The 72,089-nt window shown below is 37.7% G+C and overlaps 1 protein-coding gene across 3 annotated transcripts; it reads right to left on the bottom strand.

Moving 5' to 3' along the window:
- Positions 1-16,972: 16,972 nt before the first annotated feature.
- Positions 16,973-65,090, bottom strand: LOC131153580 (uncharacterized). 3 transcript variants are annotated; one of them, XM_058105988.1, is made up of 7 exons: positions 64,841-65,090; positions 64,662-64,740; positions 64,512-64,564; positions 64,230-64,369; positions 40,250-40,460; positions 18,901-19,073; positions 16,973-17,322 (listed from the first exon to the last, which is right to left on the bottom strand). In XM_058105988.1, exons 1-6 carry the CDS (start codon positions 64,841-64,843, stop codon positions 18,906-18,908), a joined length of 654 nt encoding a protein of 217 aa, XP_057961971.1. In that variant the 5' UTR covers positions 64,844-65,090; the 3' UTR covers positions 16,973-17,322; positions 18,901-18,905. The 3 variants fall into 3 exon arrangements, with proteins under 3 accessions (XP_057961971.1, XP_057961973.1, XP_057961972.1); XM_058105990.1 differs by having other exon boundaries at positions 16,973-17,488; positions 64,841-65,029; XM_058105989.1 differs by having other exon boundaries at positions 16,973-17,310; positions 64,841-65,029.
- Positions 65,091-72,089: the final 6,999 nt, after the last annotated feature.

Here is a 72,089-nt window from a genome sequence, read left to right as displayed (position 1 = left end):
GTCCAAGTCAGATATACAAGGTTCAAACCGAGTGTGGTTAGTTTCAAAATGTCCGTGACATTGAGCTCTACGTGCCGGAATTGACGATGTCCAAAAATTTCATGTCAATTGAAAATTATGTACTTAGAGATGAACTTAGTACACTTAATTGAATTTAACCACCCAAGTGTCCAATTTGGGCATACGAGGTCCAAACTAAGTTCGGTCACTCCCGAAACGTACGCCACATCAACTAACAAATGAATAAACTAATTTTGAGACAACCCGAGAGGACACGACTGACTAGTGATGACCTAGTCAACTAACTCCTTGTTGAGTTTGAAATTTTCAGTGTTTTAATGAATCCAGGCGACTAACTTTTTATTCCCAGTCGACTAACTTTTCGAGATTTCAAATTTTAAATATAACGGGAAGTTTCCAAATTTGATTTTTTGAATTCTAAATGTTATGAAAACTTGTGAAACACTCTAAGTCACTTAGGGAACACGAAATACTCTTGTTTAAACATCTATAAAAACCCCTCAAGGCTAAGGATTCAATACACCAAGAAAATACACAACATTCAAAGCTCTCTTACTCTCAATACTCTCAAAGCTCTCTTGCTCTCAAACTCTCTGAAGTTCCTTATTGTGTTTTGCTATGAATCTTTTACAAAATTTCTGAGCCTACTCTTAATTCCTTTAATCTAGAAAGAAAGGTCACGGTGATATACTTTTATGACTTCAAATTCTTTCAATTGTTATTTTGAAATGAAGTATATTGTAGTGCTTAATTGTTGTACTAATCAGCTCTTACTGAGAATGTCTTTGTACACCAAATTTGTTTCTTGTTTTTCTTGACGGTTCAAGATTGTTGAATCATTGTACCGAACGTGGGGTATCGCTTGGAGAGGGACTCCACCCTACTTGAATGAGGGATTGTAAAAGGCTACTCCTACCTACAAAGGAGTGTGTAAGGTTGCTCCTACCTGTAAAGGAGTGTTAGAGTGGAATCCTTAGGTGGTGTACCTAAAGCGAGGACGTAGGCGGGTATAGTCGAACCTCGTAAAAACTCAGTCTCACTTTCTTCCTTACTTTCATTTAATTTTCTGTTCATATACACTGCGTGGTTGGATTTTAAGCTTCTACTCATATAAACTACATGGATCAAGTTTTAAATAAACTAAAAATTATTTTGACTTTTAGATTGCAGAAACCGAAAGGGAGTACATTGGTTGATCAATACTTATTGTGGAAACCATAAGAGAGTACGTTGATTGGTTAACACCCAAGACTCATTAATTGAAAGTTTATTTAAATTCTGAGTTTTTGGAAGAATGTTAGAAATTTACATTGTGCTTAATATTGAGAAATCAAGTTCACTAATACAGGGCTTTTATCAGCTACATTTTGAGTTACTCAATTGCTAAATCTTGGAAGCATAGCTAAATTCATTCTACATTGTGAATCTTGTTTAGGGAATCTTGGTTGGTTGAACTAAATTGTTGAAAGAAGTATTCAAGTTAGAACTCTCATTCATAAAGGTTTATAACTAAATTAATTTTTCGCTGAACTTGTGATTGTAAACCAACTTTGTATGTGTGTTTGCTGAAACCAAAAAGAGTTAATAAATAATTAATTAAAGAGGGTATGAAGAAATTTCGAATTCCCAATTCACCCCCCCCCGGCTCTTGGGAATACACCTTCCTTTTAAGAGACACTTTGTGACACTCTCGACATGGCAAGGACACATAAGGACTGCTAACATTGGAATTGACCATTCTGTGCATGTTGACTTCATCAATAATGACGAAACTGATGGGAAAGATGAAACTATGGTGGAGTACTGTACTGAGGAGAAAGACATACTAGAAAGTGATGATGATACCAATATTTAGGATTTATAAGGGTAACCATGTTATGTTGTCACCATGTATCTGATATATATAAATAACTGAAAAAAATATTTACTATGCATCCATTTAATATACAGTTATCTTATTCAATGTTGTGTATAATATTACAGATATGGCACTAGAAGGTCTCCAATCCCAGAGGTGTAGGTTGGCCAGTACGGCCACCTAAGAGCATGTAGAAGACGCAATACAGTTCAAGCACGTCAGTGCTGATGTGGCACCGGGTGAGCCATCAGAAACCCATCCTGATCAGCAACCATCAGTTAGGGAGACCTAGGGTGAGTTGCCCACCCATATGAGCAGCACCGGTAAGATTATGATTCTTTAATTTTTTTAAAATAAATTTATAGTCTTACATACATGTGTATATACATATCTATAATGATTCATTAACTATTTTTTCAGCATCGACCTCATCATCATAGACGAGGTCAAGGCGTGGTCCAGCCAAGAACACCATGCTCTGCAAGCACCTCCAAACAACGAAGCAGCATATCAGGATCGAGATTCCTCCAAGATTGAGAGGCCACTTTGCTGTGGATGCCTGCAGACGTTCTTGTAGAGGATGTTATTTTTTTGACTTTGTTTGGGCTGATCACCTAGGCTTAGTCCAGCCTTCGGGCCGCACAACCCGTGCCATGAGGGAAGTAAATGGCATGTTTGTCACAAGGATTGTCTTATATGCATATTTGTTAATTTATGTGAATACAGATAATTTATAAGATAACTTCAAGGGCTTACTGAGAAAGGTGAGTGTCCTAATAGCAGTAATGGTATTAGAGAAGAGGGAAGCTACTTGTATGGGCAGGTAATTTTCCCTATCCTCAGCTAATTGTGTGCATGAGTGTAAAATAAGAATGATTTCATAAATGTGTTTATCTACTTAGTGAACTGGTTATTTTCTATACACTAAATGCATGTTGGCCTCTCACTGACCTTAACTTAGTCTTACCCTAACTGTGTTGTGCCTCACCCTAACTTTACAAACTATCTTTTCAAGAAATTCTGGGAAACGTTCTTAGTAAGCTAGAGGGGCAGAGACGGTAGTATAGTTTTTTTTGTATATAGTGAGTGTAGTTTGAATTGGTTTTTGTTTAAGTATAGTACAGTAGTTTGTAATAAGGATTTTGGAACCTTTTTGTATATAAAGGTAGTATAGAACTCTGGTAATGGATTTTTGGAGATTGTAACTTTTATTTTCGCTGCATTTTATATGATAAGTTGGTATCAAGTACACAGACGTCACTAAAATAGCACCTCGGGCCCCACATGGCAGGTCGGGGCATTACAATAACTCTAATACCACCTTGTGACACCTCGAACCCACTAAGTGGGGCCCGGGTGCCACGTGTTCCATTACCTGTACTTGACTCTATATCAGTTACGCAGCAAAAATAATAACAAATCCTTAATAATATACCAAAGTTTCTATATCAATACAACCTCAAAAGTATAAACCAACATCCAATATTCACAAATATTCACAACTTTGAAAACATAAATATATTACAACCCCAAAAATTATAACCAAAGTTTACACCCTTTCTCTCTATCAAAAATGTTATACCAGCCTCAAGCTCACTAAGTTCGATCACGCGAAGGTCTTGAAAAGATAAAATTTATATCGGGTGAGACACTTCTCGGTAAGGATGGAATAGATTAAATCAGTGTGTGACTATCATCAGGTTTGTGTACAACATATGTATTTATCCTTTTCGAATAAGATCACAATTATGAAATCATTTTCTATTCCTACTCAAGAACACGCAAGGTATTTTACCAATGAGAGTTCCCAAGGATTGAGATGATTACCCGCCCATACAAGTAGTACTCCCCTGCGCTGATACCTTAAGCAACCTACGGTCACAACTGAAACATATCAGGACACTTACCTTACTCAGTAAGCCCTCAGGTGGTTAGTGTATCTCGCACTCATGCATTCATATAAAGGTTTACTGACAAAAGTTCCCGAGAATAAGGAAGATTACCCGCCCATATAAGTAACTTCCCTCTGCCCTAATACATTATGCAATCTAATATAACTATATCTAATACCTATCAGGGCACTTGCCTTTCTCAGCACGCCCTCGAGCAAAGAGCATACCTTGCTCCAAACACATATAATACTACTATATTTAATACTAATAATACTTTACTAAATTACTCTTTATACTGTTATCTCTATGTTATTCATTACATTCACATTCATATTCTACATTTCTCATTTCTATATTCAGGTCTGCTTTCACATATTCTATTTTCATATCATTCCCGTCTGTTGTTCTTATATCTGTTATTCCCACATCTGTTATTTCCATATTTATTGTTCTCATATTATCAATGGTTAAATAACAATTATGCGTTTAGAACTCTCTATATCAGTGAAGAAATCACGGTCATGCTTCCGCCCCATGACGGGTTGTGCGGCCCATAGGTTGGACTTAACCCTGGTTGGCCCTCTAGATTTAAATAAATCGCATTCTATAGTTTGTAGGTCCGATTGGCTATTCTCATACTGGTCTAGACTCCAAGGGGACCCCACCTTTCCCAGCACAATCGATCATCCTGTCTCCACACTCTCTCTAAGACATGTGGGTGCACTAGCACTTCCATAAATACCCGTAACAGTACTGTGCCTATTCTGGTCCACCAGAGTTCTCAAACCATACATTTTAATCTAACATTATCAAACACATGCAAAATAAACCACATCACATTTTAATTCTCAATACATTTCCAATACTTCTTGCATTTCATACATTTCATACATATATCATAGTTCAACACAGAAACTTCATTTTACTAATGCCACACTATTTAACAACATATTTCATACGTTTACTATAAAACAAGCGAACCCACATTCATCATTAATATATTAAAAATATACATTTAATATCTTACGCAATTAACCAGAAAATCTATCATTTTAACTTTTCATTTTCACAAATAATATCTAGTAAGACAATCCTAGGTTCAGAAATTTATAATTCAAACGGTCGGCTTTTCAAAACTTACGTGAAAATCATATACATATATACATAAAATTTCCATTTTTCACCAATTATTTCCTAAGAAATCCCGATTTAATAGATTCCCCTTACTTGGTTCCTGAACTTTGCCAGTAGGGACTCCAAAATGATGCCTGTGGCGCTCACCTAAACCTTAATTCAAAAACCCTACTTTAATCAAATAAACTCCAAATAACCTACTATTTCAACATTTTCTCAACCTAAAAACTTCAAATAACCGTTTTAAACCCCCAAACTAAGAATCCTAACCCTTACCTCAACTTTGGAATGATGCCTGGAAATCCTAGTTTAGAAATCTACTCCACTAGATGTGTAGAGAATCTCCCCTAGAACATCATAGCGATTCCCATTTGTTGATTCGGGCTAAATATAAGCCAAAATCTTAGAGAGAAGGTAGAGAAAAACATTTTAGAGAGAGAAAAACGAAGAATAAAAATTTTCTTTGCAAGGAAACAACCTCAAATCAATTTATACACAATGTTGCCATGTGGTTTCGTCGACAAGAAGACAGGGTTCGTCAACGAACCACATAAGAGAATTCATCGACGAGAGGATGCATTCGTCGAAAAAACCTAAGATCTGAAATTCACTCTCTCAGGATATCTTCGTCGACAAGGGATTGAACTTCATTGATGATCCCTAGAAGAACACTCGTCGACAAACACAGGAGATTTGTCGATGAGGTCTACTGTCTTTTCCTTTAAAATTTTCCCTTTTCCCCTTATTATTTATTTATCTATTCTATTTATTATATTTCCTAATTATTTTAATAGTTATAATTTTCCAAGTCTTTACATTCTCCCCTCCTTCAGAAAATTTCGTCCTTGAAATTTTGCCAATCATTCATCCTTTTACATTTCTACAATTTACTAACTCACTATATCTCATACAGTTCAGTATATATCACCAAATAAACTTTTGCATCATCTATAATTAAATAAAGCCTTCATTATCTTAAACATAAACTCATACCTACCCTTTTGGCAATATCTGCCTCGTCGAGGGTCATCGTATACACACGTGTTGGACCACCTCCACCTCGGGGTACTTGCTGATTTTCCCTGATCTGGTTTGGTGCAAGTGCAATAGGCAGCAACTCATGACAATTCCTCCTAATGTGCCCTGGTTTACTGCACCTATAGCAATTAGGAGTCCCAATCCAACATTCACCCCTATGTCTCTTATTACATTTCCGACATAAAGAGTAAGACAGATTATCCTGATAACCAGAATAACTTTGATCTTTCGTCTCCTGCCTTGGGCCCACGGTATCCTTCTCTTTCTTCCATGATCCCTAACTACCCTCAGCTTGAAAACTGGAAGGTGTAGGCCTCTTCCTTTATTACGTCGGCTCTGTACCGCCCTGAATGCTTTTCTCCAGCACCGAAGCCTTGTCCCCCAAGTCCAAAAATTTTGGACCTGAACCCTACTACAAGCTCATATACCCTTCGTCTCAACCCTTTTTCAAACTTTCTGGCCTTTCTCCCCTCGTCCGAGATCAGGAACGAAGCAAAACACAACAGTTCAACGAACTTAGCCACATATTCCTCCATAGTCATATTCCCTTATTTCAGATTAGTAAATTCTTCAATCTTTTCCTCTCTGATAGATAAGGGGAAATACCTATCGAAGAATAGCTCCTTGAATCGATCCCACGTCAGAGCTATCTTTACTAACCTCTATTCCTCTAGCAGCTTCATAGAAAGCCACCAGCGTTTTGCATCCCCTGCCATCTTAAATGTGGCATAGCGGACCTTCTGCTCGTCCATGCAGCCAAGTACTTTCAGTATCTCCTCTATTTGCTGAACCTAGTTTTCTGCAATCACTGGATCATGTCCTGCTTCAAAAGTAGGAGGGTTCAACCTCATAAGCTTCTTGATGCTACAGCCCTGATCTACCACTGAACAGTTCTGCTCTCTAGGATCTTTTCTTATTTCTGCCTTAACCTCTCGGGCTATACCCTGCAACATTGTGGGGGTATCAATATCCTCTTCAGTGGAAGTCTCTGAATCACCTCTTCCTTGAACCTCTACGTCCTCATCCCTAGGATCCATCCTGCAAATAGGACAGAAAGGAGTTAAGAATTCCATTATCATAACCCTATCACACAATCATTAATCTAAATCCCAATATACACCCAACTTTTCAATTCAGGACCAGTCTCACAGCTTATAAACGAAATCATCTAAGGTTTACCGTGGCTTTTCTGAGGTTGTCAACTGCTTCAAAAAAATCACAGGAAATCGTCGACGTATTTTCGCCTCTAGGCTACAAGACAAAATCCTATACTTCTCAACACCTTACCTACCCACTTCCTATCCTCATTATCACCTATTCCTATACTTTGGTATTAATCATTCTTGAGCCTGCAAAATCCCAAAACCTAATGCTCTAATACCAAAATGTAACACCCCAAACCCAAAACTAGGGCTCGAAGTGTTATTTGAAATATAACTTTGATACCACCTTGTGACGCCCCAAACCCGCCAAGTGGGGCCCGAGTGCCACGTGTTCTATTACCTATACCTGGCTTTGTATCAGTTATGCAGCGAAAATAATAACAACTCCTCAATAATGTAGCAAAGTTTCTACATTTATACAACCTCAAAAGTATAAACCAACATCCAGTATTCACAAATATTCACAATTCTGAAAACATAAGTATATTACAACTCCAAAAATTATAACCAAAGTTTATACCCTCTCTCTCTATTGAAAATGCTATACCAACCTCCAGCTCACTAAGCTCGATCACGCGAAGGTCCTGAAAAGATAGAATTTATATCGGGTGAGACACATCTCAGTAAAGATGTAATACACTAAATCAGTGGGTGACTATCATGAGGTTTGTGTACAACATATGTATTTATCCTTTTCAAATAAGATCACAATTATGAAATCATTTTCTATTCCTACTCAAGCATATGTAAGGTATTTTATCGACGAGGGTTCCCAAGGATTAGGATGATTACCCGCCCATACAAGTAGCACCCCTCTGCTCTGATACCTTAAACAACCTACGGTCACAACTAAAACATATCATGACACTTACCTTATTTAGTAAGCCCTTAGGTGGTTAGTGTGTCTCATACACACACATTCACACAAAGGTTTACTGGTAGAAGTTCCCGAGAATAAGGAAGATTAGTAAGCCCTCAGGTGGTTAGTGTGTCTCATACACACACATTCACACAAAGGTTTACTGGTAGAAGTTCCCGAGAATAAGGAAAATTACCCGCCCATACAAGTAGCTTCCCTCTGCCTTAATACATTATGCAGCCTAATGTGGCTATATCTTATACCTATTAGGGCACTCGCCTTTCTCAGTAAGCCCTCGGGTGAAGAGTATACCTCGCCCCAAATACATATAACATTACTATATTTAATACTGATAATACTTTACTACATTACTCTTATACTTTATCTCTATGTTATTCATTACATTCACATTCTACATTTCTCATTTTTGTATTCAGGTATGCTTTCACATATTCTATTTTCATATCATTCCCGTCTACTATGCTTATATATGTTATTCCCATATCTGTTATTTCCATGTTTGCTGTTCTCATATTATCAATGGTTAAATAACAATTATGCGTTTAGAACTCTCTATACCAGTGAAGAAATCACGGTTATGCTTTTGCCCCATGACGGGTTGTGCGGCCCATAGGCTGGACTTAACCTTGGCTGGCTCTCCAGATTTAAATCAATCACATTTTACAGTCTGTAGGTTTGATTGGTTGTTCCCATACTAGTCTAGACTCCAAGGGGACCCCACCCTTCCCAACACAATCGATCATCCTGTCTCCATACTCTCTCTGAGATGTGTGGGTGCACTAGCGCTTCCATAAATACCCGTAAGAGTACTGTGCCTATTCTGGTCCACCAGAGTTCTCAAACCATACATTGTAATCTAACATTATCAAACACATGCAAAATAAACCACATCACATTTTAATTCTCAATACATTTCCAGTACTTCCTACATCTCATACATATATCATAGTTCAACACAGAAACTTCATTTTACTCATGCCACACTATTTAACAACATATTTCATACGTTTACTATAAAATAAGTCAACCCACATTCATCATTAATATATTAAAAATATAAATTTAATATATTACACAATTAACTAGAAAATCTGTCATTTTAACTTTCCATTTTCACAAATAATATCTAGTAGCACAATCCTAGGTTCAGAAATTTATAATTCATACGGTCGGCTTTTCAAAACTCACGTGAAAATCATATACATAGATACATAAAATTTCCATTGTTCACTGTTTATTTCCTCAAAAATCCTGATTTAATATATTCCCCTTACTTGATTTCCTGAATTACACCAGTAGGGACTCCAAAATGATGTCTGCGACGCTCACTCGAACCCTGATTCAAAAACCCTAGCTTAATCAAATAAACCCCAAATAACCTACTATTTCAACATTTTCTCAACCTAAAAACTTCAAATAACCATTTTAAACTCCCAAACTAAGAATCCTAACCCTTACCTCATTTTTGGAGCGATGCTTAGAAAGCCTAGTTTAGAAATTTGTTTCGCTAGATGTGTAGAGAATCTCCCCTAGAACACCATAGCGATTCCTGTTTGTTTATTTGGGTTGAATCCAAGCTGGAATCTTAGAGAGCAGGCAAAGAGAAACTTTTTAGAGATAGAAAAATGAAGAAGAAAAAGTTTCTTCGTGGAGAAGCAACTTCAAATCAATTTATACACGATGTTGCCCATCGACGAGAAGATAGGGTTTGTCAATGAACCACAGAAGGGAATTCGTCGACAAGAGGATGCATTCGTCAATGAAACCTAAAATCTAAAATTCACTCTCTCGAGATATTTTTGTCGATGAGGGATTGAACTTTGTCGATGATCCCTAGAAGGACACTCATCGACAAAGATAAGATATTTGTTGGCGAGATCTACTATCTTTTCCTTTAAAATTTTTCATTTTCCCCTTATTATTTATTTATCTATTCTATTTATTATCTTTCCTAATTATTTTAATAGTTATAATTTTCTGAGTCTCTATAATGAGAATAACGAGTAGACTATTTTATGATGATAAACTCCGCGTTAAATTGTGAAATGTGATTTAATACCAAATTATGGAAATGACAGAGTTATACTGCTTTACTTATGTGATGTTTTGGTATGATTGCTTGAATAATTGGAAATTATGAAAAATACTAGTATTGTTAAAGTAATAGTACAGAAAGATTCTGGGGGACGGCGAGACATAACGCCCTAATGATAATAATTACAGAAAGATCCCAGGGACGGCAAGACATAGCGCCCCGATGATAATAATTACATAGAGATCCCGGGGGATAGCGAGACGTAACGCCCCGATGACGATTATTGAGAATGGAAAAGGGGGACGGTGAGACGTAACGCCTCTCAGCGAGTGCCTAATGTGTATGGCTAGATTGGGGGACGGCGAGACGTACCGCCTCAATCCCAGCAAATGTGAACTGTGAATGGAACGTGTGAACTGTGGAATTATTAAACTACATTATACTATCTATAATATGTTGTTATAAGTATATATATATATATATACATGTTTGTGAGTTTATTATAAACTGTAATGATATATGTGCTTTGAATTTTATAGTTCAATTTAATTATATGGAAGTCTTATTTATTTAAAGATAGCATAAGAAAAGTGTATAGATAGTTATTGCAATAAAACTCATTTGCCACACACTGACAATAATTTATTCTATCCTTACTGAGAGGTGTCCCACCCCTATAGAACTTAAATATTTCAGGAAATTCGAGACGTCAGACGGAGCGAGCTCTAAGACAGAGGATATGTTGCCCTATAGTGCAAGGTATGTGGGTTTATTTTGGAAAATAAGATTATGGGTGTATAAACCTTGAAATAGTAGTTGATTTATTTTGGGGGGTTATGTGTATATTTTGGAGACATGTAGTACTCTGGTGTTGTAAATAAAGTTTAAATGAGTTTGTTTTCCGCTGCATAGATAAAATATGTGTATGGACAGATGTATCCCCATTACCCCACTTTGTGTCTGGGTTGACTTGATTGTCTTTATTGTTATTATTATTATTATTATGGTATCAGAGGTAATTGGTTGTAAAAAAAAAAAAATACTAGGGCGTCACATATTGCTAGTGCAAGTTTTCGTGAATACTTTCTTGAATTTATGGCATGTTAGGCATGAATCACTTTGGAACTCCTTTGACTTTGTGCCAAGGTTGAAACTTTTTTTTTCCCATATATGCATCAAAATTTCAATTTTCATTGAATGCTTGTGCTAAAATCCTTACTTTATTCTTTGTTGCCTAAAAAGCATGACCTTCATGTCATATTTGTATTAAAGATACAATTATGTTTGCATGAGCATGAAAGGTGTGTTTGAAGTCTTACGTAACTATTCTCATTCAAAACATATAATTCTTTCATCTTCAAAATAAGGTTGAGTATGCTTTTGTTGAATCAATACCTTGATGTTATTATTTTGCCGCAACAAGGAGAGAAGATCGAAGCACTTTGTGGGTGAGAATGATAAGAATGCTCTTTGAGTGATAATCAATAAGATAAAAACGCAAATACAAAAATCAAAGAGAGGAAGGAAGAAAATACTAAGATAATATATATATATATATATATATATATATATAAAATGCTAGTTCTTGGGCTTGCTAGTAAATGAAAATAGTGGATCTGCCTAAGGGCAGTGATGACAACAAGTGGGGAGGCTTGATGGTCTGGTCATTGGTAAGGAGCAATTAAGCTCACCCAAGTCATATTGCATTGCAACTACCCGAAAGGAATGAAAAAGAAGGAAGTTTGTGCTCGTAGAAAGTTCTTCTCCAGTGATGGCGTTGGTCATCAGCGATTGTCATGAATAATGGATTGCATGTGCATTGCACGTGGGGTTAAAATAAAATGTATCAGTCAGCCAGTCGACTGAAACCAGTCAATATATTTTTCCCATTTTTATTTTATTTCTTCAATCGGTTTAAAAAGTGTTCTTTTCCAATAAATCCTTAAAAAAAATATAGGAAATCATTAAACAGAAATTATTTTTTATTTTACGATAATTTCCATAGGTTTTTTTTCTTTAATTTCCATTTTTTATTTTTCTATTTATTTGGTTTTGTTTATTAAATACACATTCTTCTTAATTTAAAATTGTTTTCTTTTAAATAAAAATGGTTTTGTGTTTCTTCCTTAGAATTTTGATTTTGAGTATTACTTTCAATTTTTTTATTATATTATTTGATATATTTATTTGATTTTATATTTTTTATTTGTTATTAATTAATGAAAATCCAAAGAACATTTTTCCCAGTCTTTAGTTTGAGATTACAAGTGTTTTAGTATATATTTGATTTTCTAGAATGATCAAAAAGTAAGAAAAACAGAAAAAAAGAGGTTCACAATCAAAGATAGCCTTTTCGTTGCATATATAAAATGTTATTTTGTTTCATTTTGTAGTGTGGTCCCTCATTAGCTTAATTTAGTTCACATGGAAAGTACTTGAATGCATGATTTGGTTCACTTTGATTTGCTAGCATGTATGAGTTTTCAATTTAGCATTGTTTTCTTCAATTTGATATATTATTTCATATGCAATTTCGATGTATGGCGTGCTTGGATTTTGAGACATATAAATGAGTGGTACTTGAAGAACCCTAATATAAGTTGTTGCATGATGTACATTGAAACTCAATGTGGAGAATTATGAGTGAATTGACTTGAATAAAATACAAGAACATCCTAAATAATTAATTTGTCAACGAACCTCAAGTTGGTGTCTTGTGCGCACCTTTAAGGACCTCAAGGTAAGTGTAAATATCATCTTATGTGAGAAGGTAATAAGAAAAATCACTGTAATGATCTTGGTGGTAGGAGTATTGCGTTTATATAATATTCTGTGTAATATGACAGTAAGATGATTTACAACAGAGTCAAACTATTCATCTATGATGTTGTCTATAATTAAGGGATTGCCTAAAATCATGTGATATGATAAGACTGGCTGAATTATTGGAAAGATGATTTTTGGATCCTTCCATAACTGTAATACGGGCAAGCCTAGCGACTGAGAATCTTGAACGTGTAGCTTGGATCACAAAAAAATGAAGGTAGGTTTGTCGAGGCGCTTTGTGAACACGTTTGCAACTTGGAGATTAATAGGGACATAACAAATTTTTAGGTCATCAAAAGCCACCAATTCTCTCACAAAATGATAATCCGAATCAATGTGCTTAGAACGTTAGTGAGAAATTGGATTAACAACAAGAAAAATGGAGCTTTGATTATCACAAAGCATTACTGGAGAGGAGACCAAAGGCACATGAAGATCACGAAGGAGATGAAAGAGCCATTTAACTTCAGTGGCAGTGAGAGCCAATGCCCGATATTCAGATTTACATCTTGAGCGAGATATCGTTGGTTGCTTTTTAAAGCCCCAGGACACAAGATTATCACCAAAGTAAATTGCATAGTTAGAGATTGATCGACATGTGTCGGACACCTAGCCCAATCGGCGTCGAAATAAGCAAAGATATCCCAAGAAGAAGATGGAGTAAAAATTAGTACAAACCGAAGAGTTCCTTTAACATAGCGAATAATTCGCTTAATTGATTGAAAATGAGAGACAGATGGCTTATGCATGTACTAACTGACAGCAGTGACGGCATGAATGATGTCCAAACGAGTGATAGTGAGATATTGAAGAGCACCAACAAGTGATCGGTAAAGAGAAGGATCATCAAAATCAGGACCAACAGTCGATAGATGATGAGTGACCACCATTGGAGTGCCAACTGGTTTGGAATTGAGGAGCTGGGCACGCTAGAGTATTTCATGGGCGTACTTGTCTTGACTTAGAAATAGACCAGCAAAGGTCCGATGGGCTTCCAAATGGGAAGAGGGCGATAGACTGCAAATGGGTATATAGGAAAAAGAAAACAATTTCAAAAGAAAGGAATGAGAGAAATTTGAGGCATGGTTAGTGGCAAAGGGGTACTCATATAAAAAGGGAGTAGATTATGATGAGATCTTCTCATCTGTGGTTCGACACACTTCCATCAAGATGGTGTTGGGATTAGTAGCTCATTTTGATCTATATTTGGAACAAATGGATATGAAGACAACATTTATCCATAGTGACTTGGATGAGCAGATCTATGTGGTATAGTTAGAGGGATTCAGTCAACCTGGACAAGAGTACTTAGTTTGCAAGCTAAAGAAGTCTCTTTACAGGTTGAAACAGTCTCCAAGGCAATGATACACAAGATTTGATTCATATATGATCCGAATAGACTATAGGAGGTGTGAGTATGACTGTTGCGTGTATGTGAAGGACCTTGATGACGGTTCTCTTATTTTCTTATTGTTGTATGTCGATGACATGTTAATAGTTGCGAAGGGTTTAATTGAGGAATCGATTAAGGATCTGTTACATAAAGAGTTTGACATGAGGGATCTTGGTCCAGCCAAGAAGATACTTGGGATGGAGATTCGCCGGAACAGAACTGCAGGAAGGTTGTGGTTATCTCAAGGCTAGGGAGAAGGTGTTGAAAAGGTTGGTTTAGCATAACTGATGTTAAACCGGTATGTACACCTTTAGCGAATCACTTTAAATTGTCTACCGCTGAATGCCCAATGATAGATGATGGATCTAATACATGTCAAAGGTCCCCTATGCTAGTGTCGTGAAGAGTTTAACGTATGTCATGGTGTGTAAAGACCATACTTGGCACATATAGTAAGTGTAGTGAGTAAGTTTCTCTCTAATCTAGGTAGACAGTAGTGGGAAGTCATCAAATAGATTTTCAGATACTTATGGGGCACTTCTAACTATGGCATCATGTTCGACAAGCAATAGAGTAGTCCTTCAATTGTGAGGTTTGTTGATGCTGATTATGCAAGGGATATGGATGAAAGAATGTCTACAACGAGTTATGTATTCACCCTCGTAGGAGGACCCATCTATTAAAGGTCTATGGTACGATCCCTGGTGGCATTGTCTACAACTGAGTTTGAATATATGGCAGTTGCCGAATCTGCAAAGGAAACTTTATGGCTTACCGGTTTAGTCAAGGAGCTAGGGATACAGCAAGGTGGAGTTGTGCTGCGTTGTGATAGTCAAAGTGTCATCTGCTTGGCGAAGAATCAAGTGTACCATGTTAGAACCAAGCACATTAATTTAAGGTTTCGCAGGGTCCGAAAATTGATCTCTTCAAGGGAACTTGTACTTGAGAAAGTTCGCACATCTGAGAACGCAGCAGATATCTTAACAAAACCGGTTACCACTGAAAAGTTCAAGCATTGCTTGGACTTACTTCATGTCTGCAAGTGTTAGAAGGGAGATGGACACAACCTAGCATTCCAAGGTCAAGGTGGAGCATCAGACTATGTTTTTTCAATTTCTCCCAAGGGGCAAATATTCATCAAGGTGGAGATTGTTGTGTTTTGTGGCTTATATCTTTGAGTGGATGACAACACAAAGGAGAAAAACATAGTAAAATCAGTATGCTATGGGAAAGCGTCGACGATTTGGCTAATTTTTTCATAATGTTGCTCTTGGGTTTAATCCGTCGAAGGAACCGTGGATGGTTTCGTTCTAGGCAACGACACTAATTTGAAATTTTGAATTTTGAATGTGAACATTAAGTTGGTTGGATATTTAGAAGGAAAGCCTTCGTAGTGTTTATATATACATCATTCTGAGTGTATTCTCATTGCAAGAAGAATATTGGAAGTGTCTTTGACACTAGATAGTAATATTTCTTTATCGATTGCTCCCGTGGATGTAGGCATTACCAAACTCCGTAATTCCTTGTGTTGTTCTTACTATCATTTGTTTGCTTTGATTGTGTTCTGTATTTGCTATTTCATTGATTGTTGTGTTTGACCTCGCTGTGCAAATTCGAGTTTATACAACAAGATTAATATTTAATCACCATTATGTAACCCTAGTTTGATAAGCTTGATATAAGCTTCATTGTGATAGTAATCGTTGTTCCCATAGACGTAAGCAAATTGTCGAAACACGTAATTCTCATTGTTGAATGATAGCATGTTTAGTATATTTCATCATCGAGTACTAGCTTTGCTTGTTCCATTGATTGTTTAGTGAGACTGTGTGAGATCTCCCACTACGCACACTTGGCCTCAGCAATTGGTATCAAAGCACTGATTGTTTGCACAACAAAACAAATATGCATATCTGACATTAAAATATTAACTTTTTCTACATAATTGAGTACTTACATTCATAAATATTGTATATTTGATTTCATCCACAAAAGTTCCTAATTAAGACAACAATACTTTCCAAAGAATGTTAAAAATATTTAAATTCCATCTTGTCACAACTGCCTTCCTTGAGTTTTAGCCCTTTTGGTTGGATGTTGATATGCACATTAGTGAACCCCTAATTTTAGATCTTTTTTAAATTAATTCAATTGTGAATATATACATACAAATATAATATGCATAACCAAAAAATAGTTCATTTGAAGTCGGAATATTCTCTCAATGTGTGTCGGTATACACACAGACGTAACACTCACATAATTCATCATCATTTGGACCTCACAAGTTCTTCAAAAAGAAAGGCATCCTCGGCCAAAGACTCCGAGAAGTGCATTTAACAAAACTTCATTTCAAATATAAGACCCAAACAATGAAAGAGTTAAAGACCAGCTTCGGAAAACCAAGATGGCCAGGGTCTACAGTCAATTGGCACAAAAACTTCTTATGTCGGGGCATATCAACACCACTGAAATACATTTCACACCAAATGAATGATAGTGGGATTTTGCATTTGCAAAAGCACGCGGTGCACAATAACAATATGGGATAGCAGCACATCACAACATGAAATACACATTCATCCAGGGCAGCTGACTGGTGACAATATTTACATTCAAACTATTCCCATTCCGATTCCCATTCCAAGACATCATAAAAATAACCCACAAATGCTGTTAAAATTGAACTGTGATCAAATGCAACTGCCATTCGTAATATCCCTTCTCCATGCCAAGGTAAAATTAGGCTTCTTACTTGCACAAAAATATTACAGCCACTAGTAAGTCCGTATCCACCAACCAAAATTTAAAGACAATCCTTTAAAACAATTAAGTGAAAGAGATGTTTTACAAACAGCTATGCTTATGAAGCTGCATGCTTCTTAAAGCAAAGGAATTGTTACAAACATGCTCAGAAATTGGACAAAAAAAAAAAAAACACTGTACAACAAAGGGAAAAATGACACACTTGCCAACGAGTAACAATTTTTGGGAAGGCCTAATAGGAATTCAACTTAAGCAAGATTAACTCCCACAAAAGCAACAGAACGCTGGTTGAATGCCACAGCTGAAGCAGAATCTAGGTCAAAGCAGAAGCAAATGTGAAGTCATACAAACACAGCAATCGAAGCGCATGCGACTGTTATAGAGCAACCTATTAGTTGTTTTAATCATAGTGAGTGCAAACGCATCATGGTATCATTTCTGTTCTCTCTTTTTTGTTTTTGTAGCAACATAGTAAACACCTGGTGCAAACATGTTAAATTGCATTACTATTTTCGCTTTTTGTTTTCATTTATAGTGGTATCATGTTGCTTTAATATTCAAAATTCATTGTTCCATATTAAATCATTGTGTTTGCAATTTTTTTAATGAATAAAAATTAAAGGCTGCCATGCAATAGAATTGATCTTGGAGTTCTACAGGGTGAATTTAAAAATATAATCATTTACTAAACTAATAAATACGCAATTTATTTTTATTATATTAGATTGCAGTGTATTACCCTTGCATTTTCATCATTCTGGTCGTACTTTAGTTAATCAGGCTCTAAATTTATTTCTAATATTTCACACTTAAATTACAGCTTGCGGGAGTTAAAGCTTGGTTGTGTTGTCATAATAAATCTAAATTAAAATTAAAATACTCCTAGATGTTTTTTTTTTTAAGTTAAAGAATAAGGAAAAAAAAACATTCGAAGAATATTTTAACCATTGTTTGGCTGTCATGCAATAGAATTGATCTTGGAGTTCTACAGGGTAAATTTAAAAATATAATTATTTACTAAACTAATAAATACGTAATTCATTTTTATTATATTAGATTGCAGTGTATTACCCTGCATTTTCATCATTCTAGACGTACTTTGGTTAATCAGGCTCTAAATTTATTTATAATATTTCATACACTAAGGTTTAATGGTGGTACTGTTTGTTAGAAGTTGATAAAAAATTTTATGGTAATTGATGTATGGTACGATAGTGAATTACTATTTAATGAATCTAAGGACAAAAATGAACATGCATACAAGTTTTGGGAATATAACCAAACTAATTTCTACTTTTTTGTTTCATTTCTAATTTTGGTTTATAATATTTTTACCAATTCTAAACAGCCCCTAAGAGAACATGACAAAAGTTTGAGCAGAAGCATAGCTGCACAGGCATTATAATTTTCCTTCTTTTTCTCCTCAAATGAACATGTACTCTCGGTTCCCATAGACATACATACATACAGTATGCACACATTATTTAATATCAAAATTTTAGAACTACTTAAAATTTTCAAAAATTATTAGTTTTAAGAAATTACGTACCTAATGGATGGTCTTACGCAGTTAGATTTTTACTTTTCTAAACATTTATTTTTTAAATTACTCATGTACTGTTCTTCTGAATATTTAAATTGAAAAGTTAATGTGTGAAGTATGGAGGCTGCTTTTTTGAGAATACAGTGACTCTAGGAAATGCAGATTAGAGAGCCTAGAGTTCTCTTAATTAATAGTGTATGCATCTACTTCTGTGTAGAGAGAGAAGGGAGGCATCTAGTCCCACCTCAATCAACCTATCAATACCAAGACAAATCAGGATAGAACAATAATAACTCAAAAAAAGAAACCAGATGAAGGGTGGTTGCAAAAATTGCAGTAATCTTTTACCTTGATTAGCTTGACTTAGTATGCACCTCAATAATGTCATCATCCTCCATTCCAAGTCCAATAGGGGTTGCTGTTGGACTAATTTTATCCCCATCAAAACAAAAAACTAGGTACTGTATGTCAGACTTAACTTTGTCTGCATACATTTTGAAAAGCCGTTCAAACGTGTCATCCTATAAAATAGAAAAATAATCGATTACATATAGTTATAATTTTTTTTAATCAGATACAATCTGTAGCAAAGGACATCATAGAAGATGCAAGAAACAGAATGACGCCTAATACATCAGGTGAAAGACTTGAAGTATTTGAATAGCAGAAGGAAATCAGGCATATCTAGCATCCAAGGCACATGCATCTACTGATAATATTTTATGGGAAGACGTAATTTCTAATGAGTGAAACCATCTTATGATCAAATATAAAATAAACTTTTCAAGAAACAATATCATCATCAAATCCATTTCTATTCTTTTTGGTCAAAGACAGCATCGCAAGCACAGTTCAGACCAGTAAAATTCAAATTGACTAAATTGATTTTTTTTATTTTTTCTTACAAGTGTTAAATATTATAACTGATGGCATCAATGACTGTCAGCACCCAGCTACCAAAATTCATTCACAAGGCAAAAGATCAGCAGAATCAAGTACATCCTGCACATAAAAAGAGCTCTGCCCACTAAGCCATGAACTTTACTTTCTAAGCCACCTATTCTCAAGACACAAAAGATGGAGCTCCTCTCCCTAAAAAACTCCCCCATTTCTCACTTGAAAGAACTCAGAAGAGGTGAGAGGGATCATAGCAATTACTTTCTTTTCTGCACAAGACTACATCACAATATCCCTCAAAACCCACAATTTGCCTTCTGTCAAATCTGCACAGCCAGCGGATTCCAACCAACAGGAAAGCTAACTACAAAAGCTACCCCCCAGACCACAATGTAATTAAACATGCCTCACTGATTCAGCTGCTTCCTTTCAAAGTTACCTCTTAAACATTGATCATATAATATTTCCCCTTCTGCATAAATTACTGATAACCAAAAGCAACTTCCACTCAGCTTGTCAGGCAAAGAAAGCCACTTTAGTAGGAATACTAATCTTCCAGGTACGTCTTAAGCATTGATCATATAATATTTCCCCTTCTGCATAAATTACTGATAGCCAAAAGCCACTTCCACCCAGCTTCTCAGGCAAAGAAAGCCACTTTAGTAGGAATACTAATCTTCCAGGTTGCCAGTCAGCATACATTGTTCTGCCTAAAATTCACAGTAGTTGCAATAATAGCCCAGCAAAAAGATCTAATTGAAAACACGTCTCCTCATTAGCTCCCACCTAGCACTGTTTTGTCTATGCCAACCCACAACCGCCTTATATAATACACAAAAGAAATTTGCAAACAATTCCAAATCCCAGTCTTAAGATTAACAAAATAAAAGTCATAACCCATGTCAGATTGTGATGGGGAACATCACATCAAGTATGTGCAAGATTAAGGCATTTGGAGATGTTTGTTCTTACCAGATGTGTAGGCATAATTTAGAATATTTGGATGCAGTTTTTTATTTTCAGCATTTGGAGGTTTGCTATAATGTTTCATAATTTCATTAATTAGGGATTTGCTACTATTTACCATATTATGTTTCCTTATTTAGGGATTTTCTATTATTTCCGAGAGATTGCTTTCTTATGGGATTTGATATTATTTCCAAGATCCTTTTTCCCTTATTTAGTACTATGAGACAGCCTACATAAAGGCTTGAAGTGTAACCATGAGAGGCGGACAGGAAGATTCAGCATTAAGCCATAAATTGAGTTTCATCTTCGTTTTTTTTCTCTTTAAATTTCCCATTATTCTCCTATTGTTTTCTCTTATTTTCCTACATCCTTCTCTTGCACCAATCGGTCCAACATCAATTTGGTGTTAGAGCTTCACCACGATCATCCCTCACTACCATCATCAAACCACCATCCGCCACAGCCAACCCAGCCATTAAACAACCATCAGCCTAGTCCAGCCACAGCTGAAACCCTAGCCCACTCTGAACAACCCTGCAACCACCACCCACAACACCCAACCAATAGATCTTCCTCGTTAAACAAGGACCTAATCATCCACTGAAATCTCCTTTCCCTTCAACCACGGTCACAACCAGAGCATCATTTTCATAAAAGCCTCGCCATCAATAGTTGCAGGCATGCAAGCACCACAAGCTGCCTGCTGCGTATCTCCAAAATAACAGATTTGTTGTTCTTCTATCTTCGATCTGTGTGAGCTATTGAATGTGAGAATTTCCCAGTTACCTAACCCACAGCCTCACTTTGATCCTTGGACCTTGACACCGTCATTGTCACACCAACACCACCCCCCCCCCCTAAAAAAACACCAATCATTCTTGCATCCCTAGTGCAATAACCCATACCCAATCTTTGCCAACAACAATTGTGACCAAGGACCAATTTGAGCCCGGTCAACGTGATTTGCTTTAATTAAAATTTGGATAGATATACATGTCCTTGTAAAACACAGAAATCTGGATCTAAAATATTACAAGGAAATTGCCGACATGAATAGTGAATTGACAGAAGTATACCCATATAGATACATAGATAAAAGAGGCTGGAGTCACGATCAAGCATACTACTCAAGCAATTACTGAGCTAAGCACTCAACCAAATATTATTAAAGGTCATAATGTGGTTGACCGAGAAGAGTTTATTTTTGGAGAAGAAAAGGAGAGGTATGTGGAGATGCTTAGTGAGCCAGTCAAAATCAAAGTCGCAACCAGTTCTATTAGCAACAGGATCTAAGAGCGTAAAAGACATTCCAAAATTGGCATATAAGCCTGGAAAATCCACCAAAGGAACTTGATGAGGTGGAAATTGCAGAGATTAAGCCATCCATGGAGATCAAGTCCATTGATTTCAAGGATGAAGAATTGAGTTAGATTCATGTATGCAGAATTTATCATTCCAGATAAGTTTGTTTTCAATGACTTCACCCACCAGCATTCACACTTATTTTTTGAATTATCATCCATTTCCAATTTTGCATGATTCATCAGTTTGTCATCCTTTAAATGTTTTGATTCAAAGCCCTGTACAAAGGCTTAATTTGGCACATTCCAATCCAGCTACGAGAAAACAAGTAGTTTGAGACAACATTACTCTAGCATCTTTTGTTTCTATTTTCTTTGAGGGATTTGACATAGGATACTAGTACCACGGAAATCTTGACTTGAAATAATCACCTTTTCTTTGACTCGCGAAAATCAGAAAAGAAAAAAAAAAAAAAACACAAAAAAAAAAAAAAAAACACAAAAGAAACTCAAGATGCCCTAAGAAGAGACTGCCAATTGCGCTGAACATCTGAAACACACATTCCCTTCAAATTTCCATAGCCCACACACCATAAAGAAGCAATAAAAAGTATCTTTTCCCACACCAACCAATATGCTAACTTCTTCCCTGAAAATAAACATAGATTACGTTCCTTCCACAAGCCCCAAAACACTGCAAATAAAACACCATTCTGTAATGCAATTCCTTCCTTCTTCCTCCAAAACCCCACAAAATAAATTGCCAAGAACTCCTCCACTCTTCTAAGACAAACCCAGCTTCCTTCAAAGCAACTGAATAACTTGTTCCAAACCTTCCATGCAAAATCGCAGTGCAAGAAAAGATGTGAAACAGACTCTGAACAATCAAAGCTAAACATAAATATATCAGGAAGGAGAGCCTTTAAAGATCTCCTCATCTGCAATAAGTCATTAGTATTTATCCTATTAAGCACAACCAACCAACGAAATGCTTTGATTTTAGGGGGGTTTTAACCTTCCATATAACCTTGTAGAGTGGAAAGGAGAAATTTGTCCCAACCAAGAATTCAAAGAAAGATTTACAAGAATAAGCTGCCGAAGAATCCAACAACCAATATCGACTATCATTTTGGGAAGATACCCTACAATTATTCAACATAACCAACAAAGAAAATAATTCAATAGTTTCCCTATCACTCTAAGGCTCTCCTGAAGTAAAAATCCCATGAAGGTAAAGGACCGCCCAAGTCTACATTAAACGAAGAAATAGGAAAATTTTGCCCTAAGCTCAAGCAAAAAAGGGGAGGAAAAGAGGTGGACAAGAAAACATTCCCCATCTATAGGACTTTCCAAAAAACGGATATTACAGCCCTTACCCAAAACAAATTTAGTATGGGGAATAACAATAAGGTAAAATTGAGATATAGCCTTCCATAGACTTTTCGAAGAGCATCTAAAACCAAAATTAGTATCCCATCCATTCCCATCAAGTCCAAATTTACTTTTGATAACTTTATGCTACAATGAAGAAACCTCCTGCGGGAATCGCCACAGCCATTTAGCCAGAAAATCCTAATTCCTAGACATCAAATTTCCAAGACCCGAACCACCCTCTCTCTTAGTCCTACAAACCACCTCCCAACTCACCAAATGGTCCCTAGAACCCACTACCCATGACCAAAGAAAATTTTGATAATTATTTCAATCCTAGTAGTGACTCCCACTGAAATTTTAAAAATAGAAAGAAAATACAACGGAATACTAGAAAAACAGGCCAGAATTAGAGCAATCCTCCCTCCTTAAAAGATTCTCCACTGCCAATATGTCCTGCATCAGATTGCCACTAGATGGATGGAAACAAGAGAGGAACAATGCATATATAACACTAGCAAACACGACATAAATAAGGAACTTGCACCATCAACTCATTCCCCCGCCACTTATCAAGACAAACAAAGAAGACTCTCTATTGCCAACTACAATTCGTACACACTTGACAAAATCATTCCACCCATTGTTAATCCACTTCCACATCCCCGCCCCTTGCATATCCCTCCCACCCTTAGGTTATGTTTGGTTTGCAAAATGCCTATTCCCAGAAATAGATAAGTTTTAGGAGGTAAATTACAATTAGTTATTTAAGAAAGTATGTTGTTACTATAAAAAAATAACAATGTGAAATATTTTATTAGTCAAAAATAAGAAATAGACAAGGAATAACTATTCTAAAATTCATCATGGGGATATCTATTCTTTTCTTATTACATGTTGAATGAAATAATTAGGAATAAACAAGGAATAACTATTCCCTTGATTCCCAAAATTTAGTCTATATTTCATCTTATTCCAAGGAATAACTATTTGACTGACCCAAACGAACCATTAGAGGACCATCCGTTACAATCCAACTTCCAACTTGTACTTAGCCAGAATAATCCTTCTCTAAATACACTCCTTATATCCCTTGAATTGCAAAGTCATTTCCAACAAAGGCTCCCTTAAGATGACACGCCCCATCCTCCCTCTCTCATCAGTATTAGAACTACTCACCTCATCAATGATAGTTAAAACTCCTCCTTAGCACGACCTCAAATGGATCTTTTGAACGTCTTCCAACCTATTCACCTGAACAAGGAATGAAGAAAATGAACATAAAATATTTAGGAAGATTGACCAATATACCTCTTAAGTCTCCCTCCCTTTGGAAGGTCAAAAGATTCTTCTCAAACTTCCCCGCTATACAATCCCAAAAACTTCTCTCTTTGAACTTGACCCTAAACGATTTTATTTTTTGTTCATTTAAGAAACACTAACCATTTTACCAAATTATTCAGTCAGATTTTACAAATGATGAGTTGAAAAGTAAATAGGACAAAAAAGATCAAAAGAGAGAGTGTTCACATTAAGTAAAATAGTCCCTAAGGACCTAAAGTACTAGAATCTGAACCTTATCAGCATACTATAGGTAAAGCATCAAAGGAGCATAGGGTGAGACCTGCAGCCTTGCCTTTGTTATTCTTCCTTGTGAGTTTCTATTGAGTTTAAACCTTAGAAGACAAAAATATTACAATTGCAAGAGTTCTTTCATGCAATATAGAATTTTAATAATTGAATGAAATTTATCAGAATTCACAGGATCCATCTAAATTTTTTTACTTCTTCTAATTTTTTTTATTTAGATGAATTTTTCTCAAATGTTTTAGTTTTGTAAATTCATACAAAATTTTTCCACAAGCATTTTGAGACTATCAGTTAAATTATTTTAGCCAAACTAGATTTAGTTCAAGCCCTACCCATGTGAGGTATTGGACCTAGGGTTTATTTTTGCATCTATGGCTACCACATAAAGTCATACAAATGCTAAATGCATTGCTGTCTGGGTATTCCAAATCTGTGATGATAAAAACAATTATTGAGAGCTCTTAATACCCATCCAGAGAGAGAGATAGTATGCTTTGTGATTGTAGAATACCCTTAAAATTAAATTGTAAGTTTTATAGGACGACTGTAAGACCAGCTATGCTATATGGATCAGAATGTTGGGCAACTAAGAAACAACATATCCAAAAAGTTAAAGTTGCCAAAATAAGAATTCTTAAATGGATGAATGGTATAACATTAAAAGATGAATTAAGAAATGAACACATTCGCGGTGAGTTAGGTGTAGCTTTTGTAGAAGATGAAGGAGGGACGACTTAACTAGTTTAGGCACTTGCAACAAGGTCACATAATGTGCCAGTGAGGAAGAGTGAATTAGTTACTGTGAGAGACAGTAGAAGGGGTACGGGTAAACCCAAAATAACTTGGAAGGAGAAAATAAGGATCTAATACCTTGAATTTATCAAAGGAAATTGTCCATGATCGCTTAAATTGGCAGAAAAGGATTCATGTAACCGATCTCACCTAATGGGACTTAAGGCTTGGTTTGTTGTAAAGAGAGAGAGACAGTACTCTATTTTTCCAGCCTCTTGTATCTCTCTTTTTCCACTCACCCCTTCTCACACTTTTTCTTCTAAAGTCTAAATCCTAGCTCAAATACTGTGCAAGATCTGGAGTGGGTTCAGTTTGTCAAGCCAAAGATGTGGTCTATGACCTAAATTAAAGGAAAGATTCCAGTCATTTTTTAACATAATGTTCTTATCGTCTACTTATGAGGTGGTAATAGATTTCTATAGAACCATTTTTTTTTTTATATAATAAAGACACCACCACTTTTATTCATCCAATGAATAAACTTGATTTTTTTTTTTTTTCCAAACAGATCTAGAGAACTCCAATTTTGATCATACAGCTTTTTCTGAAATTTTCCAGAGTTTGTATCAAGATCAACCTTTCTACTCCAGACTCTTAAAATCAAAAGCATATGATTTTAACCAGTTATGGAAGCAGCAACAAAAGGCCGCACGCCCACTCACACCCAGCCCCAACCCCCCCCCCCCCCCCCCCCAAAAACGCCCCAAAAAAAATCACACATTTAATCATATCCTTCATATTTTTCTTCTATGCTCTAATTTACTTCTCAAAATTAATTGTAACCTTTGTGCTTTATGCAAGTTTTCTAGGTATAAGAGTCAAAAGGATAGAGTAGAACACTCATTATGGGTTAAAATTCCATATTTGGCAAATAAGGATTTATTTGTTTCATTAGATTATAGAGGAGTTATAGTTCTGCCAGACAGATTGTTAAAATTACGATCCTACATACAATTGTTGGGTGGGCCCACAGGGGTGGAGAATAAGCATTAAAAAATTATGTATGTGGAGTTCTATGACATTCTTTAATATAATATGCCTAAAAATCTAGGTCTCAAAGGAACTGGGATCTTCTCAACCAGGACACATCGCTGGGGATTTCAAAGATTTCCATAGAATCAAGAACTGTGTCCAGCATCAACAAAACCTTTATCTCCTTGATTCCTAAGAAATCTGGAGCTTGCAACATCAAAAGATTTTTTGCCCGAACAGCTTGGTTGGCAGTTTATACAAAATTCTATCCAAAGGCCTGCTAACTAGGTTTAAACATGCAATTTTTGAAGTTGTCGATAAGCATTGTTACACCTTCATTGCAAGTAGGCAAATCATGGATGCTGCTGTGATAGTCAATGAAGTTGTTGATGCCTTACATTAAGGGTGGGAAAAGAGGAGTGGTGTCCAAGAAAATTATGGAGAAGGCTTTTGACCATGTTAACTGGAGTTTTCTTCTATATTCTCAAAAGAATGGGTTTTGGTGAATCTTGGTGCACATGTGTTGCGATGTCCCGGGAGCGCGATGTGCCCTAGGAGAGGCGAGGGAATAAAATGTGTGATTTTTGAAAATTTTGAAACTTGGAGTCGCCACTAACCTATTTTCCCTTGGTGCAGTTAGAACACCTAATGACCTAATTACAACTCATTTAATTGATCACTAGACTAAACCTAGGCCAAGGAACCAGTAGTCTCAGTCTGCATATACCAGGATTAGAATCGGGAGTTTGGTTATGTGAGGCAAAGATATTCGCACCCCCTACACTCCCATTCTATGAACGGTACCTAATTAATTAAGAATTATCCCAAGATTGAATTTAATAACATTTTAATTTACTCCTTTTAAAATAAACAAACAAATAAATGAATTAATGTATAAAATTAATAGGATATAAGAAAAACTGGGTGTGACTTAGGAATGTCTAATAGGACCTCCAAAAGAGGGGATCTTGTTAGAAAAACCCCCCTCTAAGCCGATACGGGTGAGGTCTAAAAATACCCCATTGCCCTTTGTAAAATCATAGGGACACACCCTGACACCCCCCCTCAAAATCAAGAAAATATCTTTTAAAAATATTCCCAGATTTGTTCAAATTTTTTGCAGAAATTTTCTGAATACTTTGATCATTTTTCCAAAATTTTTGGGATTTTTCAAAGAGGTTTTTTTTTTTTTGAGTTAAATTGACTCAAAATATTTTTATAGACTTCAAAAATATTTTTATGAAATTTTCTCTATTTTTATGAATTTTTTGTGATTTTTCTACCATTTTTCTCAATTTTTGAATTAAATGAATAATATAAATAAATAAATAAACCAAAATAAATAGTGAACCGGTCTGAACCGGGTCAACCGATTCAGGGGGAGTGTGAGGCAACAAAGGGAAGCCACGTCTCAGCTTCGGACACTAACACGTGGCCATATATATATATATATATATACTTTATTATATTTTTTTATTTTTTGTGTAGTGGGGGTGACGTCAGCAACCATGCGTCATACGCCAGATAGCCTACTTTTTTATTTATTTTTTTTAAAGTGGGGGTGACGTCATGCTGATGTCGCCCTTGCCATATGTCACCCACTGAATGGCCTGTACTAATGGACACGGATTGTTGACGTGACATGATCAGGACCATCCAGAGAAAACACAGATAGGACAGTCCTGGCTAAGTCACGTCACTCCTTGAACACCCAAACCAGATTGTGCCACCTGTCACCGATCGGTGGTGATACGTGGCCACTAAACCCTACATATAAAAACTCTTTTTTTTTTTATTTTCCATCATTTTTTCCTCTCCTCCCTCTCTCCTCCTGAACTTTCTTCTCTCTCCCTCTCTCTCTCTCCCTTTCTGATTCTCAAATCTCTCACTCGATCACTTTTCTCTCTCCCTCTATTTTGGTCCCCATATCCCTCACATGATCTCTCTGCTTCTCTTTCTTTCCCTCTCTTTCAAGTTCCCAGATCCCTCGCTCGATCTCTCTACTTCTCTCTCTCATCTCCCAAAACTCTCCTCACTCTCCCCTCTCTCGTTTCTGTTTCGGTTCCTCCAATCTCCTACAGATCTATTTCCCCTTTGGTGATGACCCTATCCCTGAGATCCGCGAAGGATCAGGCCTATGTATAGGTGGTTTTCCCTTCCTGTTCATATGGTGTTAATATCCCCGCCACATTTCTCCTTTATTTTCGAGCTTGATTTTTTGTTTGGTGCAAAAAGGAGTTCAAGACATGATCCTTGACAGATAAGTATCCTCTTTCGATTTGGGGTTTGGTTTTGTGTGTGCGGATTTGTGATTATGCTTATTTGTGTATGGATTGGTGTTTGTGTGCCGACTTTGTGTACGAATTCGTGTTTGTGTGTGGGTTTCCGTTCAGATTGGTGTTTGCGTGCTGATTTGGGTTGGGTTTACTGTTCTAAGACAAATGGGGTTCAAGGCATGTCAACTCGCTCGGAACCCAGTGGGTTGGGTTTGAGTTGACTCGGATGAGCCAACCCAGTGAGTGGGTTTGATTGACCATTCGGGAAATGGGCTTGATTTTGGGCTTATTATTTTTTAAAGGTAAGTGGGCCATGGGTATTTTAAAATGAATGGGCTTCTGGGTATTTCCCAAAAAATTGGGCTGGGTGTTTTAAAAGGTTGGCTAATGGGTAATTCCAAAAAAGGGCCGATTGTTTTTTTTTTAAAAGAGTGGGTCGTGGGCCCGAGTTTGTTTTCAAAATAGTTGGCCGGGAGTGTTTTAAAAAGAATGAATAGGCCTCTGGGTATTTTTTTAAAGGAGTGAGCCGTGGGCCCAGGTTGTTTTTAAAATGGTTTGGTCGGGGGTGTTTCAAAAAAAGTAGGTTGTGGGCCTGGGTTTGTTCTCAATTGAGATTGGAGTCTAGTTTCAGTTTGGGAGTGGACCTTCGGGTTTTCATGGGTCTATGGGCCTTGGTCTGTTTTTGGGCTCGACGCCTAGCTCACTATTGAGCCTGGCACTTGGGTTTTAGTTTAGGATTGGGCCTTGGTTTGTGTTTGGGCTTGGGGCCTGGTTCGCTGTTTGTGATTGAGGCGTGGCTTTGATTTGGTTTCACAGGTTGGGGCCTACCAGCCTTTCATTGAGAGTGGGTCTATTTTTTTTTTGTTTTTTTTTTTTTGGGGGGGGGGGGGGGGGGAGTGCCTTTGCTTGGTCTCCTAGGGGGAACCTTCGTGCATGCATACACAGGGATGGGATTGGGCCTAGGTTTGTGTTTGGACTTGGGGGCCTTATTTGTGTTTTGGGCTTGGGGCTTGGTTCACTATTTTAGATTGGGGCGTGGATTTGATTTGGTTTCACAAGTTGGGACCTCTGGCTCACTGTTGGGTCGTGGGTTTGATTTGGTTTCAGAGGTTGGGGCCTCCCAGCCTTTCATAGAGAGTGGATCTGTGGGGGGGGGCTTTGCTTGGTCTCCTAGGGGGAACCTTCGTGCATGCATACACAAGGATGGGAAATCCTACTTCTGACCGAGTACATAGGATAGGTTATGGAAGGATAAGCATTTAAACGTATACCTAAGGTCTTCTACTCCTTCGGTCTTCTTTTCCCTGTGTTTGTGTCTATCTATGTAGCCTTCTAGGTTGCAGGGAGCACTGGATTGTGCCTTCAAGTGCCAGGGGGGACTGGTGTGTGCCGTCTAAGTAGGGTGAGAACTTCATCTTCCGGTGTCTCTTTGTTTCTCCCTCTTTTTCGAAGCTCTCTTTTTCTCTCAATGTGTTTCTATGTGTTTCTCTATGAATTCCTCCTGCACTTGAACCTTGCAAGACCCCTCAATTTATAGGGTTGGGCCTCGGCTAGTTTAGGCAGCCTCCGGTCCTTTCCTTTTCCATTGTTTCCTTTTAAGCAAAACCCTAGCTGTGTTTTCCTTCCTACAGCAAACAATCCTCCCATTCTTGTGATTTGGGCCAATTCTCATTTTAATGGAGTGTCAGGCTGAATATATGGGGGGATACATCCCAATCTTCAAAATTTCTCCCATTAATTGCATGATTGCTTTAAATTTAATTTGCCTTTACAAGCTTGATCTACTTTCTATCTTTGGGTGCAGGTATCCATGGAAATGCTAGAGGATATTCCTGCTCACAGGGGCGTTGCTCGGCCTCTCTAAATTTTGAATTACGGTTTTCCAGAGTGCAACTTTTTTTGTATTTGGATTTCCCTGTATATTGCATTTGGATCCCTTGTACAATGTATTCCATATGTGTGCATTCCCTGTATATGTACTCAATATGCCGATGCAATAAACACAGAATTTTGATTCTTTTCATTATTGCCTTGTGGGACCCAAGTGCAAAAAAAAAAAAACAGGAATGATCTTAATTCTTGGAAACCAAAGAACTTAATAACAAGGGGTAAATTTTAAAACAAAAAGGACTCAACAAAAAATGACTTAATTAATTTTAACACAAAAAGGCCTCAATTTCAGAAAGGACATAATTTTAAAATAAAAAAGGGCTCGATTTCAAAATAATAGGGACACAATAACAAGGACCTAAAGAACTTAGTAACAAAAGGTCTCGGTTTCAACTCACAAGGACTCAATAAAAAGGACCTAACTTTGACACCAAAGGACTCGATCAAAGAAAGCAGTTATTTAAAAAAAAAAAAAAAAAAACCTGATTACAAAATAAGATGGACTTAATTTCAACACAAGAAGGACTTAATAAGAAAAAGACACAATAAGACTTATTTTTCACAAAAAAGGACTTTCAAATTTCCAGAATATAAAATTGACCCCTTTTAATGTAAATTACCACTTTGTTACGAAGGGTCGCCACATACTCTCCACAATGTAGGGTGTCACGAGCTAAGCTTGTTCAGGGCATTATGCTTGCCTGTGACCGCTTGTCTTGTGTGCTTGGGATAAGTTTCCATCATGTAAATACTAGTGTAGAGTTATTTTCTGCTAGTAGTGTCTTCGTATGCCAAATAAGGCAATATGACTCCTCGGTCACTTTAATGTTTCATAGTGCTAGAGTGGAATGGCCTAGAAAGCTCTTTAGGGGAGGGTGAGTGTTCATCAGTCATTGTAAAACTCACTAGCTATTGTCAACGTATTTGGCCTACTTGTCTTCCTCGCTAAACACACAATGTCAACAGAAGTGTTGTTAATGAATTGCATAGATTCAATGTTTACTGCTTGCTTGCCACTGCTTTCATGAATGCTTACTATTTCCGTTGCCATTTGATTGAATGCTAATGAAAGTGTTTCGTGGATGAATGTTGGTAAACGATAGGCTAACTAGTTAAAAAAGAGTATTTTAGCTAGCGCCACACGGACCTTCACAATGTTGTGAAAATAGTCAGCCCACGACACTTGGTATCAGAGCCAAGGCTCAGTTGCTATGAGAATTCAGTTACCTTCGTTGTGCGATTTGGAAAGCTTTGGTAAGTAACCATGGCACCAACCAATGCTGAGAGGATTAGCGTGCTGGACGCACAGGCTGAGGCAACAACCAATACTGTGGCCGCAGAGGTGGCCCGGATGAGAGAACTTGTTGATGAAGTGATGGGATCACAAAAGCATCAAGCAAGTTTGCTAGGTGAGATGTCAGAGGACTTTCCCCATACAGTGGAAACTTTGCAATCTCGGATGGTGGATCTAGATGCAAAGTTGAATCTGATGGTTCTTACTATGGAATTCTCCAACACTCTAGGAGTTAGCAAGACCAAGGTACCAAAACCCAGGACGTATAGAGGTGCCCGGGATGCCAAGGAGTTAGAGAACTTCTTGTTCGATGTGGAGCAATACTTTCGCGTTGTGAGAATGACCTCATAACAGGCAAAGGTGGATACTGCAACCATGTACTTGGTTGGTGACGCCAAACTGTGGTGGCATACCAAGTACAAAGAAATTGAAAATGGAAGTTGTGTAATCGATAGTTAGGCAGACTTGGAGAGAAAGCTCAAGGCCCAATTATTTCCTAAGAATGTTGAGCATAATGCAAGGAGAAAGTTGAGAGATCTCAAGTTTACGGGCAATCAAGGAATATGTGAAACAATTTTCTGCTTTAATGTTGGATATCCGGAACATGTTGGAGAAGGACAAGTTATTCTATTTTCTTGAGGGGATGAAACCATGGGCAAGGACAGAACTTCATAGGCAAAGAGTTCAAGACTTGCCTACTGCACAAGCTGCTGCAGAACGCTTGACTGACTATGCTGGTGATGATACCACTTCATTCAAACGGTTTAGCGGAGAGAGAAATAGTGGAAAGTCTTTCAAGAAAGGCAAACCTAAGAGTGGAGGAGCCGACTCTAAATCATCAACCTCAAAGGAAGCTTTGTCGTCTCAAGGGATCAACACACTCAATGGAAAGGGAAAGAGTAAAATTTCGTGTTACTTGTGTGGAGGACCTCACAGAGTGAGTAAGTGTCCACACAAAGGATTACTCAATGCCTTACAAACTTCCACTTTGGGACAAATGGTGGAAAGCGAGGAGGAAGAGGATGATGCCCCAAGGGTAGGTGCAATGCGGCAAGTGAACGCATAGGAAAAGCAGGCAAAAACACCAAAAGTTACACAAGCAAAAGGGTTAATATTTGTGGACTTAAGGATAAATGAGAAGAGTACCCGTGCTATGGTGGATACGGGGGCTACTCATAATTTTGTTTCGCAATTTAAAGCATGGAAACTCAACTTATCCTTAAAGAAGGATACAGGACGCATGAAAGCAGTTAATTCTGTAGCCCAACCTACTCTGGGAGTAGTCAAGCAAGTGGCTGTAAAGCTAGGACAGTGGGTAGGTCATGTGAATTTCACGGCGGTGCAATTGGATGACTTTCTAGTCATTCTAGGAATGGAGTTCCTAAGGAGGACGAGGGTAGTGCTGATGCCTTCGGCTGGTTCCCTGTGTCTAATGGGAGATCACTCGTGCATGGTGCAAGTCGTTGCAACAAAAGGAGACGACGGGAAGTCCCTTTTAACCATACAACTCAATGAGGGATTGGGCCAGAGTGAGCAGACACGTCTAACCACAGTGGTGGTAGACGAAGAAGTAGGCCAAGAGCTGAAGCCTACAACCATCCAAGTGGTATTGGATGAGTACATGGAGGTGTAGTCAGATAAGCTACCTCACAATTTGCTTTCACAACGGACTATGGAGCATGGGATCAAGTTGTTGCCAGGAGTGAAACCACCTGCTAAAGGACCATGTTGGATGGCGCCCCCAAAGATAGTAGAGTTGGGGAAATAGCTTGATAAATTGGAAGTAGGATGTGTTCATCCTTCCAAAGCACTGTTGTGAGCATCGGTGTTGTTTCAGAGGAAACATGAAAAGCATCTACAGAAGGTATTCGACAGGCTGAGGGGAAATAGTCTGGATGTGAAGAAAGAGAAGTGCTCTTTCGCTCAGTGGAGCAACAAATTCCTTGGTCATGTGGTTGAACAAGGTCATATCCAGAGGGGTATGAAGAAGATCCTCACGACTGTGAAGGAGTTGCGTTCCTTTCTTGGCCTTACTAGATATTGCAGGAAGTTCGTTAAGGGGTATTCGCGAAGAGCGACTCCAATGACAGGACTACAGGGGAGGTATTGTTAGCCGCACACGCGGGATGATGTGATTGATTATACCAGAACTTATCTCACTTGCCAACAAGACAAGGGGAAGCGAAAGAAGTAGGGTACTTTCATGGCCACACCAAAGTACTATTCGGCAAAGGAGATGACACACTTGTTCCTTGTGACGATTGTGAAACATTGGGGTGTTCCCCAAGTTATTGTTTGTGACCGAGACTTAATATTCACTGACAACTTCTTGGCAGAATTTTTCAGGATATTCAGGTCACACCTTGACATCTCTTCGAGTTATCACCGACAGATAGACGGATAGAAGAAGAGATTCAGAAAGCTACTGGAAGAGTATTTGTGCCATTTTGTCAACGACAACCAGAAAAATGGTGTCGTATAGACGAAAGAGTCCCAAGGCGTACATCTTCACCAGAGAATGGAGACAGAATGCAGAGTTTGCCCGAGCCTACCTGGAGAAAGCTTCTAAGCAGATGAAGAAGTGGGCAGATTAGGAGAGAAGACAGCAGTTTCATGTCAGCTGCCTCAAGCCATTCAACGCCAACACCGATGATCTGAGCAGAAGTCAGCCCAACAGAGCAAAGTTGAAGACAGTGCAACCTAACAAACATGAAGTTGAAGAGATCCTTGCAGACAGAAAGTTTATATCCTCAAGGAATAAGCGGCAAAAGTTCCTAATGAAGTGGAAATGCCTTGATGACAAAGAAAGCAGCAGGATTTTTGCAGAAGATATGAAGTTGTTCGTGGACAAAGTTAAAGTGTACCTAGCGCCAAAGTCTACGAGGACGTCGACTGCATAAGTTGGGGAGAATGTCACGAGCTAAGCTTGTTCAAGACATTATGCTTGCCTGTGACCTCTTGTCTCGTGTGCTTGGGATGGGTTTCCATCATGTAAATACTAGTGTAGGGTTATTTTCTGCTAGTAGTGTCTTTGTATGCCAAATAAGGCAGTATGACTCTCGTCACTTTGATGTTTCCTAGTGCTAGAGTGGGAATGGCCTAGAAAGCTCTTTAGGAGAAGGTAAGTGTTCATCAGTCATTGTAAAACTCACTAGTTATTGTCAACGTGTTTAGCCTACTTGCCTCTCTCGCTAAACACACAATGTCAACAGAGGTGTTAATGAATTGCGTAAATTCAATGTTTACTGCTTGCTTGCCACTGCTTTCATGAATGCTTACTGTTTCCGCTGCCATTTGATTGAATGCTAATGAAAGTGTTTCGTGGATGAATGTTGGTAAACGATAGGCTGGCTAGTTAAACAAGAGTGTTTTAGCTAGCGCCGCACGGACCTTCACAACGGTGTGAAAATAGTCGGCCCGTGACACAGGGGAATAAACAATAAAGGGCCCACACATTGACAAGAAAAGAGAGGCTCGATTAAAATTGGGGTGTCTACAAGATGGATCCGGCAGTGTATATCAGTGATTTGAAAGGTGTTTTTCAGGCATGCCTTGAGGCGTTTTAGGCCAAAAGTGAACCAAGGCGTATGTGAAAAGGCATAACTCCATAAAAGCGTACACATCAGGCAAAAAGGCTTACGCCTCAGACAAAAACCCTCGCTTTTTATGCCTCAGCTTCAAGGCGTACGCCTTTCCAGAACCCAGAACACACTGAAACCCTATCCTCCCTCTCTCTCCCGCGAAGCTTCTGCTCCTCTGCTCTATCGACAAAGCTCGACGAAGCCTCTGCTCTCTCTCGAAGCCTCGACGAAGCCTCTGCTCTCTCTTTCGAAGACTCGACGAAGCTCGACAAAGCTTCTACTCTCTCTTTCGAAGCCTCAACAACGCTCGACGAAGCCTCTACTTTCCTCTAGCTCCTTCTCCCTCTCTAACGATTCCTCCAAGCTTCTCGTCTCTCTCCGACAAGTCGTGGATCCCTTCCAATTTGATCTGCCTCTGAATTTGGTTATTTAGTTTTATATTCTTAGAAATTAGTGGAGGATGCTTTCATTTGGTTTTTCTCTTCTTTTAGTAATGTGGCCATGCTTATTTTTTAACATGTATTATTTGTGTTTATTATGTAAAATTGGCTTATATGATATTTAAAAATAATACTTTATTTTTTTCTCCATTATTCTAATTTTTTCATTTTTTTATTATATATAAATTGATTTTATTTATTAATTATTTTAAAAAATACAGTCCCAAAAGGCTTACGCCTCGCCTCAAGGAGGGTAAAACGTCTCGCCTTACGCCTTCGCCTTTTAAAACACTGGTGTATATCAACACCATCTTTTCCGATTCTAGTTGATGGCTGCCCTATTGATTTCTTCAGATCATTTCGTGATTTAAGGCAAGGTGACCCCCTTTCCCCTTCTATTTATCATGGTCATGGAAGTGCCAATTCTTATGATAACTAGTGCAAATGAACGCGGCCTCCTAAAGGGTTGGAAATAGTCACTCTATGGAAATCACCCACCTCCTTTTCGCAAATGACACCATAATCTTTTGTGGTGATATGCCAGAGCAAATTCTTAATCTTAGATTGCATCCTCCTTGGTTTTGAAGCGCTTTCAAGCTTAAAACTGAACTTGGGAAAAAGTGAAATCATTCCACTAGAGACTTGCTATCGTGGTCCTTTGCTTACAAGTACCCTTGGTTGTAAGCTCGAAGCTTTCCCTATTACCTATCTCGGCCTCACCTTGGGAGCCAAGTTTAAAGATAAGGGTATTTGGGATCCAATTGAAGACAAGTTTGAAAAGAAACTCATTTGTTGGAAAAGGAACTTTTTGTCATAAGGTGGGAGATTCACTCTCATTATAAGTACTCTGTCCAATCTGTTGGTTTACTTCATGTCTCTTTTCCCTATCCCTAGTACAATTGCCAAGAGATAGGAGGGTATTCAAAGAATATTCCTTTGGAGGAACACGGGTGACGCTTTCAAATATCATCTTGTTAAATTGGGAGTGGTTAAACAACCTTCACAAAAGGGCAGCCTCGGCCTCAGATCCCTTATTATCTTTAATAAGGCTCTTTTGGGGAAATGGCTTTGAAGATTCATGAAAAAAAAATAGCCTCTAGAGGGGTGTCATTGCTGTCAAGTGTCAAGTGTCAAGTATGGTCTCCATCCTAATGGTTGGACCTCAAATGTTTTAAAGGAAGCTCACAGTACAGGTGTTTGGAGCTATATCAAAAAGGGGATGGGAGAATTTCTTCCCCCTCATCTACTTCCATGTGAGAAACTAGGAAGATGTGTTCTTCTAGCATGATATTTGGTGTGGTAATTCCCAACTCCGCTCCATTTTCCCTTCCATCTTCAGACTTGCGAGCAACAAAGACGCCCTTATTAGCCATCACATGTTCACCAGTCAAGGGACTATTTGGGAATTTCCATTGAATAGAAATTCTTTCGATTGGGAATTCGATGCTTTTACAGATTTTTTCAGCGATCTATAATTCTCATTGTTAGGCCAATTCCCCAAATAGATGTTTAGCAAAGATGGGAACTTCACCATCAGCTCTTTCTACAAACACCTTAGTTCCCTAGCTAAGAGCAACACTAACTTCCCTTGGAAGCGGATTTGGAAAATGACGGCCCCTTCAAAGGTTGCCTTTTTTACATGGGAAAATACTCTTGTAAAAATTCTAACTATAGACAATCTTCAAAAAAAAGGTTCCCTCTTGTCAATAGATGCTTTTTATGTCTGGAACAGGAGTCAGTTGACATGTCCTTCTGCATTGTTCTCGAACCAAGAAATTTTGGAACTTAGCCATCTCAATTGTAAATCATAAGTGGACCACTGCAGCTACGATGGGAGGTGAATTGTGGGCTTGGAAAGGGATCAGATCAAATAAGGAAGGAGAAGATCCCTCTCCCTCATTCCCCTTGCTATTTTTTTGGCGATGTGGACAGAAAGGAACAAAAGAGGCTTTGAAGGAATTATTTCTCCTACACAGGTTGTCGTGGGCCATTGGATTGCTATGATCTCCAGATGACATTTTGGGCTGGTTGAAAGGGAGCCTTTGTAATACTTGATTTTCTTGAAACTTTTCAGTAACGGATGTTTCTCTCTCATTGTTTCCTTTGTACTTAGTGGCATCCCCTTGATGCCTCTTTTAATATAATCCAAAAAACTTGGCCGCTAAGAGTATCAGAATTCAGACCATAAGAAGAAGAATAAGAAGAAGAAGAAGAAGAAGATGAAGAGGTGGAGGAGGAGGAGGAGGAGCTTTTTCTTTTTCTACCTTCAAAAATAGGAGAGAAGATACATACCGTTCTGACTTCCAAGTTTCTGTCAAATCTCATCAAGAGATCTCTGTTGAAACACTTCAAGCTCAGTTGTTGAAGCTCTGCAACTCCAAAAGGAAACTGCCCCACTTATTTCTGCTGCTAATCGAACAGGGGAACAAGCTAAACATCCTGCTGATATCTGCTGGTGCCATCAACTGTCGAGCTCTCTCAAGTTCAATTTTGAGGCTCTCTGCTACAATTGAGTTCTCTCGAGTCCTGTGTGCAGTGAACAAATCCCAGGACAGGGAAGGAGTTATTTTTCCCTACTTTTGAAGGACTTGAGCAAAATGGGTCATGTTCATTGCAAAAAAGAGGACTGTCTGGGCCAACAGAAATTTATATTGGACCTTATCTTTTAATGCCCATAAACAGAGAAGGCTCAATCTTGTTGTTAAAAGTAGGATTGGTAGGATCCCAAGTGGGATCGTAATCCTACAATCCTAATGATCCTAATGCAATACTATGGCGATTCTACATGATCCCGATTCTGCATATGGTCTGGGATTGATTGGGGAATCCTACGATGCAGATCATGATTTGATGACCAAGCTGCTAGATCATTTTCACAATAATTAATCTCACTGGCAAGAATTTCTTCCACTATGGCATAACAAATTTGAGATTTGTTTTTACCAATTAAATTTCCATATCAGCCTTCTAGGTAGTTAATAAAATTCAATATCCTACAGCCTTCATACTCAAAAATTATCCCTTTTATAATACAAATCATGTCAGCAAACACAAGTTTCTTGCCCTCCATTTAATACTGCCTAAAGATATAATATGGTCATACTCTGTCCAGCATAAACTTAGGCCATCAGCATAATAAACAGTTCATTCATCCAAATGAAATATGGAAACTATTTCTTCTTTTATGCAACTATATTCTTTTCAACTTCAATTGAAGTTTTGTCGCATGAAAAGATCAAATGCATAACAAAAAGCAGCTTCATTACATTGCTATAACTACCTGCCAGTGATGCAATAAATATTAAAAGAGTTTTTTCCCATTTTATTTTTTTTAAAAAAAATATATTAAATAATACCTTTTTTAGGAAAATATTCCCCGGAATAACCCTGATGTAATCTTGTTACTTGGAGTAGCGAGATTTGTCATGTGTCATTCCAAAAAAAAAAAAATTTATTTAAAAATGATAAATCAGGAAATAATTTTTTCTGCGTAATAAATTTAGCATTTATTATTAGTTCTGAGTAATTAGCATTTATAAATCGGGAAAGTTTTGGGAAACTTTCTATACCCATCCTGCGATTAGAAAATTTATATATATAATAATTATTTGAAACTAGCCGTTGACCGCAGGCAAGGCTATGGTATCATTTTTATTTTTTAATATTCATTTTTGTACAGTGAAGAAGCAGTTCATCACAAAAAAATCTGGTATTGAATAAATATTGAAATTACTGCCCGTAACTTTGCAGTGTTAATAATAAGTATTTTTCTTAATTGATAATGATATTGATAAAAAATCTTATATTGAATAAATATTAAAGTAATTTTTTTTGTTGTGTCAATATATATATATATATATTAATTTCAGGTACAATTAAAATTGGTAATTTAAATAAAGTTCAAAATTTTAATTTATTATGCAATAAATTCTTTTAATATATTTTTTTTTAAAAATGATAAATCGGGAAATAAATCATTCTGCGTAATAAATTCTTTTGCGTAATAAATCGTGAAATAAATTCTTTTAATATATTTTAAAAAAAAAAAATAAAACGGGAAATAAATTCTTCTGCGTAATAAATTTATCATTTATTATTATAATAATGATAAATCAATTGGTGGGAATGACACGTGGCAAATCTCACTGCTCCAAGTAGCGAGATTACGTCAGGGTTATTTCGAGAAATATTTTCCCAAAAAAATGTATTATTTAATATATTTAAAAAAAAAAAAAGGATACAACGGAAAAAAACTCAATATTAAAACCTAAACAACATACAGATCACACTGAGGAAATTCTGAATTTTTTGCTCAAAATCATACCATATATATGCGAAATTGCTTGAGTCCATCCTTGTCTTGCATGGAAATAACTATTTTTACTCTTTCAGAATGAGGCTTGGAGGTTTTGTTTCCATCACTTTCCAAAGAAGACTGCAAAGAACCAGCAAGTTCCCTTTTTGCAGACTCTTCTACAGTTCGCAAGACATCTTCAGCTGATTGGGTAAATGACACTAGCTCCTGCTTCTTTAACCTAGACAGAGAAACACATAAGAATCAGCAAAAAAGAGGTAGATAAAAGAATCAGGAAGATAATAAAAAAATGAAGGAAAAATATTTCTTTCCTTATTTCAACCCACAATTATTTCCTTATTTTTCCATTCATTATTCTGTACAGTTGGCATATGTTTTTTGACAGATTATAGTTTACATGTATAGGGCTTGATAGATTATAGTTTACATGTATAGGGCTAGAATCATGTTGGAACTTATTTACTTTCCATGTACAGCATTCTTGTAGAGTCTATATATAATATACAGAACTCAAGGCCAAACCATTCGGCCATTCACACAATACTTTGACATGGCATCAGAGCCAGCCGACTGCTAATTTTTTTTCTCCTTGAATTTTTTTTTTTTTTTTATTGTCTTCTCGGTTTCGGAGGCGTCTCTCATTACTGACTGTCGTGGGTATATTCTCTTCTAGAATTTTTTTGGTTCTCTGTTTTTCGGAATTTCTGTGATTGAGTGGCTGTCGGAACAGCTTTCTGTTGCTGTTCCGATGCTTCACTGTCGTTGTGATTCTCCACACAGCAGGTTTCTTGGTTTGCAATTTATTTTAGTGCAGGCAAGTAGTCGGAACAGCTTTCTGTTGCTGTTTTTGATGCTTCTCTGTCCTTGTGATTCTCGGCACAGCAGGTTTCTTGGTTCAAGATTTATTTTTTAGTGCAGGCAGCTTGATCTTGGTTTTCTTTGTACCTCCATTGATTTATTTTTGGGCTTCTTGATTTTTTGGTAGTATTTTTATTTCGGCACAATCTGTTTTTTTTTTTAGGCTTCTCGATTTCTCCTTTATTTAGCATAAACTCTGCACTTCTGTGTGCCAAGTTTACGGGCAACAATTATTCTACTTGGGCTTTTCAATTTGAAATTTTTCTAAAGGGAAAGGATCTTTGGGGTCATATTGATGGCACAAATTGTGCACCCAATCCTGATAAATCCAAGGATCCAACGGCTTGACCTTCATGGGTTGTGCTTGATTCCAAGGATTATGTCTTGGCTTGTTGGCTCGGTTGAGCCACATATTGTCCCCAACTTGTGGCATTATCGCACTGCTCAATCCATGTGGACTTATTTAAAACAGTACATCATCAAGATAACGCTGCCCATCGTTTTCAGTTAGAGCATGCAATTGCCATGTTTCAACATGACAATCGCTCCATCCAAGATTATTATTCGGCATTTCTGACTCTTTGGAATGAATATTCTGATCTAGTTACCGCGGATGTTCCTATTGCTTCGCTTCCCATTATTCAACATCTTCACGAGACTAGTCATCGTGATCAGTTTCTTATGAAACTCCGCCTTGAGTATGAATTTGTTCGCTCTTCTTTGCTGAATCACTGTCCTATTTCTTCTCTTGATGTTTGTTTTCGTGAGTTACTTCGTGAAGAACAACGGCTTAGTACTTAAGTTACTCTGGCACAATCTCATGGTAGTTCAGGGTCTGTCCCTGTGGCCTATGCTGCTCAACGACGAGGACTGCCTGCGCATTCTAGCACCTTGCAGTGTTTTTACAGCAATGAATTTGGGCATATCGCTGCTAATTGTTCCAAGAAATACTACTCTTATTGCAAGAAGGGGGGTCGCATTATCAAAGATTGTCATATCCGCCCGCAGAATCATCAGGCCCAGTCATTTCAGCTTCTGTTATTGTACCCCCCACAATAACTTTTGCGGCCCCTGACTCTTCTTCAGGTGACTCCTCTTTTCCTACACCTCCTACAGCGAATTACTGCACACCCGAAACGGTGCAACAGATGCTAATTTCAGCATTATCAACAATGGGGCTCCAAGGTAACAATTCTACTAAACTCTGGTGTGTGGACTCGGGTACCTCTAATCACATGACGAATAATCCCACTACTATGTGTCATGTTCGGCCCTACGCTAGTCAATTTGCTATTCAGACTGCCAATGGCAATTCTTTGCCAATAGTTTCTGTCGGAGATGCCTCTTCTAAGTTCACTGATGTGTTTCTTGCTCCTCAGCTTTCCACAAATCTTATTTCTGTTGGTTAATTAGTTGATAACAATTGTGCTGTTAATTTTTCTGGTGATGGTTGTGTTGTGCAGGACCAAGTAATGGGGGAGCCGATCACGAAGGGACCTAAAGTGGGGTGCTTGTTTCCACTACTTTTGCCTGTTCCAGCACTTTCTCCAGTTTCTTCTATCAAGTCTTTTGCTTGTAATAATGTTTTAGATCTTAGTCTGGTGTGGCATCGTCGTTTAGGCCATCCCAATACTCAGATTTTATCTCATGTATTAAACTCTGGTTTACTTGGTAATAAAGAACATTCTTCTTTATCTCTTGAGTGTGCTTCTTGCAAACTTGGTAAAAGAAAAACTCTTCCCTTCCCTTTGCATGCTAGTAGAGCTTCTCAATGCTTTGATCTTATCCATAGTGATGTTTGGGGACCTTCCCCGGTTAGTTCACATGAAAAATTTAAATACTATGTGACTTTCATTGATGATCATAGCAGATTTACTTGGGTCTACTTTCTTTGCTCTAAATCTGAGGTTTTTCATACTTTCACCGAGTTTTTAGCCTATGTTGGCAATCAATTTTCTGCTTCTATTAAGACATTACTCACATATTCCGGTGGTGAATATTTGTCTACTGAGTTTCAGGCATTTTTGGCTTCTAAAGGTATTATTCATCAACATTCATGTCCCATTACTCCCCAACAAAATGAATTATCAGAACACAAAAATCGTCATCTCCTAGATGTGGTATGTACTCTCTTGCTAGAATCCTCTGTTCCATCCTTGTTCTGGGTTGAGGCTCTGAAAACTACTACTTGATTAATCGTTTACCTTCTCAAGTCCTACTCATGGAGTCTCCTTATTTCCACTTATTTGCTAAGCAACCTAGTTACGATAACCTCCGCACCTTTGGTTGTGTATGTTTTGTTCATTTACCTCCTCATAAGCGACATAAATTATCTGCTCAATCTGTTCAATGTGCATTCTTGGGATATAATGTGTGTCAAAAGGGATTTGTTTGCTATGATCCTACATTACATCGTACACGCATTTCTAGGAATGTTATTTTCTTTGAAAATCAACATTTCTTTCATGTGTCCTCTGTACCCTCCTCTTCTACTATGATTCTCCCCTCCTTTGAGGAGCAATTCTCAAATCCTCATCAAGTCAGTTCTCGTTTTAAACCAAGTATTGTGTATAAGCGACGCTCCCGCCCACAGTCTCTTCTGGTGGCTCATCCGATATCTGATCCTACCACGCTCCAGATTCAATCAGTTGCAACACCTCTAGAGCCTTTGGTACGTCGCTCTTCTCGAGTGTCTGTACCCCCGGATAGGTATGGGTTTCCCTCTTCCAATTCCGGCAATTCTGTTTCAGTTCTTACTGCTGCATTGTCCAATTTAGATATTCCCACATCCTACTCACACGCTGCCAAACATGATTGTTGGCGACAAGCTATATAGGAAGAAATTGCCACTTTAGAGGCCAATCACACCTGGGACATTGAGCCTTCTCCTCCCACCATTGTTCCTCTGGGTTGCAAATGGGTTTACTCAGTCAAGGTCCGATCTGATGGAAGTCTAGATCATTACAAAACTCGCCTTGTTGCACTTGGAAATAATTAGGAGTATGGTGTCAATTATGAAGAGACCTTTGCTCCTGTGGCTAAGATGATTACTGTTCGTACGATTCTGGCTATTGCTACTTCTAGTGAGTGGCCACTACATTAGATGGATGTCAAGAATGCTTTTGTTCACGGAGATCTTAAAGAGTGTATTTATATGAAGCCACCCCCGGGCTTGTTTCCCACTTCGACTTCACAAGTGTGTAAGCTTCGTCACTCTCTCTATGGTCTCAAACAAGCTCCAAGGGCCTGGTTTGATAAATTCCGAACCACTTTATTCCAATTTTCATTCAAGCAAAGCAAGTATGACACTTCATTGTTTCTTCGGAAATCAGACATGGGCATTGTTGTTCTTTTGGTTTATGTTGATGACATTGTGATTACTGGTTCCGATTCTGCTTTACTTGCTCTCAGAGTCCTTTCATATGAAAGATCTTGGGTCTCTCACTTATTTTCTTGGTCTTGAGGTGCATCGTAGTCCCTCTGGTATTTCACTCAATCATCATAAGTATGCTAGTGACTTGGTGGCTACACCTGGCCTTCAAGAGGGTACTTCTGTTGATACTCCCATGGAATTAAATGTCAAGCTTCGCAAAGATGAGGGTGACTTACTTGTTGATCCCAATTTATACCAGAAGTTGGTGGGTAGTCTTGTCTATCTCACCATTACTAGACCGGACATTTCTTTTGTTGTACAGCAAGTCAACCAGTTTCTTCAGACTCCTCGTCATATTCATTTGGCTGCTGTCCGTAGGATCATACGCGATGTTTAGGGCAATTCTGCCCATGGTTTATTCTTCCCTGCAGGCAATTCTACTCGCCTTGCTGCTTATAGCGATGCTGATTGGGCTGGTTGTGCGGATACACATCGCTCCATCACTAGTTGGTGAGTGTTCTTAGGTGATGCATTAATCTCTTAGAAGAGTAAGAAGCAAAACAAAGTTTCTAAGTCATCAATGGAATCAGAATACCGGGCGATGTCGCTTGCTTGTTCTGAAATTATTTGGCTTCGAGGTTTGCTTGCTGAGCTAGATTTTTCTGAGACCAATCCTACACCTCTACATGCCGATAATACAAGTGCTATCCAGATCATGGCCAATCCTGTCTACCATGAGCGCACGAAGCATATTGAAGTCGATTGTCACTCTATCCGTGAAGCATTTGAAGCTCGTGTTATCACTCTTCCACATATTTCCACTGAATTACAAATTGCTAATATCTTCACCAAGGCTCTCACTCATCATCAACATTGCTTCCTAAGTAGCAAATTGATGCTTGTTGATCAGCTAGCATAAATTTGAGGAAGGCTGTCAACTGAACAGCAAACAGCAAAAGATTTCTTTCCTTATTTCAGCCCACAATTATTTCCTTATTTCTCCATTCATTATTCTGTACAATTAGCATATATTTTTTGACAGATTATAGTTCACATGTATAGGGCTAGAATCATGCTAGAACTTATTTACTTTCCATGTATAGCATTCTTGTAAAGTCTATATATAACATACAGAACTCAAGGCCAAACCATTCAGCCATTCACACAATACTTTGACACTACAAGCATATGGCCACTAAAAAACTATCAAAGCCCACTGCCTAGCATACATTGAATTGTGCAACCAAAATTTTATTGAGAGATAGAAGAATCTACAACGAGGATAAGAAATTCTCCTAAACAGAAAAGAAAAAAGATAGAAATAAAACAAATACAAATAAGAAAAGGAAAACAAAAATCAAGCAAACAGAATCAACCAAATTTCACTGTATATCAGAAAATGCACTTCCAACAGCGACTAAGCAAAATCTGATCTCAAAAATACAAGCATCTGTCTCCAGCCAAAGCACCCACAAGCCAGAAAAAACTTCACACTACCAAAGTTACTTCGCATTCTTATGCCTGCCCAAACTGTCTTAAAGCAGTGAACAGAAAATAATCCAGAGAACTTTAGCATACCCAACACAATCCAGAAATATCAAAAAGCTTGTTCAGTAACTACCAAGCAATAGAACAATGATGAAATATATGAGCATGTGTCCCACCACTTGCATACCACATCACACACACATCCACACAAAAATCCTATACTTTGAAGAAACCTAAGAGCCTGTTTAGTTATAGAAATAGTTTTCTTTTTTCATTTCCAGTATTTTTTTTTTCTTTTGATAGCAACAAGAAAATTTCATTAAAAGAAAGAAGATTTACAAGAGCGAGAATGAGACATCTCCCAAAAACAGGCCTAGAACAATCTAGAAAAGAACTACAACTAAAAAATAACAAGAAAGAGAAGATCAACAAGCAAGCAGGTTCCTCCAAATTCTTTGTAACTCCTAGAATCTAATTCCACTGAAAATCACAAACCAACGCAACACAGTGAGACCAGATACTATATTTTATTTTGTAGAAGAGTCTGATCTTTAGGAGATTTACAGCTAGCTATTTTTGGTTCCACGATCCTAGGGGATTTGGGAAGCATGTTACTCGATTTTGTAGATAGTCTTTCCTATTTTACTGCTTTCCATTTTAAATAGGATATTCTATTTTCAGTAGGTTGTAAATATCCCTAGTAATTAGGTGAGAATTATCATCTATTTAAAGGGAATGTAATCTTTTTCATAAGTTAGTGGAATATTCAGTTTTCTTTTCCACATTTCAACATGGTATCAAAGCATCCTCTGAACCCTAATCAAATTTGATCTTGGGTAGATGAAAAACCAACACCACCCGAGCCCAGTCACTTCCGCAAGAAGCAACTAGAATTATTGCAAAAAATGTTCAGCCAATCTTCAACAACCCCTACTACTATGGTTGGTACCGGTTCTTTGGCACACAAAGGTAATTTTTTAAGTGCTCTTAATGTTAAAAAAGAGAAGCTAGATCCATGGATTATAGACTCAAGAGCATCAGATCATATGACCAGAGATAGAAAAGGTTTTTCTACTTATAGTCCCTGTTATGAAAATTTAACAATCAAGATAGCAGATGGTTTACTCTCAAAGGTGGCTGGTACAGGTTCTATTAAAATTTTAGACAACCTAACACTCAACTCAGTTCTATTAGTGCCAAATTTGGATTGCAATTTACTATCTATTAGTAAACTCACTTGGGATCTCAATTGTGTTACTAAAGTTTTCCCAAATATGTGTGAATTTTAGGTCTTGGATTCAGAGAAGATGATTGGCAGTGCTAAGATGTGTTTGGGGCTCTATCTTCTCAAGGTTTATGATCCTCCTCAAGGAACAACTCACAAATCCGATTGTTTAGTGTCTAGAAGTCAAAGTTATTTTTCTATCATTCGTTTTAATAATGATAGTGCAATTATGTTGTGGCACTATAGGTTAAGACATCCAAATTTCTTGCATCTCGAGAAACTCTTTCCTTCATTATTCAATAATAAAAATCAAAATGATTTTCAATGTGAGATGTGTCAATTTTCAAAACATGCTCGCAACTCTTACCCCATCCGACCCTACAAAGCATCCCAACCCTTTTCAATGTTTCATAGTGATGTGGGGGGGCATCTACGATCAAGAATATTACTGGATCTCGCTGGTTTATCTTTTATATATGATCAAACTAGACTTACTTGGATATTCCTCATGAAAGAAAAGTCCGAGGCAGGTCAAATTTTCAAAAATTTTAACACCATGATCCAAACACAATTCCAAACAAAAATATAGATTGTGAAAAGTGATAATGCCAAAGAAGATTTCAAATCCATTCTTGATGATTATCTCTTGAGTCAAGGTATAATACACCAAAGTTCCTGTGTCGACACTCCTCAGCAAAATGGAATTGCTGAAAGAAAAAACTAGCACCTACTAGATGTTGCCCGCTCCCTCATGTTCTCTACACATGTACCAAAACACTTTTAGGGTGAAGCCATTCTCACTGTAGCCTAGCTTAAATAGGATGCCCTCTCGCGTTCTCAAATTCCAAACTCCCTGTCAAACTCTACTTCAGTCCTTTCCGAGTATCCCAATACTCGGCTCATCTCCACTATTACCTTCAAAGTATTCGGGTGCTCAGCTTTTGTTCATGTTCATAGTCAACACCATGGTAAACTTGATCCTAGAGCCCTTAAGTGCATTTTTCTCAAGTACTCTCCAAACCAAAAGGGTTATAAATGCTATTCACCAGCTACTAAAAGATATTATCACTCCATGGATGTCACCTTTTTTTAGCAACAACCATATTACCCCAAATCTAAAATTCAGGGGGAGATTACACAGGAATTCCAGCTTTGGGATATTGAAGAGTTATCTCACCCTTCTCCCCTATCACAAATTTCTGAATCTATTCCAACTACTAACTCCATTTCTCCTTCACATCCCTTCTTAGAATCTCCCATGAAACATCAACATCTGGACACTATTCAACCAACAAAAAATGATGAGTTGATTACCTATTCATGGAAAAGAAGGAACCAAAAGGAGATAGAACAAGCATTCCTTGAGCAAATCCAAGAGTCTGATCCGAGCCCTAGATCAAGTGAAAATCCACCACGTAACTCTAATCCCAAGACTTCCCATAATGAGTTAACTGATGATGATAGTGATTGTCCTATTGCTGTAAGAAAAGGTGTGAGAACATGCACAAAACACCCAATATACACTTTTGTGTCATATCAGGGGATTTCAACAAATTTTAGATCTTTTGTTGCCAACCTCGACAAAATCCAAGTTCCTGATAACATACAAGAGGGTCTTGGTACACCTAAATAGAAGTCTGCAGTCTGGGAAGAAATCAGTGCACTAGAAAAGAATGGAACATGGGAGATCATAGAATTCCCAACTAGAAAACTTCCAATAGGTTGCAAATGGATATTCACCGTGAAATATAATGAAGATGGAAGTGTTAACCGCTTCAAAGTTCGGCTGGTAGCAAAGGGATTCACTCAATCATATGGAATCGACTACGATGAGACATATGCCCCTGTAGCCAAGTTAAATATAGTGCAGGTCCTCTTATCTTTGGCAGCAAATTAGACTAGCCTCTTCACCAACTAGATGTCAAGAATGCCTTCCTCAATGGAGACCTAGCTGAAGAAGTCTACATGGAAATTCCCCCTGGATTCAAGACACAAGCTACACACAACAAAGTCTGCAAACTCAGAAGATATTTATATGGGCTCAAGCAATCCCCAAGAGCCTGTTTTGAGAGATTCACAAAAGTAATCAGAAGGCATGGCTATTCTCAATGTCAATCAGATCATACACTATTTGTTAAATACTCTCCTAAAGGAAAATTTTCTATCCTTATTGTATATTCGGACGACATCATTCTAGCGGGAGATTATGAGGAGGACATGAGTAGTCTCAAAAGTCTTCTAGCTAAAGAATTCGAAATCAAGGACCTTGGGAATCTCAAATACTTCCTAGGCATGGAAGAGAAACGGTCAAGGAAGGGAATCTTTGTCTCCCAAAGGAAATATGTTCCAAATCTTTTGAAAGAACAGCAGATACTCCTATGGATTCAACAACCGAACTAGGAGTCAAGGAAGACAGTGCACCAGTGGATAAAGGCAAATATCAAAGACTAGTTGGAAAACTTATATATTTGTCTCACATCCGACCTAATATTGGCTTCTCTGTCAGTATGGTGAGTCAATTCATGAACAATCCCAATGAAGAACATATAGAGGCAGTTTATAGAATCCTACGATATCTGAAGCTACACCAGGTAAAGGATTATTTTTTGAGAAGAATCAAAGAAGAGATATTGAAGTATTCAGTGATGCATATTGGGCAAGATCAATATATGATCAAAGGTCAACTTTTGGATACTGCACATATGTGTGGGGAAACCTAGTTACATAGCGAAGTAAGAAGCAATTAGTTGTGTCAAGAAGCAATGCAGAAGCTGAATTCAGGGCAATGGCACATGGCATCTATGAAGGAATATGACTAAGAATGCTTCTAAAGGAATTAAAGATTTCAGGTGAATAACCCACGAAGATGTTCTGTGACAATCAGTCAACCATTAGCATTGCAAAGAACCAAGTGCATTAAGATAGAACAAAACACTTGGAGATTGATCGACATTTCATAAAAGAAAAAATAGAGGAAGGAATAATCAAAGATGTTGTATGTGCTTACATGTCTCCAAACAACTGATATCATTACCAAGGCTCTGCCAAGAAAGAATTTTGAGGATCTGAGTTCCAAGGTGAGCCTAATCAATATTTACAACCCAACCTGAGGGAGAGTGTAGAATTATTTTATATCTATCAGCCTTTATTAAAGGCTGATCTTTTGGAGATTTGTTAGCTATTTTTGGTTCCACGATCCTAGGGGATTTGGGTAGCATGTTACCCGATTCTGTAGATAGTCTTTCCTATTTTACTGCTTTCCATTTTAAATAGGATATTCTATTTTCAGTAGGTTGTAAATATCCCTAGTAATTAGGTGAGAATTATCATCTATTTAAAGGGGATGTAATCTTTTTCATAAGTTAGTGGAATATTCAGTTTTCTTTTCCACATTTCAACCTATACAAAACCAGCACGCAATTTAATTTCTTCCTAGTAAATATCAGTGCATTATGCTCCAACTATAACCCCCATAAAACAGCAAGTATTCCACAATTCCATAGAAGAGCCCTTCCCTTCCTTCTCTAACAATTCTCCCACTGAAGAAGGGCATTCCCAGCTCTCTCCTGAAATACCAAAAAGCTTATTCCAAATCCTACAAGAAAATTCATAGTGCAAACGAAGATGAGAAGTTGTCTTGGAGTTCTTGTAACAGAGCATACATAAATCGGGATACAGAACCTTCAAAAGGTCTCCTGATTTGCAGCAAGTTATTACTATTTATTTTATTAAGCACAATCAACCAAGTAAAAGCCTTAATTTTTTTGGGGGGCGGGGGGTGTCTCCTCATTTCCAGTATTTCAAATGATTAAAAAAAATGTTACCTTGTTTTCTAATTTTAAAACATTGTATAGGAAAAACATCTTTATACAATTGTCCAAGTTCTCTATGTAAATTTGGAAAGCTAAGAAAGCAAGGTAGCATTTTTGTAATTCCATGGAAAATGGAAAATGGAAACTACAACTAAACAGCACCTTAACTTTCCATAAACAAATAGAAAGAGGAAAAAAAAATATGTGCGGACTAAGTTGGGTAAGAACAAAAAGAATTGCAAGAGAAAAGATAAAAGGCATCCCGCCATCCCTCCACCGCATTAGGAATAATGAATCTAACAAAGTGTGACAGAAAGCTCCTCTACCTCCCTATCATTAATAATTCAATAAAACTTGAAGTCCTGAGGAACAATATCACTATAAAAAATTGTAAAAGGAGAGAGAGGTGCATCATGACATAATCAAAGATGGGAAAAAAGAGGAAGGAAAAAGAAACAGAAAAATAATATCCCCCCCCCCCCCCCAAAGCTCCTCCCAGAAACAAAATCAACAACAAACTCCAACTTTAAATGTAGTACAATAAAATAGGTAATAACAGCAAAACGAATTTCCATGAGCTTTCATAAGTAACTCTTTTTAACTTCGTTATTAGCATCCCACCCCATTTGCTTGCAAGCCAGACTTACTCTTTGATTACTTTATGCCAAAGAGAATTAATTTCCAAAGGAAAATGACATAACAATTTACCAAGCAAATCAATGTTTGTATGCACCAAATAACCAAGACCCCAACACACATCCCCCCTCTTTTAAACCTTAGATCTCCCTATAACCTCCCAACTCACAAGATGATCTATCCTCTCAATCAATCCTGACCAAAGAAATCCCCTCATAATTCTCTCCAATTTAATCACAACAGGACCAAAATCTCATCCAGATAATTCCACCACCTGTGGCAACATATAAATATATAATGTTGTTTCATGTAACATGGGCACGTCTTAGGACACAAGGGCCTAATCCTTAAAAGACCAATTGGGGTGGCCCAAAAACCTTTTCTAACATTTTTCTCTCCATTAGCTTCTTGTTTATATAAACTATCACTAAAATTTTGTTAATACTTTTTTCTCTGAAATTTATTGTTGCTAGACGAATGTTGATATATACACACATACATACTATATATATATATATATATATATATATATATATATATATTTGATAAATGGATAAATTTGTTAAGAATAAATTAATGAAAAAGAAATTTATTAGGAAGAAATTAATGAAATAATTACACTACAAGAGAACAAGGCATTTTACACCAAAGCAAAGACAACGACAAAAGAAAAGTGATAAAATTTAAAATAACAGCAATGCAAAATAATTCAATCCTGTTGCAAGTAATTTAGTGCAACACCCCTAAAGAAACTATTTGCAGTGCCTCGAAGAAACACAAGAAAAACCATGTTACACCAAACTAAATCATGGAACAGAACAATATCCTTAAATATTCTAACATTACTCCCCAACCAAAAATCCCAAATAATAGCCAAAGTTGTACACCTCAACAATGCCTCCCTCTTCTTCCTCCCAAAGCTTCCAAAATTAATAGCACAAAAAGCATCCAATTAAGAATCACAAACCCTGTTCTCACAAAGATCCCCAAACAAATTGTTTCACGTAATCCATGAAAAAGGACAATGTAAAAACCGGTGCTCAATAGATCTCCTCATTCCTAAAACAAGGGATGGTGGCAATGCCTTATTTGGCATTCTTCTTTGAAGCAAGTCAATATTAAGTCAATAGTATTCGTTTTATTCAGGATCATGATCCAAGAAAAGGCTTTTATTTTTTACAGGACTTTAGCTTTCCAAATAAGAGAAGGTAATCATAAAGGACTGGCAGTAGGAGCATGAATCAGCTGAAGAAAAAAAAGATTTGCAAGAAAATTTCCAAATGAGTACATATTCTAAATTCTCCTCTCCTGAATGTAATGGAAAAAGAATCAAGCACATTCAGCAAAGAGGAAAAGATTATCCATCTCTATCTCATTTAAATTTCTGCCAAAATGAAAATCTCAAGACTAGATGCCTTCATGGATTAGAAAGAAATTAGAAATTGAAATAAGCTCCATTCTAAGGAGCCTCCTCAACCTAATGATCTTCCCAAAAACAAATTCCTCCCTAGTATCAGCCTTGAACCAACCATGAGGGGGGAAAAGCGACAGAGAGACAGAGAGATAATATGCCCGAGAGAGTAATTCACAGGAACTCATGTGATAGCTCCAACTTTAGCATTCCATCCATTCTATTGAAGCCCAAACTTATTTTGAATTACCTTTTTCCAAAGAGAGTTGGGCTCTAAAAAAAAATGCTTTAACACTTTCCTACCAAATTGGATACCAAATCACGTGGACCCAAACTTTCCTCATTGTCAGACCTATTCACTGTCTGCCAACACAAAAATGATCTCTTGCCCTCTCTCCAACACCCAACATAAAAATATCTCATTAACTTCCCTAAACTATACACCAACCTCGCCAAGATCCTAAAAAGTGACAAAAAATAACACAACGGAATAGAATATATACAGGCCTGAGTAATACGCTCCCTAACATCTAAACACTCCTTCCACAAATCCAACCTCTTAGGAACTCTCACATGAACAGGGACCCACCAAGAAGAAGCGAAAACATTACCACCCAAGGGGACACCAAAATAAGTCAGGCCAACTCAAGACACAATAACCTACTGCCCCAGCAAAAGAAGAACTAGTATTCAACTCAATATCAATACCAGCAATAACACTCTTAAAAAAATTGATTCTAAATTGTAGATTAGGTTACTTCCCAATTGTTAAAGCTTGGGACTTCTATGTTGGAGGTCTCAGGTTCTAATTGTAGGAAGGGTGGAAAGGGATATGAGATGAAGATCATTCCACTCAACACATCAGCAACAATCATGAATAAAAAGGGCATAAGAATCACCTCGTCTAACTAGTGTTCAGTCTTTAAACCAAGATTGGCCTCTCCACTTACTAAAAAACCAAGGAAACCATAGAAAGAGACACCCTATAATCCACTTCCTACACCTCATCCCAAAACCCTTTCTACCTAATCCAAAACAGCTAACATGATTATAAGATTTTCCAACTTCAACTTCAAAACAATAGCCTTCCTCTATTTCTAATACCATCTTTCACAACCTCATTCGCCACCAAAGTTGCATGCAATATCCGTCAATCACCATCAATAAAGGCACCCTAATTATGTGAAATTGTAACCATGAAGGCCCCAACCAACGCTTCAACCAACTTGTTAGATATAACTTTAGTCAAAATTTTATGCACGCTCATCCTGAACTTTGGTTTAAGGTGGGTGGTAATGCAATATAATATTTCTTCTTTCCTTATCTTGGAAATCAAGGGCTGTTTTAAGAGTGATGGAACTTAATTCCCCTTTATGTATTCTGGTGAATCCATTTTTTTGTGGTTTTAATCGCCACGCAGCCCCGCGGGGGGCGTGGTGCAGGTGTGAAGAATGGTTTGTACATAGCAAAGTTTTAAAAGGTGAATGCATAAGGTGGACTTCCTTTTGGGCTCATTCCTTGGGTTTATTTCAAGGAATGTTGTTATTGGATCTTCAAAGGGATTGGAAAGGGGCATTGTTGTAATTTTCTTCTTCTTTTGATTTCTTTGCTTATTTTTTGTACTTTTTTATGTGTTAGAAGGATTTCTTACCCTCCTTTCTGTGTAATTCTTTTTTAGTTCTTTTTTCTATACATTAATGATCTTTTTTCTAAAGAAAATGCTAACTTGAATCATTACGTAAATCATGACAAGAGATGGCTATAACATTACACAGTTCAAATTACTTTCAAGATCTAAGACATAATGACCAATTATTTTGGAAAGATTGAGATTCACAAGTTCTAGAGATCAACTCATACTATGACATTCCTTCATATAAACATGGAGTTAAAATTCTCAAGCTAAAATCTAACTTGAGAACTACACACCCAAAATGCATAAGCCTCAACTACGAAGGCACAAAATACATGCCTTTTGTACAAATGCATTACTCAATGTGCAATGAGTTTGCCTTTTCGGGATTTGGTATTTTAGATTGAGCCTTGAGGAGATTTAAGAATGCCTTGCCTCAAGCCTCGATTGAACCTTTTAAAACACTAGAACAAAGGATTATGGGACAATTTTGCATACTCTCTACTGTTGGAGTTCTGGAAATTATAAACCAGGCTTCTGCTCATTGTAAGAATTTTTCAATATATATTTTGTATTTTGTTTTTCTTTTTAATCTTTCTTTACTTGGGTTGGCACCTCCATGGTGCACTTCAATGTAATTTTATACATAAAAAATGTACATTGTTTGTACCATTGCCAACTTTTGTTTCCTCAAAGAGGAAGGAAAAGGAGGAATAAGAAATGAGAAACAGTAGCTAGCAGAGACCACTAGGGATGGCAGGCAATGATCACAAGCGCAGCTATTGTCATCATAGCAGACCAACAAAAAGCAATTGCTTTTGGACAAACCACCACAATTAAAATTAAAGTGCTATGTAATCATAAAATACCCACTAAACTCAAAAGTGGAAAGAAATGAATAAAATACAAGGAATCAGCTCAATAACACCTTCCAATCACACTTGACATCCTCAAGGCAACAACCCTTGAAAAAACCAGAACTAAAAACCCAAAGAGATAGAAATCAAACCTTACCCAGAAAGATAATGACATTTGTTCACATTTGTTCTTGCATTGTCATTTCTCTTGGACCTTTGGAGTAACTTCTTTTATGTTTTGGAGAGAAGTGGGGAAACCACACAGCTAAGAAAACTAACTCTACTACCTTATCAGAGTAAAGATTAACAGCCTCAACTCCACTCTTTCACAAATTTATTCTAAGACGAAGGGACAAAGACCCTCTCAAAAGTCTGTAAAATGGTAAGATATTTTCAAATTACTCACTATCACGATCCTAATAAAATAAGTGTCATCAGCAAACAGCAAATGAGAAGCAACTGTCCCCTCCTTCACACCGAAATCCCTTAGCGGTATTGCACACTCAACTCACTCAAAATACTCATTTTTTCACTTTAACATCTCTAAACACCTCTAAGTCCCACTTATTTAACAGCTGATGCAAGATAGCATCATGGAACTACAGCCAACACATAATTTAGGAGAAATAAAGGGGAGGAGAAGGGAAAAGAAGAGAAAAGAAGAAGGAAGGGAGAGGAAAGGAGATAAGAAGGGGGAAACCACACGATCACATTCAATTCAAATTCATCAACCAAAACCTACATGGCTTTCACATGCTATTTATAAGAAAGCCTCTAGGCTCCAACACATGAAACTACACACATACCCCTATAACTACTTGAAAACACACACACACACACATACACACACACGCCCTAAAATACACAAATATTACAAACAAGCCCCCAAAATACATAATACTACTCATAGCAAACTAAACACACATGATAAACAACTAATTAACTAAGTAAATTTGGGTTTAGAACCCAATAATCCACTAGCCTTTTTTGACATAGGACTCCAAATTGGGGTGAAATGGTCCATCCAAATAACTATTTCTCACCCAACACCAACACCTCTTTAATCCCCTTAAGCTTTTTCGTAAATGTAAAACCCTCCCAACCAACATCATCACAACTACACCAAGTCCCTTAACTAACTTATGAAAGCCATGATGATCCATCCACATGTTCTCAAACTTAAAAAGAGTAGGACTCCGCTTAGACTCCAACCAAATTGAATAATGATATGAAAAGAGTCTAGTTAGAATTTCTTGAGTAAGATTAGGAAACTCATCCTCTCACTCATTGCTAGAAAGTAAGCGATCTAGCTGACTAGCTACCACGCACCCCCAGGTGTTGTGGGCCGACTATTTTCACACCTTTGTGAAAGGGTCGCGCGGCACTAGCTAAAGCACTCTTACTTAACTAGCCAGTCTATCATTTACCAACATTCATCCACAAAACACTTTCATTAGCATTCAATCAAATAGCAGCGAAAACAATAAGCAATCATGAAAACAGTGGCAAGCAAGCAGTAAACATTGAAGAAACGCAATTCATTAAGAACACCTCCGTTGACGTTGTGTGTTAGCGAGGGAGACAAGTAGGCTAAACACGTTGATAATAGCTATTGAGTTTTACAAGACTGATGAACACTTAGCCTCCCCTAAAGAGGTTTTTATGTAAATATCATCCTGGCACTAGGAAACATCAAAGTGACCGAGGAGTCATACTACCTTATTTGGCATACAAAGACACTACTAGCAGAAAATAACCCTACACTAGTATTTACATGAAGGAAACCCATCCCAGCACATGAGACAAGCAGTCACAGGCAAGCATAATGCCCTGAACAAGCTTAGCTCGTGACACTCCCCCACTTATGCAGTCGACGTCCTTGTAGACTTTGGCGCTAGGTACACTTCAACTTTGTCCATGAACAGTTGCATATCTTCCGCAAAAATCTAGCTAATTTCTTCATCACTAAGGCCTTTCCACTTCACTAGGAACCCCTGCCGCTTTTTCCTTGAGGATATGAACTCTTTGTCTGCAAGGGTATTCACGTCTATCAAGTGGCACTGTCTTCAACTATGCTCTGTTTGACTGACTACTGCTCAAATCATCAATGTCAATGTTGAACGGCTTGAAGCAGCTAAAGTGAACCACATGATGCACTTTCATCCAGTTGAAGTGTTGCAGTCTTCTCCCTTGATCTGCCCACTTCTTCATTTGCTTAGAAGCTTTCTCCAGATAGGCTTGGGCAAACTCTGCATTCTGTCTCCATTCTCTGGTGAAGATGTACGCCCTTGGACTCTTTCCTCTATACGGCTCGCCCACTGTGTAAGGTAACAACAGCTGATGGCCTGTAACAAGCTCAAAAGGGCTCTTGTTGGTTGTTGAGCTCCTTTGGGTATTGAAACAAAACTAAGACACATCAAGTAATTGCACCCCATTCTTATGGTTGTCGTTGACAAAATGGCACAAGTACTCTTCCAGTAGCTCTCTGAATCTGTCCATCTGTCCGTCTATCTGTCGATGAGAACTCGAAGAGATGTCAAGATGTGAACCGAGGAACTTGAAAAATTTTGTCAAGAAGTTGTCAGTGAATAGTGAGTCTCGATCACAAACAATGTCTTGGGGAACACCCCAATATTTCACAACATTTGTAACGAATAATTGTGTCGTCTCCTTTGCCGAACAGTACTTTGGTGCAGCTATGAACGTACCATACTTCGAAAACCAACCACAAATATAGACCCTGCATCTCCCACTCTGGGCAAGTTGGTGATGAAGTCCAGTGATACACTTTCCCACAGTTTGGACACTACAAATAAGGGCTCCCACAGCCCTACAATCTTCCTCCACTCCCCCTTGTCTTGCTATCAAGTGAGACAAGTCCGTGTATAATCAACCACATCATCCCACATGTGCGGCCAATAATACCTCTGCTTCAGTAGTCCTGTCATTAGAATCATTCTCCACAAATACCCTCAACGAACTTCCTATAATAGTTGGTAAAGCCAAGAAAGGAACGCAACTCCTTCACTCTCGTGAAGATCTTCTTATCTTGAATCATCCTTACCTTCTCCATATCCCTCCGGATACGACCCTGCTCAACCACATGACCAAGGAATTTGTTGCTCCACTGAGCGAAAAAACACTTCTCTTTCTTTACATACAGATTGTTTCCGTCAGACACCTTCCATAGATGCTCTTCACATTTCCCCTGAAACAACATTGATGCTCCCAACAGTGCTTTGGAAGGGCAAACACATCCCGCTTCCAACTCATCAAGCTGTTTCCCCAACTCTGCTAGCACTATCCGACATGGCTCTTTAGCAAGTGATTTCACTCCTGGCAACAACTCGATCTCATGCTCCACAATCCGTCATGGAGGCAAGTCGTGAGGCAGCTTATTCGACAACACCTCCTTGTACTCATACAACACCGCTTGGATGATCGTAAGCACCAGCTCTTGGCCTACATCTTCATCTACCACCACCGTGGCTAGATGTGTCTGCTCACCCTTTCTTAATCCCTCCTTAAGTTGCATGGCTGAAAGGGACTTCCCATCGTCTCCTTTCGTTGCAACGGCTTGCACCATGCACGAGTGATCTCCCATCAAACACAGGGAACCAACCGAAGGCATCAGCACTGCCTTCATCCCCTTTAGGAACTCCATTCCCAAAATGACGGGAAAGTCATCCAATGGAATTGCTGTGAAATTCGCATGACCCTCTCACTGCCCAAAAGCAGGCTAGGCTATAGAGTTAACTACTTTCATGCGTCATGTATCCTTCTCTGAGGATAAGTTGAGTCTCCATGCTTCCAGCTGTGAAACAAAATTATGAGTAGCCCCAGTATCCACCATAGGGTGGGTACTCTTCCCATTGATCCTCAAGTCCACAAACATCAATCCTTTTGCTTGTGTAACTTTTGGAGCTTTCACTTGCTTTTCCAATGCGCTCACTTGACACATTGCTCCCACCCTTGGGGTGTCCTCCTCTTCCCCATCACTTTCCACCACTTCTCCCGAAGTGGAAGCTTGTAAGGCATTGAGTAATCCCTTGTGTGGGCACTCCATAACTCTATGAGGGCCTCCACACAAGTAGCACGAAATTTTACTCTTCCCCTTTCCATTGAGCGTGTTGAACCCTCGAGACGATGAAGCTTCCTTTGACGTTGATGCTTTATAGTCGGCTCCCCCACTCTTGGGTTTGCCTTTCTTGAAAGATTTTTCACTGTTTCCCTCTCCAACAAACCCTTTGGACAAAGCAGTATTATCACCACCGTAATCAGTCAAGCATTCTGTAATAGCTTGTGCAGTAGACAAGTCTTAAACTCTTTGCCTATGAAGTTTAATTCTTGCCCACGATTTCATCCCCTATAGAAAATAGAACAGCTTGTTCTTCTCCGACACATCCCTGATATCTAACATCAAAGCAGAAAATTGTTTCACTTATTCCTTGATTGACCTAGTATGCCTGAGGTCTCTCAGGCATTTCCTAACATTATACACAACATTCTCAAGAAAGAATTGGGCCTTGGGCTCTCTTTTCAAGTCTACCCAACTATCCACTACACAGCGTCCAGTTTTAATTTCATTGTACTCAGTACGCCACCACATTTTGGCATCACCAACCAAGTACATGGTCACAGTATCCACCTTCACCTGTTATGAGGTCATCCTAATAGCGCAAAAATATTGCTCCACATCAAACAAGAAGTTTTCCAACTTCTTGGCATCACGAGCACCCCCATACGTCTTGGGTTCTAGTATCTTGGTCTTGCTAACTCTCAGAGTGTTGGAGTTCCAATAGCAAGAACCATCAGATTCATCTTTGCATCCAGATCAGCTATCCGCAATTGCAAAGTTTCCATTGTATGGCGAAAGTCCTCTGATAGGTCGCCTATCAAACTTGCTTGATGCTTTTGTGATCCCATCACTTCATCAACAAGTTCCCTCATCTAGGCCACCTCTGCGGCCACAGTGTTGGTTGTTGCCTCATCTTGTGCTTCCAACACGCTGATTCTCTCAACAATGTTTGTTGCCATGGTCACTTAACAAAGCTTTCCAAATTCCACAACGAAGATAACTGAATTCACGTAGCAATGAACCTTTGCTCTGATACCAGGTGTCACAGACCGACTATTTTCACATCTTTGAGAAACGGCCGTGCGGCGCTAGCTAAAGCACTCTTTCTTAACTAGCTAGCCCATCGTATACCAACATTCATCCAAGAAACACTTTCATTAGCATTCAATCAAATAGCAGCGGAAGCAGTAAGCAATTATGAAAGCAATGGCAAGCAAGCAGTAAACATTGAAGAAACGCAATTGATTAACAACACCTCCTTGACATTGTGTATTTAACGAGGGAGGCAAGTAGGCTAAACACGTTGACAATAGCTAGTGAGTTTTACAAGACTAATGAACACTCACCCTCCCTAAAGAAGTTTTTATGTAAATATCATCCTAGCACTAGGAAACATCAAAGTGACTGAGAGAACATACTACCTTATTTGGCATACAAAGAAACTACTAGCAAAAAATAACCCTACACTAGTATCTACATGATGGAACACGAGACAAACGGTCACAAGCAAGCATAATGCCCTGAACAAGCTTAGCTCGTGACAGGGCACGCATGCACCAAACTAACCAAGTAAGCATAGCATTCTACAACGGAGTATCTCTCAGTTTGTATTCTCAAATGAACCTATCAAACAACTGCATGCCAGTAGAAACTCTTCCACCATCTTAACCTTACTAAATTAAAGCCACCCCCAAATACTCCACTCCATTTTCATTACGAAGATGTATCATGTCAAGATTCGTTGCCCAAATCAAATCAAATCACGCCAACATTATGGAAGTTCCTAGATCGGGTGAAATAATAGTATATAGGATAACACAACCCCTAACTCCTCCCAAAACTAGGATAAGGTCTAAATGGAAGATAAACTAAGCCAAACCACCACAATTCCAACATACACAATGTAATTCGTTGGTTTAGTACTACAAGTGTGTAACAAAAGAATGACATGCACAAGGCAACAATGTTACAAGAGCAACACCTCCCAATCTTATTCTTATTCAAAGACAATGATAACACACTCATAACACGTATAGAAACACCATGCACAAATTCCCTCTAGCATCCCATGCCACTCACATGTCATATTTATACAATTGATACACCCAATTGTCTAGGGTCAACAACAGCCAAGGTTGTGCTAGACATAGCCAGCATTTGCCAACGAGGCATAATCGATTATGTCTACAATTATGTGGCTAGAAACATTTTCATATGTCAAATCAAGAATTTTTCCTTTTAGGCAAGCATGCATGCCAGCCCCTATGAGAAAAATAGTCAAGTAACTGCCTTGCTTGGTCAACTAGTCAACATTGCAGCCTTTGTCATTGACATCGCTCACAGCCTATAGGTCAACACCTTGTGTCATGCACGATTTCACTTTACTCGTGACATATCCCACACATAAGACAACATCATATATCACGAAGGCACTAAACACATACCCGAGTCAACTATCCGGCCATATGAACTAAAACCAGCCACTGTAGCAACTTTGTCAAAGACCATGGCCACAACCATGTCCATCTCTAACCATGTCGAGTACGTAACTCAACATCTATGCGCTCCCTATTTAGCAACACAAAGTGTCAATTCATCGAAGATCAAGATAACCCATGACAAGCCATCTCATGCTATTGCCTTGGCATATAAGTTGACAACACCACGTGCCTTGGCAATGTCAAGGTAATCAAGAGTCTGACATCAACAATGGTTGCCACCCAAGTATCCCAAACCACCAAAATACCCCCAAATGCTCCCCGTGAAGAAAGGCTAGCCCAATATGTTCCTCTACCGAACCATATCTCCCTAATAATACTCACATCTACACTTTGCAGAATATTAGGAGAGTATCTAAACACTAGATCCTAAACAAAACCCCTTTCTCCTAGCCCTCTAATAACTCATTAACCTCATATTCTAATAGTCTCAACCCTTTTCACCATAAATCATTCATGTTGGGTTTCAATTAGCAATCCAAACACTATTCATCCCAAGCCCAATCCCCTAACTCCAGCCCCAAACGTTCATATTAAAATTCTACAAATGTTGAGCTAACTTAATAGAACCTCCGTTAGGCCTAGAATCTACCAATTCAAATGCTGAGCTGACTTAATAGAACCTCCGTTAGGCCTAGAATCTACCACTCCAAATATGTTCTCCTTCTTAACCCTTGGGCTATCTCGCCAAACACTAGTAAGCCCATTTTTTAAGCCCATCTTTTTACCATATCCAACCCCCCTCCAAAGTAAAAGGCTTGTAAAGCCAATTTTGCACTCCAGCCCATTATTCCCTCCCCCCCCCCCCCCAAAAATATAGTTTTTTCCTTCAACATATCTCAACCAAAATTCAAATTCTAAATTTTTCCAAGATTTTTGCCTACAAACTCTCTTTCCAAATGCAATCTCCGACAACTCTCTCTTCTCAACTTACAGCCGCAAGTTCCAATCAAAATTTTCAAAACGGCTCCCTTCCCTCTCAATGATGATCTAGGTTTGAACATATCCACATATCTAGCTCTTTGACTTATTTTTTGAAACATTGACAATTTCTCTTGAGCTTCCATAGTATTAATGGATCCAAAGTCTATGTTTTTTCTCTCCCCCCCCCCCCCCCCGGGGTCGAGATAACAAATCCTTGACAATTCGCAATTTCATCCAAAAGGACCAAAACTCTAAAAAATTTCCTCCACCTAGTTGCTATTTCTCCATCAAGAAATCTCATTGAAGAACTTTAAAAAAAAAAAAATCAATCATCTTGATAGATATTAATTTCCCTAGATTATCCTCCAAAAATCACATTAGAATGAACCCATCCAGAAATATCAATGTCTTAAGCCATGGGCCATGAGTATTCTAATTTTTCTTACAAGAACTATTGAAGTTGATCTCATACCCAATTATACTTGTTTACCCCTAATAACAACTAACAAGAGAGACAACCTCCCTCTTTCCTCCATAATTCACAATAGTCAACCCATTCAGTTTCTCAAAATTAAAGTTCTCCTATCTGCATTGATGAGAGGTTAGAAGGCGATGAAATGAATCAACCAAGAACCATTACTCAATGCTACTTATTGCAAGAAATGCACAAAAGCCACAAGAGTCAAGATACTACTGGTAAGGACACCATTCTCCAACATCAGTCTTCTTCTTGGTAAGAAATATATCAGGTCCAATTTGATTTCAATGATCGACAACTGAATCTAATATCCAGTGAATTTAATATAGAAGTACCAAAATTGACTTCTCTAAAATTCACAATTTGATCAAATATCTTGATAGCTTTTCAATAGATTTGACGAGTCAATCACATGACGTATAAATTAACCCCTCCCCTCGCCCCCATCTAAGGAAAAAGAAGCTATAGACCACGCAAGGGAAAAAAACTGGCAATCTGTAAAAAGAGCTTTTAAACGAATCCACTAAAAAAAAATTCTCAAATGCTCATGCTCATCAACTGACTCTTAATCAGTTGTAAGCAAATGGGCGTGGTCTAGCTGGTAAAGTAAAAAATATTACTTATGAATAATGAATGTAAGAGAGGAAAAAAAAAAAGAAACAGTTTACACAATGCATACTCTGCAACTCATTCGCAAATATCATATATATGGTTATACCTCAGCTCCTTTATAGTTGAATCCTCAACAAGCTTCTGTGCGTCACCGGAAGCCTTAGGTGGGGGAGGTAGCCAATCGTCCTCCTCTTCTTCGCAATCAACAACGTTCACTACTTCTCCGTTCTTTTCTTCCTTATTATCCTAATTCCCATATGAATAATTTACAACAGTGCAAAGTATACATAAAATTGCATACGAGCTTGTGTGTGGGTGTGTGGGTGTGTGTGTGTGTGTGTGTGTGTGTGTGAGAGAGAGAGAGAGAGAGAGAGAGAGATAGGAATACCACTGAAGAGCTGAGGATTTTTATGCGTTTGGGAGAAGGAATTGGGGAATCATCTGCCAAAAAAATAATAAAAATCAAAACTTCATTTTTATTTTTTAACAAAAATGGAATTAAGTGAAGGCTAATCCTAATAGCGGCTGAAGAACAAACCGTCGTCGAGGCAGACAACACCCAAAGGCTGAACGCGAGTGTAATCGAAGAGGGGCTCGAGTTCCTCTGTTGATTCTGCCTGTCAAAAAAGAACTCGAACAGTCAGTGACGGAAACCCTAAACAATAAACATGCTCAACGATAATCACAGATAAATCCGCCAATCAACCATAGACTCACCATTTTCCACCAGACCAGACACGCCAGCAAATCCACGCACTCTCTCTCTCCCTCGCCCGTTCGAATTTTGTCCGCGCACTCTCTCTCTCTCTCTCTCTCTCTCGGGCGTTCGAATATGGTTTTGAGAATCCCGCGGAAATACAATGGCGAACGTGAATTTTAAATTCAATGGATGTCTAAGGTTCTTCCAGGAAAATTAATTGGATCGGTAAATCAAATATTCGAATTTGAATTTTAAAACTTTAATGACGGAACTAGCCATGGCAAGCACCACGTGCTTTATTTTTTAAAATACTTTTTTATAAAAAATAATAATAAAAAATAAGTCTAAGGGTTATGTGTATGTGCATATATATATATATATATATATATATATATATATATATGCTTAAATACATATATGAGGAATACAGAGCTGTAGATAATTTTAAGAATACTTTGTATAATTATGAGTAATTATAAGGATAGATTAGATATAATTATAGATAAAAGTAAATAGTTAAAAGGGTATTTTAAAATAATCATGAATAGTTATTGGGATAAAGTTGATATTTTTGAAAGATGATAAAAAGGAAAAATCTCTTTTATAGCATTAAGGACAATGAAATATTCTTACAAAAATGATATTTTTTTTATTAAAAAAAAACACAATTACAATTGGTCCAATATATATGAAACTATAGTAAACCATAATCAAATTTCCTCAAGTTAGGGATGTTAATGGTTTGAAATTAATGGATATTCAAAATAGATTCGGAGCAATGGTCGAGATAAAATTTGTAATTTGGGACAAATTCAGGACAATAAGTGAATAATATATTTTTCTATCCTGAATTCACTTTGCCCCTAACTATTGTATTGCTTAATCAAAATTCATCCTAAATGTAAACATTATATATAATATACATGAATGTCCTATATATATATATATATATATATATATATATATATGTATGAAATTTTCATTTAATTTTTAGTAACTTCTAAATGCATAAGTTTTATTTTATTTTATTTTATTCTACTAAAAAATTATACTATCTATATTTATAATTATAATAAAATTATGATAAGTTATGTTATTTTAATAACATAAACACGAGATTTTTTTTTTCAAAATTTTGCGTGTTTTTTATAGTTGGCCGATTGGAGTCCTTGGTGATTGGTTGGGTGTGTAATTCTTAATGTGGCACATCTAGTTTCTTCCCCTCCTGCTCCAAATTTACCCCATTTACAATCCTACCCAATAATTGGGCACCAACTTTTAGAAAGTCAATTTATGTGGAGATGATATGTGCATTTAATTTTGGCCAACTTAAGATGAACTATTTGTTGACTTGAGTAATCTCTGTTTTGATACTGACGAAATACAATGAACTTATGTATGTGCTTAGCATGTGAACTGGTCCATATTTAATATCACACATAAGGGACAGAGAAAATAGGGACCAAGATGGATTTTAATGCACATACACTTGGCGTACTCCATGAAGTGAAGAGCAAAAGATCGAGAAGAAGACATTTTATTGTAATCGCATTTAACTTATAATTTGTGGGTTTGTAATATAGTTTGTAATAATTTAATGCATTACATGCATAATGGTTGCATAAGCTCAAGAGGTCTTAGATTGACCTTAGGACCCCATGCACATAAATGAAAAGTCCCTTTGGCTAAAATGTCACATTTATACAAATAGGGATAAAACTTAGGGTCAAAATTATGTTTTCGAATGGGCCCGATCGACCGAACCCTTGTGCTAATAATCAACTTGGTCGACCAAACACTCTGTGGCTAAAAAGTCAAAATGTTGACTAAGCCACGGACAACCGAACCATTGGCAATATAAATGTCACAGTCAACCGAACCGATCAGAAGTCAACATGTTAACTTTACTCGGTTGACCGTTCTGCTTTTGAACGTATCGCCCCTAGTCAATTGAAGCATAAAAAGTCTAACACCCCAACAACCTGGTCGACCATTTGTGCAATTCAAATTGGCCACGGTTGACCGAACCTAGATGAGTGGTCAATCGAACTTACGAAGGGTTCAAAATTGCCTTGAGACGATCGACCATTTCCAAAGTTCAAAATTGCCACGGTCGACCGAACTTGGCAATATGGTCGATTGAACCTTGAAAATGGTCGACCAAATCTCTCGGGTTGATCAAATTTTTACCATGGTTAATTGGGGTTAAAATTTAATTAAACTTTTTCAAAATACCTAATGTGTCCCCAACTACAATTTTTTTAAGGTATTCTATATATTACCCCTCATTTGTTTTGATTAGTATGGGATTAGCAAATAGATTAACAAAAAATCCTCTCAAATTTTTTGTACTCCCATTTGCCCATACTTCATACATTCAAGCCAAATTTTTCATACTCTCTCTTACATTATTTGCAAAAATCATTTAGCAAAAGAGAGTATCATTCTTGTTCTCCTCACTTGCAAAATAACTACAAGTTCGAAAGGAGATTGATTGAGCTTCATTGTGTGCTTCAAATTCTTGTTTACAAAATTCATACTCCCATATTTTCGTTATTTTAAAATCCATTTTGAGAGTATTATTTTAAAGTTCATCGCATATTACTTGATTGCTACATCTTTATCTTTGGGAAAACTTTTTAGAGCTTGTGTGTCTTTGCAAATTCATTGCAAGGCTCAATAGCTTCTTTGGCGATTATTGAAAAATATTTATGAAGCAAATCTCTATTGCTACCTATACTTGATTGTAGAAATACATTTGTGGTAGTCATAATATTGTGCATTGATAAATATTTGAAGTGCATTATATCTTGAATTTAGGAACTCATTCATTAGCTTCTCTCACAATATCATATACCTTATTGGATTGAGAGATATATTTGACATACTCACTTGAGCATTAGCTCTCTATCATACTTGAGTGCATTGATCATATTGTGCTTATTGCTGGTACAGACTTGCTTATTAGAGAAGCATTGATATTGTACACAACATTTAAATTGTTTATCTGTTGTATTTCAAGCATGGCCTGAGGGGGTGCTGATCTAACCCGCAAGGATTGATTGTAAAGGATAGGGTCAGCCCTATTAATCTGACCTAAGGTCTCCCTTGCCTAGTAAAGAAAGGGTATTGTGAACGGTATCGCTCCACCCGTGAAGTGAGCTTTAGTTGAATCCTCGGACTTGCAAGCAAGAGGCGGAGACGTAGACAGTATTGGCCGAACCCCGATAACATATCTTGTGTCCGCTCTTAAATTCTTGCACTTTAATTTCTTGCACATGTATGCTTATATTTAATTAATTATGAATGTGTGCATGATTTAAATATTGTGAATGATTGGGATAAATTGAACCTGCTGTACTTGCTTTGATTATCTGCTCAGTTAAATTCTTGTTGAGTAATTGATATTTGTTTAGACAGACCCTAGGTTGAGCTATATTGTATGTGATTTGGATTTGACCTAGGAAGGATAATTTTTAAATACCCAATTCACCCCCTCTTGAGAATACACTTATTCCAACACTATTGGAAAGTTCGTGAGAGCTCACTAACTTTCCCAAAAGTTGATTTATATTCAAAATCTTTATTGGTCATTGATGAACATTCATTCAATTGTCAGTGAGTGAATCAACTTTCCAAATGTTAGCGACATGAATAAAAAGACTTATAAAATATTGATTATGATTTATTATCCACCAACCCCCTCAAAATTCTTAGTGGTCATAATTGCAGATTCATTCAATTGTTAGTAAGTGAATCGACTTTTCAAAGTTGGTGACATATGAATAAAAAGACTTATGAAAAGTCGATTATGATTTATTATCCACCAACCCCCTCCTTATTCCTCCTTTGCACGAAAGCAAAACCCCTTCCCTTTAGAAACTCAAACCCAGGAAATAAAGAAAAGGAAAAAGGGAAAAATTTAAGAAGAGCAAACAACAGGGCTCATTGACGAATCCCCTGCTTTCGTCAACTAATGTCCTTCTACAGTTCATCGACGATATTCAAGTGTCGTCGATGAAAAGATACCGAGAGGAATTTCAACCATACGGTTCGTCGACAAACCGCTTCCTTCGTTGACCAATGTTCTTCTATGGTTCGTCGACGAAGGTCCCATTTCGTCAATGAATCGTGTCAGGTCAAAGGATTATAAATAGATTTTTTAGTTGCTTCTTCATTAAGTAAACTTAATTCTCTCTCTCTCTCTCTCTCTCTCTCTCTCTCTCTCTCTCTCTCTCTCTCTCTAACCCACGAACTCCCACCCCTTCTCTCTTCGATTTCTTGTCATTTGTCGCCTGAATCAACGATCGGAAGCCATCACAAGGATCTAGGGGCGTTTCCCTACAAGTCTAGCAAAGCAGATTTTTGAACAAGGCTTTCCAGGCACCACTCCAAAACCAGGGTAAGTAGGGTATTTTAGAGTTTTATTGTTAATTTGGAGTATATGGGGCCTAGGAAATGATAAATGAGAATTATTCTATGAGTTGAGTTGATTAATTTGGGAAAAATGTAATTTCGGGGTTCTGATCTTCGAATGTCGTAGGGTGTGGGGTTAGGGTTCCCAATAAGTCAGGTAAGGGGATTATATTATGTCAATTAATTTTTAATTACAGATCGATTAAATTGCTATATATGATTTTCCAAACGAATAAAGTAAATGAAAAGGATGGTTTTGACTATTATATGTTTTAGGGGAAAATTAACGTGATTGGTTTGAAATCTCCTATTTTCTATAAAATAAATAGTTTAAGTTAAAAAAAACCCTAGAGATGGTTAGACCCAATTTTCAGCAACTTATCTTTCCCCATCAGTTTACTTTATTTATGATCTATCAAATAAAAATTGTGTAGCATGAGAATAGTTTTAAATGGTATATATGAACATAATGATTTTACTGATATTATACAGTATATTATGACGACCGGGGACCGAGATTTAATATGACATTCGGGGGCCAAGATTTAATATGACAGCTGGGGGGCCGAGGTTTAATATGACGGCTGGGGCCCGAGATATAATATGACGGTCGGGGGCTGAGATTTGATATAACGGCCAGGGGTCGAGAGTTATTAAATGACAGGTTTTACATGAAATGAGACATAATACAATTTTATTATGTAAATTGCCATATATGATTCTAGAGCTCTATGGATATGAAATGTGATGTTATGAGCATGGTACTGTAGCTATATGTTGGCAGGGAGTACAATCACACTAGGATGATAGTATGATGATGGATAGACGATTTGGTGACCTGGGCCACAGTACTACTCTGAGGTTTTTGCCTGGGGGCCCCATCCGATGCAGTTCCGGATGACCATAGGTAGGCACAATCGTACTTACTACCTTTTCTGACTCAGCTATGGTTGGTCGGCCATATGTTGAGTCTAGCCTTCGGGTCGCACAACCCATCGTGGGGGGAAGCATGTCATATGAGTTTATGATAGCATGACGACGCTAATATAGCAGTCCAGGTTGTGTCTTTTTTTCATATATGGGCAAATTTACTTTAAAAGGGCTATATTGAGCCAACAGTTTATTATTCAAATATTATGTATTTTTAAATATACAGTGTAGTATAGTTTTAAATGTCATTTCATATACATTTAAATCATGGAAGTATTATATTCACACGAGAACTCATGCTGGCCACATACTGATATTAATATAATCCATCTTACTAAGAAGTGTCTCGCCCCATTATACAAATGATTTTTCAGGTCCTTCATAGAACCGTGCCTAGCTTACCTCGGGGTTGGGATTAGATTTCTTGGAGTGGTTATTAGAACTGGTGAGATACCAGATATCTTATTTTGTTATGTGGGCTAAAATATGTAGTTAGATAGTTATATGTATGTATTTGGGAGGAGATAGAACTCTGGTAAAGTGTTTGGATGTTTTAGAAATCTTCCGCTGTATGGTTTAATTTCAGTAATGGCAGGTACACCTGGGATTCCCTGGTTAGGGCGGGTTGCTTATATATATATATATATATGCTACAGTTGGTATTAGAGAGTATTTATGTATTTTACTAGCACTCCGGGCCCACATGGCAGGTCGGGGCACTACTGGTGGTGTCAGAGCCTAAGTTGCTAGATTCTGCAGACTAGGTCAAATGATCTTACCAAAGTATAAGTTCAAGTAGGACAAGGATAGGAATGGGTAGAAAAGGAATTTTGAGTTTTGCTTTGTAAGCCTGGAGGCAAAAATTCCTTGACGGATTTCTGTGTTTTTCTAAATCAGTCGATGGGTTCAAAAAACCATGACAATCCATTAACGGTTTTGTTTCCAAGCGGAGGGGCAGCAACTTGAAAACTAGAATGGGAATATGTTGGCAGAGTATGTCATAAAGATTTAGGCCAGTATTTGGAAGTTGTTTAAAGTAAGCATTTTAGTATTATGATTGCACCAGACATGGTAGGATGTTAGGATTCTAAATTCGTTTCAATTATGTCTACATGATGGATCCCAATGATAGTAACGCTGTCGCCGGAGGAAGTGGCAGTGAGGGAGCTACCCATAAGGGTGGATTGGTTAGCAACTATCTATGCAAGTATTGACTGCCACAAGAAGGAGGTAGTGTTCCGACCTCCTGAGGAGCCAAAGTTTATATTTTTCGGGTCGTGTGTGCGCTCTGCACCACGGATCCTTTCAGCTATTCAAATGAGGAGGTTACTCCTAGAGGGATGCCAAGGGTATTTGGCATTCATAAAAGATGCATCGAGAGAAGAACTTAAACTGGAGGATATTCCTGTGGTAAAGGAGTTCTCTGACGTTTTCCCAGAAGATTTACTGGGATTACCTCCTGATTGAGAGGTGGAGTTTGCTATTGAGTTGCTTCCAGGGATAGCATCTATTTTTAAGGTTCCATATAGAATGGCTCCAACTAAACTAAAGGAGTTAAAAGAGCAACTGTAGGAACTTATTGATAAAGGATTTATCAGACCTAGTGTATCACCCTAGGGAGCACCAGTGTTATTTGTAAAGAAGAAGGATGGGTCGATGAGGATGTGCTTCGACTATAGAGAGATTAATAAAGTGATAGTAAAGAATAAGTACCCGTTACCTCAAATTGATTATCTATTTGACCAGTTACAGGGCACACAAGTCTTTTCCAAGATCGATCTGCGATCCAGGTATCATCAGGTGAGAGTTAAATCAGAGGATGTACCAAAGACGACCTTCCATACTAGGTATGACCACTATGAATTTATGGTTATGCCTTTTGGATTGACCAATGCTCCTGCGGCATTCATGGACCTAATG

Source organism: Malania oleifera, chromosome 4 (genome assembly GCF_029873635.1).
Source record: "Malania oleifera isolate guangnan ecotype guangnan chromosome 4, ASM2987363v1, whole genome shotgun sequence".
NCBI lineage: Eukaryota > Viridiplantae > Streptophyta > Magnoliopsida > Santalales > Ximeniaceae > Malania > Malania oleifera.
This window is presented reverse-complemented; position numbering and strand designations above follow the sequence as displayed.

Coding starts and splice junctions, on each gene's coding strand:
- LOC131153580 (XM_058105988.1), bottom strand. Junction 64,370..64,511: donor AAATCCTCAGCTCTTCAGTG/GTATTCCTATCT, acceptor TATGGGAATTAG/GATAATAAGGAAGAAAAGAA. Junction 19,074..40,249: donor AGCAATTTCGCATATATATG/GTATGATTTTGA, acceptor TCTATTTTATAG/GATGACACGTTTGAACGGCT.